This window comes from Neolamprologus multifasciatus, chromosome 13 (genome assembly GCF_963576455.1).
Source record: "Neolamprologus multifasciatus chromosome 13, fNeoMul1.2, whole genome shotgun sequence".
Lineage (NCBI taxonomy): Eukaryota > Metazoa > Chordata > Actinopteri > Cichliformes > Cichlidae > Neolamprologus > Neolamprologus multifasciatus.
The window spans coordinates 26116842-26171448 of record NC_140451.1 but is presented as its reverse complement, the minus strand read 5'-3'; the positions used below and the strand labels follow the sequence as shown (position 1 = coordinate 26171448).

Genomic DNA, 54607 nt, shown 5'->3' with positions numbered 1-54607 from the left:
CACGTTATAACATGATACACTTGTATTTTTCTTTTGCCTGGGTGGCAGCTCTACGCTTCCATACATTCATGTAGTTGTAAAAAGCATGATAATATATTAAGTAATCCAAAGTATTCAGAATACGTTACTCTCATTGAGTAACGTAACGGAATACGTTACAGAATACATTTTGGGGCATGTATTCTGTATTCAGTAATGGAATACATTTTAAAAGTAACCTTCCCAACACTGGCTATAACTTGTATCAATATATACACACGTGACTGAGACTGTTCTAAAAGCTCTGTGTATGGCTTCTAAAATAATAGGGAGTCCAATTGTAGCATATTTTATTTATGTATTTTAAACCTTTCATTGTATTTATCACGTAATGATATCAGTTTGTGGTGATGTGTCTGTAATGGGATATTTTATGCATTTCTTTTAAGACCTTTACAAACCGTCTTTCTGGTTTGCCGTCAGTATTAGTTGCTCTAGTCTGTAGTTTCTTTTTTCAAGCTGATATTGCTGTTTGACCTTTGTATCTTATCTGAACCGTGCTCATTATATAATGTTCTGTCCATTGTTTTCTCTTTGCCCCAATGTCTTACGTAAATTATTTTTTCTGGCTATTTATTATATATTATTTTTTATAAAGTTTGTGGGAAATGAACTATAAGAGGGGCATAATAATAAAAAATATCAGATACTGATTTTAAATTATTCTGCGGCAAAAAACAAACAAACAAAAACACTGCTCAAAAGACAGATTTTTCAGTTGGATGTGCGTTTTTTTGCATGCAACTTCAGGGTCACTACAGTTCATTTTCATGACTGATATATTGACTGGCAGCTTTGTGCTCGCATCACGCGTGGAGAGGACTGCGGGGAATGAGGATGACGGCCAACGGCGACGCTTATAATTAAAGCGCCCACCGCTGCACGAAGTGGTACTGTAGACTTTAGTGAAGAGTAAGCCAGCAGGGAGCGGCCGCAGTTCATTGTTGCATCGAAGGCGACGGGGAATGAGTCCATTCTTGCATGTCTTTGTGTTAAAGCGAAGAATTGCGGTGCATCTCCTGCAAAAAGCAGAGAAAACCGGTTAGAGGAGGTGAACAGGTTCAGGCCTTGACTGGAGGAGCTGATGTGACGTAGCAGTCCACCGACACACACGCGCGCGCCGGCTGCTGCTGCCTGCCAGGATCTCAGTTTAGGGAAATGACCGCGAGTGACCTCAAGGGAAACACTGTATTTTAGCGGCTGTTCGCAGTTTTGTTTTTACGGACATTATAGTAAAATTTACGACAAAATTTAGCCACATACTTTAGATTAAAATACGTTATGTTTAGACGCTAGCTGGTCGCTAGACTGCCTCATTACTTTGGAAGACGGGCTAGTATTAGCTGGCTAAGCTAAAGTAGCCGGGATAGACACTGCTAGCGGCTGGGGCTCTTACGTTTTGTTTCCCTCACAGATGCTAAGCTACGTTAGGCTAGGGTAGCTGCTGCCATGGATAAAGCCAAGTCAATGGTGGATAAGAAAGGAGCTTCGGGACCCTTTCATGTTAACAATGGGCAGAGCCAGAAGGTTTTTCACAGTCATGTCATGGTGGCCACTAACGGCAGCTGTTGCAGCAGCAGCAGCAGCAGCAATGCATTCGGCTCAAGCACCGTACCCAGCGGCAGCGGCACATTTGAAAACATGCATCATCTGCACCGCGGGGATGATGCAGAGTGCAACGGGTCCCCGGCCAAGAGGTGCAGACTACGGAGGAGGACCGAGTCGGTGCGAAAACACAGACCCCGTAAGTTGATCTTTTTTTCGTTCTGACATGATTTTTCTGTATCTGCTGTCATTTGTGCCAAACATGAGCCGGGTAAATGCAATACCAACCGGCCGGTGTTTGCACAATCGTGCAGTGTTGCAATGACAGGAATGGAAACGCTGTCACTCAGCGCGAGTTCTGCCTTATTGTTAACGATTAATAATTTATTATAACTGTTATCTGCTTCAGATCACACTGGTGTCCGATCAGAATGCGTTTCGAACTGTTCTGTCCAATCTTCAAGCCCTGCCGTCGCCAGGGAGACCCCCTTTTGTTTTTAATGAACCCTCAGGTTGCATTTGGAACGCTGTGATTGGTCGGTTTCTGGTGGTGAAAAAGCTCCTGATAAATGGGCCTGGTTTACCGCAGCCAATAAGCACTGGACTCTTGTCTACAAGAGTCAGGGCGAATGAGCAGCAGTCCCGCCCCATTATTTACCGAGTATGTTCTGATGATGGGAGTAGGTTCATCCGGGTAAAGTTGGAAGTTTTAACAGAGAATGTGTGAAAGTCTTGTTTTATTTAACGAGCAAAGTATTTTCTGATCTCCGGGACTGACTAAGACTTTCTGCGGAGATACAGTTTTTAACGTTTTTCAGTTGTTATTATTATTTTGTTCACACCGTGAGACGATATATTGCACCGTTATGAAACTCATAAATGAGAAGAAGCCTGGTAAGTTTTAGTTTAATTTTATTTGTTGGTACTGAGGATATCTAGGCATTACAACATATGTAGAATTACTCTTAATTACATGGACATAGCAGTCAGTAATGCTGTCGTGCACAGCTGATTGCCAGCCATACTTAAGCATTCAGTGAAAGCCACTCCGTTTGTTATGGCTGAGTGTGGATGTCATGGTAAATCTCGTTACCGCTCTGTGGAGATGCTTGCGGAGTGACCACATGGACTTTTGAAGGCCTTTGTTTATAAGTAAGCATGACAGCATTGCGTGAGTCTGTTAGAGACTATTTGGGAGAGACAAAGGCTGATGACATAATTCTTGGTTTTCAGTGGATTTTTTTTTTTCACTTTAACCCGTTACAAGCTTGTTCTATATTAATCTCCTCCCTTATGAGATGTCAAATACACTATATGTACACATATTTTTAATAAGTGCTTGGTTTTGTTTGCTTACTAAGAAAACTGTTACACGTTGTTCTTAATGCATTGCAATCTTTTTAAAAAGTGATGTGAGTATTGAAATATATTTAATTATGCTCTGATATTTAAAATTCTTTCATTGTTACTTTGTCACAATATTTTTATAATACTGCTACACTTTACTCACTGATGGACAGAAATCAACCCATAAAAAGGTTTTATTATTATAGGATGACATTGCAATCTGTTTGAACGACTTATCAGAGAATAAATATTATCAGTTGTTATTCTGTGGGATGAACAATCAAGTACAAAAAGATAAGACAGAATAACTTATTTTGGTTAGATGTACCCCTGCAGATATATAGTATGTATTGAGGTTTGTATCTGTGAGTGATATGAGAAAAACTAATCAGAAATTCTGAAAATGACCATGATAAAATGTTACTGTAGACTAATATAACATACTTTTTATATTTCACATCTTGATCTGGCTTTCTGTGATAACTGGTGCATAAGTCATAAGAGAAGTGGTGCCACTGGAAAGAAGAACCTACACCAGTATTAGCCCGGATTACAACATTAAGGACTATTTCATCTGTAAACTTTGAAATGTCCGGTCAGAGCTGCTCTGCTTAATGGTTGAGTTATCCTTGGATGCAGGCCAGCCATTCTGTCAAACCCGGATAACTTTCTAAGCTTTTCTTCAGTGAGGGCTGAACCTGGAATGTGTTTCCCTCGGGGGTGTGATTTTTGAGGTGGTTTAAGGTTGGGGTTACTTTCGGGTAACACTGCCTGTAGTACCCTTTATTTGCACCAAAAGCAACTAGGCAGCAGTTAACAACAAAGCAGAAACTTGTCTTCACAGTTTTATATTAGTTAATGTTTCAGTTTGACCTTTTAGTTTTAAACCAGCACATATGATTTTATCCTGTTTGTTCAAACAGGCATGAAGAGGCATTTGTATAAGTTATATAAGTTGAAGACAATGTTTCAATACAGTGCAAATATACAGTAATTACATCCATTACTGAAGTGCACTGTCGCCCTCACCCCAACCAGGTGTGGCAGATAGTTGTCCCTCCCTGAGCCCAGTTCTACTGGAGAATTCTTTCTATTAAAAGTGAGGTTTTCCTTCCCACTGTCACCAAGTGCTTACTCAGAAGGCCATCTGATTGTTGGGGGTTTCCTCTGTATTATTGTAGGGTTTACACTGTAAAGCACCTTGAGGTGACTTTTATTGTGAATTGGCAATTCAATAAAATTGAATTTAATATGTTTTAAGCTTAGTTAGATTAGTGTGAGGATCTCATACCAAAGTTTTCCTGAAACTTTGGTATGTATGTCCCTTAATTGAGGGTGTACTAATTGTCATTTTTATTTTATTTTTGCCACTTTAGTAACAGAAAACATATATATCTTATATATAGAAGTGTCTCAAAAGCATTCTCACAAGTGAAACCCTTGATAGTCTTTGGATACATTCAGGTTGTGACTTTTTCATTTAATGACAGAAACAAACAGACAGACAGAAAAAGTAACAGTGTCATACCCAGTTTCAATCTCATTTGAGTCAGCCTGTTCAACCTGAGCATAATTTAGTAACATAGTTGCAGTGATAAAGAGATACAGGTTCATCCAGGTGTGCCACAGGTTCAGTCAGTGTTCTACTATTGCCTTATTTAATGGATTGTGACTAAGACATGATGACGAGTTTCAGTAAATGTTTAGGAAATTTGGGAAGGTGGAGATTGTTTCAGAGATAATGTAAATTCAGATGACGGGAAGTGCTTGACCTATGAAACCCAAAAACCAACCAAAACTTCTTCTCCAGACTGAAACTTCTCCTCCACGCTGAAACTATGTGGAGTCCTACAAGTCTTCTGATTTCCATTTCTAAAGAGTAGAAAAGTGCCATTTGCCTATATATGTCCCCATTGTCCCAGCACACTTGGAGGGGTTTTCACCCAATGAAAACCTGCTCCCATGCAGTCCCCCAAAATCCCAACTGCAAATTGCTGGTTTTTGATGATGTTGTGCAGTGGTTGAAAGCGGATTGGTTGACAAGTGTTCCAGAATAGAGAATGGTGTTTGACAGGAATGGGACAAGTGAGGGAAAAAAAGAGATATAATATAAAAAACATTAGGTATGAAAATTACACACAGTGGCTGCAGTGGACACACTTGGCTTCACTTCAGCTCTTTTATTAGGGGTGGGGAAAAAAATCGATACTGTGTAGTGTCGTGATATTTTGTTTGCTAATAATGTATGGATACAGGGACAGCAGAAATCGATATTTTGTTACAAAAACGTTTTTGTGGACTGAAACATGCTCTGACTTCAGAGCATGTTGATCAGCTCCTTTTTCTGAGCAAGAATCCTGACATTCCTTCACTGTCCAAATGTGTTTAACTTTTTTTTTTGGCAGCAATAAACACGACAGTTTACCTATTTTAATTTAAGACATGTTTTATTTTAATTAAGTTTAAAACTTTTTTATTTAATGTAAAATTATATTTTGTTTTCATTTACTTTCAAATTCTTCAGTTGCTGAATGGGCTGCATAGTTTTTATAAATTGCATAGTTCAGAATAGCTATAATTGTACCAGATGGTTGCATTCAGTTAAGTTGGACTAGACTGTAATACAAACCGTTCAGTTTGTCAACAATAAAACTGACTGAAATGAGAGAAAGACTGAGTGTGAGACTTTGATATTAGATAAAATGAATAGTTATAAAGTTTACCTTTATGTACAGAATCTGAATATCGCAAAATATTAAAAAAAAATTGCAATAATATTGTATCGTGCGCTAAGTATTGTGATAATATCGTATCGTGGGATGTATGGTGATTCCCACCTCTATCTTTTATGCTATGACTTTACTCTTCTCTTTGGCTGGCTGACACCAGCAACAGCTCAAGGAAGAGTAACCCACAGACCGGTTGTACCACATAATTTGTACACTGCCTCCATCAACAACATGCAGGTAGAAAGTGGTCTGCAGCTGGTTTAAAATAGAAATAAGTTGTTTCCAGGGTGTGTGTGTATTTTATATTTGTGGTATACAAAATAAATTGCACAAAGAATAGTCTGCAATGAAAAAAGTAATTTCCTGTGATATCACAAATTGATACTTACAGTACAGAACAAGGGAATACTTGAGATGTAAATCCAGGATTTTTCTTGTATTTAAAAAAATTTGGTGGTCAACCATGAGATTTTTAACATACATTTTTGTTGAGAAAATAACAAAAAATACTCAGGCTTTTGTTTATTGAGGTAAGACAGACTCAAGGCCAGCCTGCCCATGAGGAAACATGAAACCAGACGGACCAGACTATGTGGTAACAGCAGATGAAGCTTCAAATAATGACAAAGATTTCTCAGAAATAAATTGATTGTGTTGTTGTATTGGATATAAAAAATACACATCTAAGTAAAGTTCAAGTGTGGGAAATGATGGATGTAATTAAGTGTTAGCAGTAACAGTGAAGGTGATGGCGGTACTTCTCTGATTGTAACTATAATAATATGTTCGTAATAGGTAATAGTAAAAGTAAAGTGGATGCAAAAAGAGATGAAGATAATGGTGAAACACTTAATCTTAAGATTTTAGAATATCCAGAACAAAACATCCTTATTATCGTCATAAGGATGTTTACATCATCCCAGAATATAAAAAAGGCAAATGCAGTTGAACAGGACAGGTAATTTGTACTTTGTACTGAGTAAATGTATTTATATACATTCAACCTCTGGTTAGCATTATAACTTGTTAAAATCTTTTAAATGAAAAAAGATGTAATCTGTGACCTGAAGTAATGCCCTGCCATTACTAACAGTAAATATATTGTCTAGGGTATGCAATAGGTGTACCTTTTTACTCTCTCTCACTCATTTTTGTCATGCAGGGCAAAAGCAATACTTTTGTTCATTCCCTCTTCTTTTTACATAATTTGCTTCCACACACATACAAACACCAAACCCTTCTTTGAAACCTGAGCTTAAAGGTGAAGCAATGAGAAATGTTATATATATGTTAGTGTGTGTGTTCCTGTCTAGCTATCTTTGTGAGGACCAAAATCTGCATTCTACTATACTTGTGAGAACCAACAGTCACTTGTGAGGACACACTCACTGGTCATCACAAGTTTGAAGGCCTTTTTGAGGCTCAAAATGTGGTTTTAGTGTCAGGGTTACAATTAGGTCATGGTTAGGTTTAGGGTAAGGGTTAGGTATTCATTTTTAATGGTTAGGGTTAGGGTAGAGGGCTAGGGAAACCATTATGTCAATGAAGGTCCTCACTAAGATAGCTGAGCCGGGTTGTGTGTCTATGTGTGTATGTGAAATCTGTGTATGTCATGGGGACATGCAGTGCAATATCGGTGTTTGTTAGGCCAAGGACCTTTTACCTACATCTACACAAATCAGTCTTCATGCCCCAACCTTGCTCTTTGGTTGGCAAAGTGTGTTTGTGTGATATGGCTCTGTATGCTCTTTGAATAAGTCAGAAGTTCCTGACTTATTCAAGGCTTCAAAGAGCATACAGAGCCTTGAATAAGTCAGGAGTTCCTGACTTCTTGTTTTTTCGATGACCCTGAAATTGCTAAAGAGCAACTCGTAGAGAGATTTAAATGCTTTGGATACCTTAAATAACTTTCTACATAATAGTAAAAGAGTGATGGAAACAGCTAACAGTAGTTTTCCTATTTGCCTTGCAGTGAATCAAGTTTCAGTATGTAATGAAATCCATCCACTCAACCATCCATTTTCTTCAACTTATCAAATTCAGAGTTCTGGTGGTGCTGGAGCCTATCTCATCTATCATAGTGTGAGGGGGCAGGGTACAACCTGGACAGACTGCCAGTCTACCACAGGCATGTCCATGAAATTCAACAATAACAAAAAAAGTACTCAAATGACTAGGCTATATATTCATATTTGCTAATAGAGCAGGGCGATATGACCAAAAGTATTTATCACGATATACATTTGAAAATTTGCGATAACGTTATAACTGACGATATAATTGACACTAGACAAAATACTTTACAACTCCACAACTTTATTAGTGCAAAAAAAAAAAAACATCAATGTATTTTCACTTAAACAAGCAGCTGTTTTTTATGTGCATTAAAGTTATATAAAAATTTAATAGTGCAAATGCAAATTCCTTGCTGACAGTTTAACCAAAAGGCATTTCCAGTGGAAATTGGCCTGCCTACGGTAGCCGTAATGCTCCGACAATCCATCAAGCGGTGCGGGTTCATAGCTTAGCAAAGTCGTACTAAAATATTTGACAGATTTTCGAGTGCCGTGTACCACATAAAATCGTTTCGAGCTCAGTAAACACAACCAGAATTCATACATAAGGCACACCGGATTATAAGGGGCACTGTCGAGTTTCAGAAAAAATCAAAGGATTGATTTTAAGTGTGCCATATTTTCCAAAAAACACGGTAATAACGACGCCCGCTAGCATCCTCTACCAAAAATAGTGCTTTGTTGTGTATCTGACGGACGAAAGCCAAACCAGTGCCACACCACTGAAGTTGCAGCATTTTTACAAACCAATTCTGATTTGTGCGTTTCATTCAACGTTCCGCTTTCGCCCTTCTCATTCTCCATCGCCGCCATGCTTTTTCCGCTATGTGCGTATGAAAACAAAGGCCTGTGCATGCGCGTTTTACCCATATTCTATCGCGAGATTTCATTTTCTTATCGTTGCCCAACATTATACCGGTATTACCGTGAAAGGTATGATATGGCCCAGCCCTATTTGCTAATAACTTCTCTCCCAGGAAAGCATCCTCGCAAGTTGGAGATACAGACCCCCTCAGGACAAAACGGTGACATGTCAGTCAGGAAATGCATTTTTCATGAAGTGGAAACTTTGTCCCAACACAGCCAATGTTTACATGTTAGAAAAAGTTGGTGGTAGTCTGTCTTAACCTATTGTGCCAAGCTGGCAGAAGGGAGCATTTGTATCAACAGTATTTTTTTGCGTTTTGTTAACTTTATATCTCTTTGATATTCTTTATTTTTTATTTATGCTTTATTTAGTTACAAAGTTCCTGAAGACATACCAGGTCTCTTCTTTTAAGAAGTCCAAGTCAAATAGGCAGTGCAAAAGGTTACTGAAAAAACACAAAAGTAACAAAGAGAAATGGTAAAACAAGAGGGGCTTACAAACCTCAATACATTTACTAACAACTTTAATCTCTGCTATCTATTGTCCCCAAACTTTGGATTTACAGTCTTTTTAGCCTCTGATTTCCACACACAAAATTGATGGTGATTGATGACTACCCGTGCTCTATTAGTTCTGTTTCCCATTGATGTAGTGGCCTTGTTGAATAAAATGTAGCATCCCTCATTGAAATCCAAAGAGGTCCCTTTGTTGCTCTTTCCTCCCCCCCCCCCCCCCCCCCCCCCCGTCCACTAAGCCCTGAAAGCCCACTTTTAGACACAACCTCAGAAGAACTGTAAAGCTTAATTTTTAATTTTTATCCTCTCTAAGATTGAGTACATTTATGATAGACTGAGGTGGTATGGAAACTGTCCGGGTGGTCTGTCAAATTAAAAAGGGATTTATTTATTTTTTGCTTTTTTTGCCAGGGGTAGAGGGACCTTTCCTACTTGTGATCAGCTTGAAGTTGAAAAGCTAGTACTTCTGACTGAATGAGGCGTCATATAGTACGGATAATCTGTACATTTGTGAAGGCTTCATTAATGCTGAACAATATGTAAATATTTTATGGAACAGTGTCTTCTTCAAGAAAGGGCTTGTTTAGAAGAATAATGCCACACTCAATTCTCCATGTAATACAACAGCATGGATCTTTCATAAAAGACTGGGGCTGGCAATGTAGTCCTGTCACTTATTGAAAGCATTACAAAATGAAAAGTATAACTGAACTGCTGAGCAGCTCATATCCTTTATCAAGAAAAAAAATGGTCAAATCAGTTCCCAAATAGTTAAAGAGTTTTGTTAAATAAATGCAATGCAGTATCATGTAATCAAATGGAAGCCACAACTTCTCATTTTCAACATTTAATATCTTGTCTTAATGACAAAGTCATTTTCAATTATTGCATTGTGGCATTACATTTTGTACATTATCGCCAACAGGCTTCAAAACAGGGTTACAGTTTTCTCTTACAATGTATTTGTGATTTTTGCCTCTTGTTCAAGGCAAACACCAGTGTTGCAGGCGCTGTGCATGATACTTGGCTGCCCATGTAATGGGCTAAGCAATTTCAGTGCTTCAGGTTCAGGACATATGACATCAGCAGAAGGGGCTGGAGCTTGAAACACCAAGCTTGCAATTAGTGGACACTCTGCTGTACCATCTGAACCATAACTGACATCTTCCTCACTAACATTATTATTGTGGCTTAAATGTAGTTTAAAGAATTTCCACAATGACAACATAAAACCCTAAAAAGGGAAACAGGAAGTTTGTAGTTTTCACACAGATCATTAAAAAGTCACAGCAGTGATGTTAACATAGTTAGAGTCTCCAAGCAGCTCAAAATAGGCAAACTTAAAATCCTTAGATTATTTATGTTTATCTCAGGGAGGAAGTCATGATTTTTACAGTGTAATGTTAAATAAATATGTTTGTTTGTATACATTTAAATTCTGAATTTGAATAATGTCATGTACTGCTTGTGAGTTTGTTTTTTGGCTGGGATTATGGAGAAAAACATGATTGTCACTTGAGACAGACCCTGTCATCTACCCTGGCTGGCTTTCGTTCCTTTTGCTTGCAGTGTTGCCTTTCATTTTCTCAGAGTGGGAGATTTCATTTCTTCAAAGGTGGAAGGCAGAAATGCTAGTAACAATCCATAATACTTGTGCAATTTTACTTTCTCTTTTAAACCATTACTCTTGATCTCAGTGGTGAGAGCTGCTGTCTCTATCATAAGCATGTATTTCCTTTATTAACCCTCCTGTCATCCTTTAAAAAACTTACGTCCATCACCCTAGAGGCCGTTTTCTGCCACGCCCCATAAAGTGCTATAAAAATATTATATATTCATATTTTTTTCCACTTTAAATTAGCCAATCTTTTAAAACTACTTCTCCCTGAAATATTCATATAAAGTTTTAATTATATTTCGGGGGTTTTAACCCTTTAAATCGCAGTTTAATTACATGAGCGCACTGTTTTTATAGCCCCAAAAAACGAAAAAACTAAATATTTTCCATAAAAAAACATTTGAAGTAATATTTGACTTTTATTATAATTAGGCCTTTGGATGGTCCAAAGATTCGCACCAACATTTGTTTTGATCCAGCATTATTTTTTTTACAGGGGCAAATTAAAAGAAAAACTTACGTCCATCACCCTAGAGGCCGTTTTCTGCCACGCCCCAAAAAGTGCTATAAAAATATTATATATTCATATTTTTTTCCACTTTAAATTAGCCAATCTTTTAAAACTACTTCTCCCTGAAATATTCATATAAAGTTTTAATTATATTTCGGGGGTTTTAACCCTTTAAATCGCAGTTTAATTACATGAGCGCACTGTTTTTATAGCCCCAAAAAACAAAAAAACTAAATATTTTCCATAAAAAACATTTGAAGTAATATTTGACTTTTATTATAATTAGGCCTTTGGATGGTCCAAAGATTCGCACCAACATTTGTTTTGATCCAGCATTATTTTTAATGCAGGGGCAAATTAAAAGAAAAACTTACGTCCATCGCCCTAGTGGCCGTTTTCTGCCACGCCCCAAAAAGTGCTATAAAAAGATTATATATTCATATTTTCTTCCACTTTAAATTAGCCAATCTTTTAAAACTACTTCTCCCTGAAATATTCATGTAAAGTTTTAATTATATTTCGGGGGTTTTAACCCTTTAAATCGCAGTTTAATTACATGAGCGCACCATTTTTATAGCCCCAAAAAACAAAAAAACTAAATATTTTCCATAAAAAACATTTGAAGTAATATTTGACTTTTATTATAATTAGGCCTTTGGATGGTCCAAAGATTCGCACCAACATTTGTTTTGATCCAGCATTATTTTTAATGCAGGGGCAAATTAAAAGAAAAACTTACGTCCATCGCCCTAGTGGCCGTTTTCTGCCACGCCCCAAAAAGTGCTATAAAAAGATTATATATTCATATTTTCTTCCACTTTAAATTAGCCAATCTTTTACAACTACTTCTCCCTGAAATATTCATGTAAAGTTTTAATTATATTTCGGGGGTTTTAACCCTTTAAATCGCAGTTTAATTACATGAGCGCACCATTTTTATAGCCCCAAAAAACAAAAAAACTAAATATTTTCCATAAAAAACATTTGAAGTAATATTTGACTTTTATTATAATTAGGCCTTTGGATGGTCCAAAGATTCGCACCAACATTTGTTTTGATCCAGCATTATTTTTTTTGCAGGGGCACAGGAAATTCAATATAATGGTATATTATGGTTTTTCACTTTTTCCCCACTAAATGCTTTTTTCCTTGTTGTGTTCTAAAATAAAATGAAAAAAAATATGTAAATGAAAATACAAGATCAGTTTGAACCAGAAAAAAACTTTTATTTTGAACAATGAACATGAACATTTATGTTTTTGGGAACGAGAAAGATATAAGTAAGAAAGAGCGAGGGAGAGGGGAAGAGCATATGTGGAGGTGTGTGGAGGTGTGGTGTGTATGTGGAGGTGTCAGAGTCCTCAGTTGACGCAGAGGCTGCAAATGACCAGAAGGTGGTCCTTACATGTGGACTTCCCGCATTTGCAGCAGGTGGTGACGACACGTTTCTTTTTCTCATGGCAGAAGTCGCACTGTCTCCTGCCCTTGGAATTGGGGATCAGGGCGGGGTCTGCAGCAGCACTCTGCACTCTCGTCACGATGTCTGCAGCACCTGATGAGCGGGGAAGGCGTGTTCGCTTCAGTATGTGTGGGTTTACTAAAGCTTCACCCACTTCTTCAGCATACAGCCTCCGTTTGTAATTTTTCTGCTGTTTCCAGGATGGGTCGATAGCTGTCCACAGCACGTAGGAGTTGTAGAGTGACACGTCCAGCAGGTTGTGGAAGAGTGCCACTGGCCAGCGATTAGTTATCCTCCTACAGGAATAGGTGCCGACAACCTAAAAAAAAAAAAAAAAAAACCCCACACAAAAAACAGAAAATCAAACCTATGTATATTTTACAAAAGAATATATGAGCAAGAATGAATAAATCTGTGCGTAACTGATGCGTAATGACACCTACCTTGTCAAGGTTGTCGACACCACCTTTGCACCGATTGTAATCTTGTATGATTACTGGCTTTCGCTTCCCTTCCTCGCTCACATCCGGAGAGCGGTGTTTTGTGCTCATCAAGAGCACATTTTTGCCACGTCGGGGGATATAAGAGACAAGAGTGTGGGTGAGCGTGAAGGCGAAGGCGGACGACAAGACCGCTCTCCCTCTTGTCTGGAGCAATCGAGGTGGAAGCTCCGGCTTATTTCTCCTAATCGTGCCGACTAGGGCCAGTTTCCTCCTCAGCAGCTCTTCTGCCAGGGCAAAGGACGTGAAAAAATTGTCACATGTCACCACGTTTCCCTGGAGCCCCTCTGTTAGCTCCAGAGCAACCCGCATCCCCTGGTTCACCTCCGCGCGATCGCCAGTTTTGCCGGTGTATACCTGGAGTCTCCAGGCGTAGGAGGTTTCCACGTCGCATACAGCCCATATTTTTAGACCGTACCTTGCTGGCTTCGTTGGTATATATTGCTTGAACTTGCACCTTCCTCGGAACGGGACGAGCTGTTCATCAACACAAATGTCTCTCCCTGGGTTGAAGAGCAGCTCCAGGCGATTCGTCCACAAATCCCACACCTTGCGGAAGGCAGCCAGCTTGTCCTGACGGCGTCGGGGTCGGGAAAGCTTATCATCAAAACGAAGCGCCCCGCCGATTTGATGGAAACGCTTGTGGGACATGGTGGCTCGAAAAATATCCCGTCCGCATTTATCATCCCAGAGGCTGAGAGACGATTCGTGTCTTGACCGGTAAACACCGGCCAAGATGAGCAGCCCAACATAAGCACGCAATTCATCACAGTCCATGTCTCGCCAGCCGGCGACTGCGCGTCTCCCGTGCAGATTTGTCATGGCCACCGTGTGCTGCACAATTTCGTCTGTGAAGAGGAGTGCAAAGCTGGATGCCGGGTCCCTGATTCGGGCGGCGGCGTAGTGTGTCGGTCCTGGGGTGACATTTGTAGCTGCAGGAACATAGCGGAGGGTCTCCGTATGTGTGGGGGACCACACGATTTTGCCATTTTTTGCAGTCCATTCCGGAGCTGCTTCCTCCGTCTCCATCTCCCCTTCGCTCTCAGCGTCAGATATTTCTTCATGGGAACTGGACTCCAGCTGCTCTAGTTCCACAGAATTATCCGTTTCCTCTCCATCATCCTCGGAGGAGGATGAGCAGCTATCCTGGCACTCAGAGTCCAGGACCATTTCCAACACTTCATCTGTGCTATAATATCTTGCCATCCTGAAAATGACTACTCCCGCTCTACTGCTCATTCTTATAACCTCTGCTGCATTGCACCTGCATAAACAATTTGAGCCCGCAGACAAAATAAAGTCTAATTTGGTTTTGGCCCCTGCTTTTATGTTTATTTTGTTTATATCGCAGGGTGGCCTTCAAAGAGAGGAAAGACTTTTGAAGTTAGACACAGACACACTTATTTTTCTCTTTCTTTTTTAATTTTTTTAGGCATAAAGACCTTTATTTTACATTTTTTAAACTTACACACCATTGTCTAAGACTGTTAGTGACACAGAATTATCATTTATTTGAGCAGAAAGTCTATGGAATAAATACAGGATTTACTCCATTGCCGTCACTTGCCCAAAAGTGGGAAAATGGCGCCACCCAGTGGACAAATATAAAAATTACAATTTCAAGGCCCTGAGTCCTCATTGACATCCAAAGCAAAAAAAAAAAAAAAAATCATATAATAATAATTTTGGGATGAAAAATAGCGTTTATAATGGTTGTCAATGGGACACAAAACGGCACAAGGAAGTTGGGTGTGGGGATTTTTGCTGCTCAGCCATTTTAGGCTGATTTAATAAATTCACACCGAAATTAAAAAAAAAAATTAAAAAAAAAATCCTTTGGCAAGTTTGGTTATATTCCACTGAACACAGTGGAAATGGCTTGAATTTAAAACCAGAAAGGAGCACAAAAAGGTGCCAGGATGACAGGAGGGTTAAAAAAACAGAAAAAGAAAAAAATACTCTCTTTGTTTGGCAGGATAAAATGATAGTAATGAATCTAAGAATCATTAGTGTCACACTCAACAAGAGGAATGTTTGCGTTAAAAAAAAATCTAGCAGGTGAGATTTCCACAGCAGGCATTGGAAAATCAATGTCTGTCAGTTCTTATTTACAGACATGAGAGAAGGTCACTGGGTAAGAGGGCACAGTGGCAAAAGTGCACTAGACAATGTGGTGGGTGACTGAAGGGCATTAGCCACTGTAGTGGAGTTGGAGCAGGTGTAGCGTTGGGTTATCAACAGATAACCTTAACAGGGCTAAAAGTCATAGAGTTGTTTTTGGTTCCTATTAGTTAGCTCAGTTTTCAATAGGCAAAGGTGTAAAAGTATTGCACGAGTTTACATTGTTCTGTGCAAATCATTTTATAGATATTAAAAATAATGTGAAACCTGAGTAACCTTTGGTTACGACAGTTTGCTGACATTAAAAGCAATATCAGTGTTATATCATTTACAAAGCCTATCCTTTATGTGTTCAAAAGAAAGTAGATTTTAGTAGGTGTAAAAGTGGAGACTGTGACACAGTTTCACCAAAAGTGAGATGTTATATTAAAGAGATTAATACTGAAGTTACTGTTGCGCATTCACTTTTCTGACAAACCGTAAACAGTATCGTATAAGGACACATTCCCCCTACAGGATCTGCTTGGCCAAAACCATTCCACGAAGTCTTGGTGCATAGTTCTTGTGCTGATGTTTACTCTGAGAGGGTGGTTTGGAGACCTGTAGTTATTGAGTCAGCAGAGCACTCGTGACTTTTACACACTAAGATCCTCAGTTCACAGCAACCCTGTTCTGTAAGTCTTTATGGTCTGCCATTTTGTGGCTGAGTTGCTGTGGTTCCTAAACCCTACCACTTTGCAATAATACCACTTACAGTTGATTGTGGAATTTTTACAAGGGAAGACATGCAGCAAACTTAGTTTTTGCAATCTTGGCATCCTGTTACAGTACCACATTCGAATTCAGTGAGCTCTTTAGAACGACACATTCTTTCTCAAACATTTTTAAAGACAGACTACGTTGTTAGGTGCCTAATTTTATACACCTGTGTATAAAACCTGTGGATTTAAAACACCTGAATTCAAAGATTAAGACATTTGGCCCAATACCTTTGTCTGTATAGATGTCAGTTTGACATAATTTACCATAAACATTAGATCGAGGGTCACTTGTGCATATGCTTGTGTTGCTAACACTAATTGCTAGTAAATCATAAAGTATGTGTTTACAAGTGATCATCCTCTGAAGTGGAATCCTGAGCTTAGCTGAAAGTGGACTTTGCCTCAGTAAGCCAGACAGTCAGTCTGTTCCCTTCACTGGTCAGTTGTGAAATAGTCACTCTGATCATCATGCAAGGGCCACAGTAAAGGCACAGAGAGGGCAGTGAACAGTCACGTGCTGACCTTTTTAAGTCCAGATGGTGGTAAATTAGTTTAGTGTTTAACTACTACTCTCATGAAGGTAAAGAGTCAAAGATATCAATGTTCTAAGTCTGATTTACTTGGATTTGAAACAGTTAATTGATGAATTATTTATGAATGTTGTATTTACTATTTATTCTTTGTGTTATTATTGAGAGTTTTTGAAATTGATAGGAAACTGATGACTGCAGGGACACACTCTTTTTACAGTTAAGTGATTAATCATATGCTGAACTTCTATTCAGAGGTAGCTGCTTCAGTAGAGATGCTTACTGATCAACATTTACTCTCATTGAAGGTTTAAAATAAAATGTGTTCTTAGCATCTAACAGTATTCAGTGAACCAAATCCAAGTTTATACGTCTGGAGTCTTGAATTGCTTATTCTATATTTACAGGGAAATATATATTACTCAGAATGGAAATCAAGCTGATGTGTAAAGTAAGGACACATCACAAGTGTCAGTGTTTGGGTCATACATCTCATAATAAACTGATCAGCCGAGTTATAGAAGCATGCTTCATTTGTTTATCATCTGTGTTTCTGTAGGATTTTGTTTACATGTGAAAGACATTATATATTGTCTCAGTGTGCTGTTTACCAGTTATGTACTAAATGGTTTGCTTCAACACATTCTTTTGTTCATTGCTTCCACAGCAACACAGTTTAAGTGAGCATGGTTGTCTTGAACACTAGCACATGGTTTCCATTGTTCCTAACTACACACTAAATGATACAGCCAGTATTAAATGTCATGTGCGAAACCTTCCTTTTCATATTTGTCTTGCCTCTCTACAGCGCAGCAAAACCTTAAAACTAAACTTGAGGTATGCTGAGTGTTTTTCTTCTCATTTAGCTCGGTGTAACCTCATTTTGTTATCAAACCATTCTTACCAAAATTTCAACCAGAACTTTTCTCTTTGCTGAAGTGCCAATGCAGTTAGCTTCTAAAAATAGCAATACATTTTGTATGTCTTGGAAAAAACCCAATAAGAATACAATTTGATGTATTGTTTTTGGAGGCAAATATCCATTGCTTTGTGGTGAATTAAAAACATCCCGCAGTATCACTTATGTCATCCTGGCCATGTAAATGTTTATTTAATTAAAGTGACTGACAGATGAGAAACAAGGGAAAGCTATAAGGAGGAGTGGAACAGAATGAAGCCGGAAGAAGATGGTGTTCACTAAAATAAAAAGCTGAAAGGACAAAAAGGAAAAATGTGTGGTGAAAGGCAAGAAACTCCAAATGAGAGAATGCTGATGGAGATGGAGGAGGGGAGGAAGTGGGAAAGGTCGAGAAAGGAAGATGGATGGTGTGTATGAGACTGTGATAAAGGCTGAGAGGTGGAGAGGAGAAGCTAAGGGAAAGAGAAAATAGGAGGCTGAACAGTGTATGAGATACCGAGTGAACAGGAGATGATGGGGAGTGGTAACTGTTTCTATGGCAATCTTGTTGTGCTGTGGTAGCTTTTTTCTCTAGCCAGTGGTGCTGGAAGATTTTCATTTTTTTGTGTTGAACTCAGTGTTCTACCCCCAAAAATATCAAGTCCAGATTGTTTCCCCTCACTCGAGTGTTGTTGTTTTTTTTTTGCAGCATTCGATGTACAGTGCTCCTACTAAAACCATCCTGGAAGCAAGATTACTGTCTTGGCAATTTGGACATCGTAACTGCCTTTGGGCAGTTATTTTGCAACTCCTATCTAAATGAACGGGGAGACATTAGTAATAAACTCCATTGATAGAATTACTGGAATTTGCTTCATTTCCTTTATTCATTCCTTTATTATGATATCCATAGACTTGGATAATAATGAGCAGATGTGCCTGTCACAATCACAATTGAAAGTGTTATGATTGACAACTGCATGTATCTGTGCAGCAACCCAGATGGCTCATATGTTTCCTGGTTTAGCTTTTAATTGGCTTTTGGCAAAGGGATTGGGGGATAAATGCCTTGCCGTTATTGAGTTCTTCCATAGATTTCTATTAAGGATTATTACTCTGAGTCTCTGGTGCTTATTTCATGCAACTTTGGTCTAGAGCACATCATGGTTCAGGGGTATGTGCTTATCATTTGCAAAGGAAATAGTCTTGTATTTATTTTTATTAACAGAACAACCAGAATTCAATATGTTATGCAAAAATGTCTGCATAATGTCTTGTTTTTCTTTTTAAAGTGACAGTTTCCTTGTTTTTCCATTACCTTCTCCAGCCTTCCCCTGGTTTGGTATGGACATTGGTGGGACTTTGGTCAAGTTGGTGTACTTTGAGCCAGTCGATATAACTGCAGAGGAAGAACAGGAGGAAGTGGAAAACCTCAAGTCAATCCGCCGCTACCTCACCTCAAATGTTGCCTATGGTATGACTATTTACACATGCAGATGGATATAGGTATCTCTCACTGATATATTTTACAGTTTTACAATTTATGAGATGCATTTTGTTATCAGCTTCAAATTCAGCTTTTGGATCACTTGAGTGTTCAAAAGAAATTAAAAGCATAACACAAATCAGGAGACAATGCCATATGGTAAAATGATCCTTTCCTTATTCAGGTAAAACAGGTGTCCGTGACGTTCACCTGGAGCTGAGGAATCTGACCATGTGCGGCAGGACAGGAAACCTGCACTTCATTCGCTTCCCAACACAGGCCATGCCCCGCTTTATTCAGATGGGACGGGATAAGAACTTCTCTAGCTTGCACACAACACTCTGTGCCACTGGAGGCGGGGCTTACAAGTTTGAGAATGAGTTCAGAATGGTGAGTGTGCAGTATATACAGAGATAACATCTCAGTATCAGTGGTACTGATTAAACATTATGACATAATTACAGTGAATAGTTGATTAATCAAATACTTAGTTGATTGAAAATAGATATGTGGTGTAGTGGTTAACACATTTGTCTAACATGTTAAAGTTCCCCAGTGCAAGATTGGGAGGAGACACAAATCCTTCATGTCTGAAAATCTGTGCCAATTCAAATATGCAGATTAATTCACGGTGGTTACCCTTTGCAAATAACGGCAGATTTAGAGTTTGTGCATTGACTCTTTATACAGCCCACGACGTACCCAATGCAAGCAACCAGCGCTATTGCAAGGATTCATACTTTGCGTGGTGCAATAAGTGTTAATTACATTGTGGTCATGTCCTAGTATTTTACAGTATTTGGTTGTTTTTTTTTAACCTCCTAGGACCTGGCGTCCACATATGTGGTCATCACATTTTTGGTTGTCAAGACCAAAATACTAAATTTTGCTCTACAAGGGCCTGATATCCACTTACGAGGACATTATACTGCCAGTGTTCTATCAAAATTTAAAACGAATGTCCTCTTATGTGGATCTCATTTTTCTTAGAAACAAAAATCAGGTTAAAAAGAAAAAATCAGGTAATTCTTTGTTTTTACATTCATCAGGTCCCAATCAGCCCAAATAGCAAAGAGAAATTGAAAATGCATGCCATGAAAGAGTTTGGGTCTTAGGAGGTTAAGGCAATCGTCTTTGCCCCTCAAGTTTTTCTACATCTTTGTCCATTCTGATAGTTTCAGCAGTCTCTCTCCAGGAGTTTGCTGGTAGTCGTGACTACTTTTATTGAGGTTTTGATTTTCTTATATTGAGGTGACTTTTAGTCTCTCACTGATCCATTCAAAAGTTGCAGTGAAAAAGTAGCTGGAAATACACAGGAGTAACCACCTGTACAGAACAAGCAATGTGAATTTATATTTCTAGGGAGGTCAATATCAGTTTGTGGCATATAGGGTTTCAGAAGGGGAATTTATTTTGTCTTTGGCGCCCATTTTTGATATGTTAATTCAAACTCTAGATAAACAATCAAGAAAATGGTTAATAGATGAATAAATGGGACAAAAAGTGCAATAAATTTAGGTCATTTGTTTACAGAATCGTGTTTCAATGTAATTTCATCAGAAATTCTTGCCTTCCCTCACAGTACCTTTTTACCTAAGTTCATTGACCTTGTCTGCACTTCAGCAGGATCAGTGAAATCTCTGACACTGCACAAACTGTGCTAAATGTCATCAATTCAACCCCAATGTGTTTTCAAATATTTTAATGTCTCACGTCTACACTCATGTTTTTTTTCTTTATCTCTAAAAGTCATAGCTTTCGTATAGAGAAACAATACTTGTACAAAGTATGAGACAGACTTGTGAACATTTACTGATTGTCTTAACTGCTGATTTGTCTTAGCAATCACAAAAATTAAGACAAAACATTAATGCTATAGCTCATAATTTTTATTTGCACTCTTCCCTTCCCAGTTCCAAGTGTGCTGTCATATTTTTCCTTACAACAATTATAAGTCTTTGTTTTACCCACCATGACCACCATATACTCATGTTACTTGCTGTAACAATTCCAACTCAGTGTTGTTCCACACTATCAAATAAGTGGTTCTACTTTTTTCATTGTTGTTCTTGGGCTCTACTATTCCCTACAAGCAACCAGTTTTCTTCTTAATTTTTACGCCGTTACCATCATGCCAATTTACAGTAATCCACATTGTATACTTTTATAGGAATGTTGATAGTCTAGTCTGCATTTGGATAAGGAACTTTTTAATTTTTAAAGACCATTTTCAGTGAGTCATTTTAATACTATACAACTGACAAATCAAGGGTTTCAAGGAATGTTTTACTTTAAATCATCAGGAACAATTTAGCAGATAAAGTAGTGCCTTATCAATGTTTTAAACCTCCTACATTTGTGAGCAGATGGCTGACCTGGAGCTGCTTAAGCTGGACGAGCTAGACTGCTTGATTCGTGGTCTGCTGTTTGTCGATCGGGTAAGCTTCAACGGACACCCTGAGTGCTACTACTTCCAGAACCCATCAGACACCCAGAGCTGTGTGAAGAAGCCCTGCACTTTGGACAACCCCTTTCCTATGTTGCTGGTCAACATTGGCTCAGGAGTCTCCATACTGGCTGTGTACTCAGAGAACAACTACAAACGGGTGACTGGTACCAGGTGAGGAGAATGGGAACCTCTTTAATGGTGCACACAGATTATTTATAAGCAGAGTGGAAGAATATAATAATAAGAATATAATTTTTAAAAATTCAGATTAGATAAGTTTAAAGATATTTAAAAAATCTGATCAAGAGGTTAATGATGCAGTGTGTCTACTGTCACAGGCAAGTGATGGTGTGTAGAACAGTCCATGTCAGTAGAAGACAATACCAATAAGTTATTAACAGAAGTATTAATTAAGTACAGAGAAACTATATTGGAGTTCAGCTCCAATAATAATTTAAGAAAAGTAAAAAAAAAAAAAACTAAACTAAACTATAAACTATAGATAAGTGTTTATTTTTATTTTTTATTTTTCACTCAATAATAGAATATACACATTATTCTTCACATTAACAAACTTGTTAAAAAAATAATGTTTCTATAACCCGGCTGTGAAGTAAACTCATTGCTTGAAGCAAAATTTATGGAAGAAAAAGTGCCAGTGATAGAAAATAGGTCCTGTTTCAACCAAGTGATTTCCAACCTAGTAACCAACAGAAGGATTACAGCTGTTTGTTGTTGTGGTGAACTCCTCTTAAGTCCTACATCCGTGTTCTTTGAACATGAAGTTCTGCATGAGAAGTATTTTTCAAGAGTATGTGCAAAAGGTGAAGGTGGCACTTTTATGGCTTTAGTAGATCTGGCAGATATGCCAGACTCAGTTGCTTGAGTTGTCACAGTCACATTCATTATCACCTTGTGTACCTTAGTACTTACATAATAGTAGAACTAGATATGATCATAGAATGAACTGTAAACATTTATAAGAAATTTAAGTTACTTCTACCCATTATGTGTTGTACAAAGAGTTTTTTCCTTTGATGATATTAGGATTTACTCAGCCTCCTGAGTATTCTGTAATACAGTGAAATCATATTTGACCTTATAAACAAATTTTTTCAACTATGGCCAGTCGCTGTTGTCGCAGTATACCTCTGGTCATTCGTTACTTCCTTGTTCTGTAAATGGCAAGTGTGTCTTATTGCAGCTACTCACCGTGACATCAGTGTTTACGTGTGTGTGTACAGCCTCCATCTGAATCTATTGCACTGTTCCAGGAAGAGAAACATGATCAAACAGAACTCACTTGTTGTGGGTGTTTGTAGTGTGGGCAAGTCGAGGCACAAAGGCTTTATATATTAATGTTGTATAAAGTATTTTATTTCAAAACAGCTGTCTCGTGTTGGCTCTTTTTCTCCTCACTTATTCTGGCACCAACTAGGTGTTTATTTTGTAGCATATTTTAATCGAATGTATTTATATTGCCAGTTTAAAAATAACGTTAAAAATAATGTTGTACACATTCTCTAGCAGCAAATATCAGAAATATATGCAAAGAAAAATAAAATGAATAATATGGAGTTTAAATAAAGACATAAAAGTATAAAAACATAGTAAACTAAATCTTGAATACTAAAATGACAAGTCACCCAAAAGCCATAAAAACCATAGATGTGTTAAGATTTTTATTACGAGGTTTATTTTACAGTTGAAGCATAATGTGTGAGACATTTTGTTGGCCTAGGACTTGACATTTGTTCCAAGGTTGGAGCTGAAATGGGCATTTTTTTGTACTGTCAGTGTTAAAGTGTTCACACCGTTTCAATTGCTTCATTAAACTTCAGTAGCATTTTTCTCCCTTCTTTTTCTTTGATCTATAATTTATGTTGTTTACACCCTTTCTTTTTCTTGCTTTCAGTCTGGGAGGTGGTACATTCCTGGGGCTTTGCTGTCTGCTCACTGGCTGTGAGACATTTGAGGAGGCTTTGGAAATGGCTAGCAAAGGTGACTCTACAAATGTGGACAAACTTGTGAAAGATATCTATGGGGGAGACTACGAGCGATTTGGTCTACAGGGCTCTGCTGTAGCATCCAGGTAACGTCACTTTTTTTTCTTTCTATATTTTTAAAGCTTCTTGTTTTTGTTTCTTTAGCGGTACAATGAAATACAGACTGATCCCAGGAGTGTTTGTATACATACTATAAAATAGACAATAAATAGAACAGTGTGATGCAATGAACAGAGCTGTGTTTTGTTTGTATTACTGAACTTTGACCAGGATGCACATCTTGTATTTGTCTGGTTGTCCGATGTCTTCGCTTCTGACATGATAATGAAAACCAGTGAATTCATGTGAAACTGAACATTTTAGTTAAGTGCATTTCATGATTCAGTAGCTTGTAGAACCAGCTTCAGAAGCACTAACTTGAAGTAAGCGTTATCTCAGACTATCTGCTTGACATTAAGAGACCTGTCCCACCAAGTCTGGACTTTGACTGGGCCGTTGCAACAGCTTGATTGTTTTATTTCTCAGGTGTTCTTTTTGCTTGGGATCATTGTCCAGTTGCATGTCCAAATTGGGGCCACGTTTTAAATGTTAGACGGATGGCCTCACATTTGACCTACCTGTTCAGTCTTTTTCTTATTGTAGTGAATTTTAACATGCTAACTGAGGCCTGTAAAATTTGAGATGTAGCTCTTAGTTTTCTAGCATGTCCACTCCTAGGAATATTGTGGCATTGTGTTAAAACTAACTTGAACACTACAGAACAGCAAACTGGCAAACCATCTGCTTTTATATAGGTGCACATATATCACAGCTGCAGATGATTTATAAACAATTAATCTGTTGCATTTGATTAAGAGAGTGAGTCTGCTCTTTATTTCTGTGGAAGCAATAAGAGTGTACTTTAGTTTTCACAATGTTGTGCTGTTTCACATGACTGTATGTGACACTTGTAATTTTTGTAGATGTCACAGGAGATGTTATAGGAGCTTATTTCAGCTGGCTGCACTGCATCTGTGGTGGACTGCATTGTTTACTGTTAAAATACTATTTGGTTATTGTAACTAGGGCTGTGCGATATGACCAAAATCTCATATCCCGATATAAAATATCTATCGTCCGATAACGATATAAATCACAAAAATTTTAAATTTTCTGAAAATTCTGTGAATCTCGGGTAGCTCGACTTGCGTGAAGTGTTTCAAGCTGGGCGTCGTGTACCTGGAGTCGAATGTTTTAACCAATGCATGATACTATACATTTTTAGACATAAGTTGTAACGGCCGCCGTTTTCTTTGTGAGTATTTATTACACAGCGTACAGCAGGGAAAAGCCTGTTCTAACGTTTGAGTCAAAGGTTTATTTTTTTAGCACCTGACAGCTCTTTTTTGCTTCTCATCCGTAAATACTCTGCATACTCTTTCACATGATTCCGTTTATTTTGAAAAGTCTCAACAGGATCTTGAGCTTTATTGTGAAAGGTTTATGTGGAAAATAAATAAGCGGACACAAAGGCTGTGTCCCAATTTAGGGTCTGCACGCTTGAAGTACACGCACTACGCGTACTACCTACGGTGCGTACTATAAGTACGAGAAGTGAGGAAGTGAGAGGCTTGTGAAATGGGACGGTCTAGCCTTCGTCGCGCTGTTCAGGTTGCCTAGCAACCATGATACTAACCGCGAGAAACATGAGATTGTTTGACATAAATGAAGGAGAAAAAAAATGTTTTGTTGGTCATTCATTTTTGTCGTGACATCACTTTTATTAGTTGAGTATCTGAGGCTGAGACCACAGGACTGTAAAACATGTCGGATTATTATGATATAAATATATATATATATATATATATATATATGAGCTTTATTGTGAAAGGTTTATGTGGAAAATAAATAAGCGGACACAAGGGTTTTACCATCGTCGTTGCTAACGACAACGCATAAAAAACAGGCGCTCTTCGTCGGTAGCGTGGTTATATTAAATATAGGAGAAAGAGAGAGCTTTTAGAAATTAATATAGCCACTACAGTGACCATCAAAACGATGAAAAAATATTGCCGTAAACAGTTTATTTTGCGACATCACGAAACATACGATAGCGATGTTTTTATATCGTCATCCGATATATATAGTTCTATCGAACAACCCTAATTTTAACTATAAAAGATTAATAAAATGGGGGGAAAAACACGCTGTAGATCCGGATACAACACTAGAGTAAATCTTAATCTGTGTCTCTGATTAAAAGCTGGAAAACACCTGATTAATCAATAATCTAATTGTGTAAAGTGGATGAAATTGCATTGGAACTTGATGAGTGAGCTAAAAGCTCTGATTTATGTGCTCACATAAATTGCTCATTTAGCACGATGAGATAAGAGGATAAATTATCCAAAATTGTGTGGACATTGTTTAATTGCAAAAAAAAAGCAAAAACATACCAATAAATGAACAGTTAGTAATAAATATTTTACACAGAGACACACATAGGCTCATGTGCTCTGGTTAAACTGAATTTACCATGTATACAGTAAACCTGCAGTTCTGGGTCCAAAGTTGATCCATAAAGCATTGTAAAAAACACATGTAATCACAGTTATCAAGTTCTAATCAGTGTTTTGTTATGGTGTTCTTTTTAGTGATTTAATGAAACAAAACACACACAAATACACACACACCCAGTGAGAGTTGCTTCAAAAGGTTTTTGAAGAATTTACGGGTTCACTTTTTTTTTTGTTTCCGTTTTTTGTTTGTTTGGTTTTTTTAATGTGAAAAGTTAAACTTTGAGGAAAATGTCTTCTACATGTTGTTTTCTTTATGGTCTCTTTTATAGTTTTGGTCACATGATGAGCAAAGAGAAGCGAGACAGCATCAGTAAGGAAGACCTGGCCAGAGCCACTCTGGTCACCATCACTAATAACATAGGATCCATAGCACGCATGTGTGCAGTCAACGAGGTACACACACACATGCTGAATCAGTCAACTATACCCAGCTAATCATAACAGCCATATAAAGGTTATGTAATACAGATACTTGCATGAGTTTATCTACTGTTTCATAAACCTCTAAGATAGTTTCTTTGAGTTCTTAGAAACAGACACCCAGACCAGAATTTAGTCATTGCATCACCCATCGACACTCCTACACCTAAACTACTCTTTACTGGCTACTCAGGATTACCGAAAACATAAAATCAACTAATTGTTCTTTACAAACACATTCAAAAGTTACATCTTATGGCTTGCTATAGCTATTTAACAATAGAAAAGAAAAGTTCTTTGTTGTTGTGTGTGTCCGTGGTGGTGGTGGAGGGTGGAGCTTTCTTTTTTGTTTAGTTTTTTTGTTTTTGCATTTTTAGAAGTCCAAATATATTCCTTAATTTTAAGTTTGGGGTTTCTCTTGGTAAGGTTGCTGGATTTGTTTATATTTTAAACCCTACTTATGTTTTGGGGGTTTTTTGCTGGCAAAAACAAAATCACCAGATTTCACACTTGTGTTGTAATATTTTGTAAATAGGCAGCTGTAAGGTAGAAAACAATTCTGGGATTGGGGCTACTGGTACTATGTGACAACAATTTATTAGTTTTAATAGGCAACTGTAAAATTAATTTAAAAACCAAAACCATAGCAGCTAAAGCTGAAGTAAAGGATCAGTCTGGAGTATTTCTACATGCTGTGAGCTTCTTTACAGTGTTGCCTTGTGGCATGGCGATCAAGCAGCATTGTACAGGGCTATCACTGCATGCAGAGCTGCAGCGAAGAAAAACGTGCATATATAGGGTTATGGAGGGTTTCTTTTAAATGACTTCTGAAAGCCTTAGTAATAAAATTAAGCCCCCCATTTTATCATAAACAAAAATCTTGATAACTGGATTTCAGTCCTGTATTTGACCATTTTATTGGCAAAGAATTGTGCTGTTTAAGCTACATCGACAAACACAAAGTTACCCTAAGTTTTCAGGAAGAATTACACACTCGCACACACCACAGCAGGATGTTTTTCAACATTTTTGTGTCTTTGGTATTCTACCAGATTTCATCAGTGTTTGTTTATTGGTTCTCTAGCACCACCATGTGGTGGTGCTAGAGAACCTTTATTTTATTTATATTTTCTTTATTACTGTATTTGCAGATTATATGCCTTTATATTTATATATATATATATATATATATATATATATATATATATATATATATATATATATATAGTCAGTTTTTAATCAGATTTGCATGACATGGATTAAATGTCAATGTCATAACAAAAATTTACCTTTAAAATATTTTATTTCACCAAATGAAAGATCTGGGATTTAGTATCACTTTGGTGACCGTGTCCAGGAACACAGGGGAGAGAAATAAGAACTCTGCATTATTCCTTGTTAGGCCATATGTGAGGATTTTAGAGTCACACTAATAAAGGATTTTTAAAGCCTATAAAAATATTAGATCTAAAAATTAAGTATATTGGCTGAACACTTGAAAGATAAAGAGAACATAACCTAACATTTTTTATGTGTAGCTATTTATGAGTCATTACTAAGATGACAGGAGCGTTTAGAAATGACCTTTCTTCATTATCAGAACAATTTGTGAATTACTTGTTTAAACTCTTGTTTGTTGGGTCTCAGTTTCTCTAAAATTAATTTTTTCTTCTTTTTCTCATAAGAAAATTGAGCGTGTGGTGTTTGTTGGGAACTTCCTTCGTATCAACACAGTGTCCACCAAGCTGCTAGCTTATGCCATGGACTACTGGTCCAAAGGCCAACTAAGAGCTCTCTTCCTTGAACACGAGGTGAGCAAACGGCTGTCCTTTTATTAAATTAAAGTAATTACTTAATGTGTTTATAATAATAATTATAATCATTATATATACCCTCAGAAACAAAGCACTGGTTGGTTACATGATAAAAGCCTATAAAATATATTTGCTTGTCTTTTTGCTCCAGGGTTACTTTGGAGCTGTGGGAGCACTGATGGAGCTGCTCAAGACAACAGAGGACCCCTGAAGGAAATTTTGTCAGGACAACATCAACTCTTGACAAGACGATGTCACCTGCCCTTGAAGGCCGTGATGTCTTAATGCTGTGACATCATCAACTTTTGAAGCTGCTGAAAGGTCCCATTCGTCGAGGCCACAAAAGGAACACTAAGAGAGAACACAGAAACTGATAAAAGCCATTTTTAATAATTTAACACCTGTAAATAACAATGACCTCTAATATTCATCTCTTAAATTTCCCATCATCCCCCTATCATAGAGGTTTAATATTGTAATCTTTTATTTATGGTTTCCGTTAAATGGGTCTGCTGATTCGTGTAATCAGCCCTATGTCAGGAAGCAGAGACACAAAGTATTTTAGTGTATTTTGTTAATGTGTTTGTGTGAATAGCTACTGTAGCATTACATCCTGGGGACAGTAGTGTGCCGGGAAACAATTTGTGCAACAGTTCTTTAAAATAGGATAGCTTTGCAGAAGAGTTAACTGCTGAATGAGGGATTTGTACCACCAGCAACTCAAGGAAACATCACCTTTGGGCAGCTGTGGTTGCCGGTTTGTTGCACAAAAAGTAGCCCATTGCTCTACTGTTTCTGCAGAGTGCACTGAAGCCAAAACCTGTTGAGATTCATACTTTACCTGCCTCCTTCAGCTCCAACGGGAAGCAAAAAAACAAACAAACAAAAAACGGTTTTTATTTTGCTCTACTGCATATGGCCTTTGCTTTTTGTTTGTCTCTCCTTTGTCTGCCTATATGTAAGCAAAACTAGCACCACCAGGTTGCCATGCATGCATACTCAACCTGCTGAGTTTAGTGTTAGGTGACGGGACCAAGACGTTGTCTTCCAACAGATTGCAGTGCATCATTGATTTCTGTTCTGTTCTGTTCTGATTGGCATCGCCAGAACTACTGTTGAGGACCCAGTCTGACTCGGCTGCTTGTGTTTGTGATGTATGAAATACTTGATCTAATCTTTATATTTATTTCTGTTTTTCTTTAACTTCCCTGTTTTCTGTCAGTGTCAGGAAGATGGAAGCTTCATTCATCCTTTTCTGGCTTTTCTGCCACGCTGATGCCTTGTTTGGGGATTTGTAGTGTGAGTTTAATAAATGTTCAGACTCAGAATCCCAACATAAAAAATAGTTAGCTGATGATGCAAAGGTAAAGTGTCAGTTTGGGGGAGACAGCTAGGAATCATCCCAACATGTTAGACTGTTTACCACTCTGGTGCCGACACTGTTAGTAGCTGTTTTAGGATCGGTCCATTAATTGTATTTTCCCCCAAACCCCAATTACTCGTCTCTAAAAACAAGCACTTACAGAATTTTAAGAGTTGTCCAACATTCCCAATAATTTTAAACAGGTACTTTATGCTTCCTATGAAACAACCATAAAAACCTGGAAAATATTCAAATCCAAATTGTCTAAATTTAAATAATTGGTGAGTATTAGCCACAATTATGTGGTAGACTTTGAACAGAGAATGGGCTTCATATGCTATTGCTGCCAGTTTGCACTGATCTAAGTCTATATTGACACTAGCACTATAAACAAGTCTATTTTTAACACTTAGGGTAATACCCATAGGATCAGAGACTCAGACCCTTTGAACCGAGAGCCAGTCCAGATTTCTGCACTGAGGTAACCGGGGCTGAAGTAACACACTTGTATATTTATCATATACTTGAAAATGGCACGTAGAGCTTTAATATGTAATAATTTAGCATTGCCATTTTTTAAAGGAAACATAGCGTGATCTGCGATTATTTGAGAATGCTGAAATTTAGTTAACATGAGCGCATGTTTGCATGGACACAGGAAAGGTTTGTGTTATTTACTAAGCTTAGAAACAACAGTTGTAGAGAGTCCCACTACTAGTAAATTTTCCATTTGCTATAAGAATTGTCTAGTGTTTTTCGAGAAACAGACCACAAGTGTATTACGCTGTTATGTCCCACCCATCTTCACTTCCTAGCCTGAACCTTTACAGCCTTTCTTTTTATCATAAAAGCAGCTGAGCTATAAAGCTGGGCAAAGCAGGAAATACTGTCCACTGTTTTATATTAGGCATAACTGTCTACCTGCCTTTACTCTCCCGAATAGGAACTATGCTCTTTCCGCAATCTCGAGTTAGTCGTCGCTTAATTCGTTTAATCATTAGACTTTTTATCAACACTCACACCTCCAGCTGTGTTCAGTATTGCGGATTTTCGTGAAAATCTTACCTACAGTACCTGAATAACACAGAAACTTAAAATTACAAGGGTAAAATCCTAAGGATTCTGAACATTTTATTGACAAATATTGTCCCCACTTCACCATCTAACATACACACTGACTACACTTTGACCCTGACCCTTAAGCTGCTTTGCTGATCTGTTTGTTTAACACATAGGAGGGTAGGATCATAGACCACTTTTTGTGAAACGTTTATTTTAATCTGACACCCATAGTGCAATAACATCTATAAAGATTTTCTTGTGAATTGAAAATGCATCATCGTTTCCCATTTGGTGATTGAACCGAATCAAAATAGATAATTGTACTTTTTTTTGTGACAAATGGTTTGGGTTATCTGTCTCATTGTAGTCCAGCCAGTGTGATTCATACTAAAAGTTTGTATTCAATTTCTGCTGAAAGGTTAACAGGCTTTATAAGCTTTGTAATGGCTTGAACAATGTAAATGCCATCACTTATGCAAGTGTTTTGAGTAACAGTGTAGTGAAATAATGGAGGCATAATATTGTGAAGAGAGGTTTTGCAATTGCTTCCTCAAAAATGATCAATGTTTCCTGATGTTTTCTTTTAGCTGTGATGACACTGCAAACTGTGACACAAGCTATGCTTTCTTCTCTGTGTGTTTTTCTTTTTCTGTTTTCCCCCCTTTGCCTTGTACCAACTGATGTTTGGATGTTAATTAGTGACCTCAATCTGTCAGGTGCCACTCTGCTTTAAAATCAGGCTGGAGTTTGATAACTTGTGCCACCACTTCATTTAATCTAAAAAACCAAATCATTTGCCTTTTAACATGTGTTAGCCTGGTTGCACCATGTTTGTGCCCTTCAGTTCCCTGCTACTTCACCTCATTTTTACAAGTTTTAAGTTTTACTCTTGCTTTTTTTTTTCCTTTTCATTTGTACTGTAACAGAAGATTCATTGCAGTTAATACCCATTCAGAGTCTGAATATCAAAGTGTCCACCTGCAGTCCCAAGTGGATCTTGGTACATAAACAACATTAACCTTCAGTGCTAGCTTTGGTTTCCTTTGTTTTTTATTTTATTTTGGTAGAGGTTGTGACTGTCTTTTCTTTTTTTTTTATCCTTATTTTTTGTGGCCAGTAAGGAGTGATAATGTGAGTTGGCATCTTTGTGTGTGTGTGATTTCAAAATGTCTAAAATGCCTGTTTTTTTTTTTTTTGTTTGTTTCGTTCTCTATTGATGTTTCCATTGATTTCAGTTGGCCCAACAGACCAGTGTAATTTCTTCCAGCCGTCATAATCTGTCAATGTGCAGAAATCTGTGGGAAAGCGTTGAGTTTATCTTAGCAAGTTTTACTTTTTGAACACATATCACCACTGTCTGCAGAACATTGTTTTGCAGCACAGGGGAACATCTTTTTATGGAAACCAGTGGTTGTATCTTTTTACTTGGTGTTAGGGGAAGCATTTTGAGATGATACATAATCACTGTAGAACATAAATGATATGTTGTTAATTTTACTGTTCACCCCTATATCCCCATTAACAATTGCAAGCTATTACATAATTTTCATACTCCAGAAATTTGAAGCTGGTGTTATAGACTGTTGTGGGATTATGGGATTATATTGAGTTTAGATACGTTTAGTATTGTTGAAACTAACTGGTGTACTTGCATACTGTTGTAGCTTCACTGTTTCTAATGAGAACACTTGCTGGGTTTTAAATTCTTCAGATAAAATGTTTATGGAACTGCATCATGCTGTAGATAAAATGTGAAACAAGAATTAAGTCCTTTTAAGGAAATGAACTACTAAGTGGTGGGTTTTTCTGTTATCATAAGTGATCAGTGTGGGTGTCTGTCTGCTTTCACAGCAGTCTGAATTTAGAGTTTTCTGTTTGAACATCACTAACACTTTTTTGGTGTTTTATTTCCCATAGGAAGGGACCATCTGTATTCAGACCAGTATGTATTTCTATGTACTGTACAGAGTCTTGGCCTACAGCAGGGGTCCCCAATCCCAATCCACGAGGGCCGGTGTCCCTGCAGGTTTTAGATCTCACCATGGGTTAACACACCTGAATCACATGATTAGTTCATTACGAGGCCTCTGGAGAACTGAAGACATGTTGAGAAGGTAATTTATCCATTTAAATCAGCTGTGATGGATCAAGGAGACATCTAAAACCTGCAGGGACACTGGCCCTCGTGGACTGGGATTGGGGACCCCTGGCTTACAGTGTCCACTGAACTGCAAATCTTATGTCATCATAGTGAAATCTAACCAACAAGCTATGCAGTATCTCGTCTGTTGATATCTTTGTCCCCACGTCTCTTCTTTAATACCTACCAGAGTTGATTTGACTTGATGTTACTCTAAAAGATATGCAACCCTGTTAGTTTTTCCTTCTGAGAAATCCTGTTTGAATCTTGACAGAGAGAGAGTTTCTCCTCCTGAAGTTTCTGTCCTGCTGATTTAGTTAACACTAATCAAGGTGGATGCTCGTAATCAGGATGTTTCAGACCCAATTATGCAGCAGAAGAAGCTCTTTTTCTTTTCCTTTTTTTCCAGATGTGTCTGACAGTTATTTTTGAATGGTGCCAGATGTTCTTCTAATCCAGTCTATCATGTTGGATGGATGTTTGAGGGAAAAAGTATTTTAAATGTCCTGGAGCTCTGTAGTGTTAGTGAAACCTAATATTTAATACAAGCCACTGTGATGACATGTTCCTCTGACCTTTTGCTTGTCTAATATCTTTCACACCATTTTCCTAACATTTCCTCAGAGGTTGTTAATCTGGTCGAACATCCTGGTACGAGAAGACATCCAGCCTTTTAACTGTTTTCTGGAATGCTTGACTGGCGGGGCAGATATTGTGTATTTGATTGTACAGAGATTTTGTAAATATTAATATGATATATTCTACACCAGCAATCTGTCCGTTGATAAAGTTGTTTTAACTGTTCAGAGCCAGGTTTCCCAAGCACGACTCACAATCCCAGTGCAGACAGAAAATGCATCAAGACAAGACAGAGTTATTACCTTTGCCAATAATTCTATTGGGGCTGTAATTTAAAACTGTTGGCTAATTGTGCTGTGATTGATTAGATTAACTAGATACTAAGTTTTGTGACATTAACATGTAATTGTGTTAAATTTGCCAATTGGATATATAATTAATATATATATATATATACATTTTACATTTATTACCACTTGTTTGTATACATTTCCCCATTGAATTCAAATCCATTTTACTTCGTTACCAAGGTTATTTCTTAATCTAAGTTCAACTTAACATTAGATGGTGATGAAAGATGTAGTTGTTGAATCAAAGCTTGTTTGGATGCTCTTTGGTGGCCTCAGTGGGGGGGTTGCCTGTTTTCTGTCTGCTGGATTTCAGTGCTGGTTGTTCACCTTGGCTCGCCTGCATTTGGGAAGTTTTGGGAATCCCAGTGCTGGTTGTCAGCGTCAGTTCTGCTGCTGCTTTTAACTCTGATTTGGGGGAAAAATGGTTTTAAAAAAAAGTCAGTTTAAAAAAATGGCTCCCTGCCTTGTGCAATGTGTATGTACTGAAGTGAAGAGATTTTTTTTTTTTTCTAAAGAGAAATAAAACTAAAACTGGATGAAATTTTTACTGGATATTTCTTTATTGACCTCGAATGAAAGGTACACTGCAATCTATACAGAATAAAGATGAAAAGCATGAAGTAGTTAGAAAAAACGCTAATAAACTATAGCTAGTTTAAATGTGAAAGCTACAATTAGAGTCCGTAACTATTTATTTATTTGTTTTTTTTTTATTAAAAAAAAACTAATTTTTTTTTCAAGCTGACTGGATGACACAGTAAAAGTATTATGGATATTATGATCTGATGGTTGCACTTTTCTGGTAGCGGGGTGAACAATTACCACTTTCTTTTATATTCTGAAAAATAACAAGTAAATACATAAAATGAGATGCTGAGCTTCTTTAGAATAAAATCTCAAAAATACTGCACTTTGCCAGAGGGGGTTCTGCAGATTCATACAGGTTAATGAGTTTCTGAACATAAATTTCTGAACATAAAACATATATAAATAGATACAGATCTGTATGCACTGGGACTGAATATTAAAGTGGGCGTCCAGTGTATCTCCACTAAAATATTTAGGCAGGCATTCATTGGTAAGTCAGGGCGAAAATTGGCAAAACAATCCACCTCTGGGAGAAAACATTTTAAAGGAAATTGCAAGACAGATTTGAAAAAACAAATTCTGAACATTTTTAAATATGGCACTGCAAAAAAGTGAAAATAAAATTTATTTATTTTTTTCATTATTATAAAAACACAGCGGTATATTAGCTGGCAGATATTATTACAATTGTTTGCCGACCACTATCGGCAAACAATTGTAATTTACGTGCCAATAAATACAAATTTTACAAGTAAAAAGTCGGTGGAAGAAACGCCTTTCAGCCATGTTAAAAGAGTTGACTTTGCATATACAAAACACAGATCTGAGCAGAGTTGGGTAGCGAGAAAAAGACTCATTTACGTGTTGTTGTGACATTAAAAAACGTTTAGGGTCGTTGTAAGTACTCATAACTAAATACACACAACAAATGCTTGGGAATCTGCTGGTTTCGTGTACCTGAAAAAACAATATCATTTTTACTGTTATCACTATTATTGCGTGCATAGCGTTTTGTGTAAGTCTAAAAAAACTCATCTTCAGTCCTCCAATGGCGGAAGCGTAGCTCCACTGCAGCGTGCTGATGCGTCAAAGGATCAGCCAATTAGCTTCCACTTCTTATCAATGGAAGTTCTCTGCGTTACTGATGAACACTTGAGTCATGGAGCGGTGACGGAGGGGAGCGGAGATTATCTGGAGGCTGTAAGCAAACACCCGTACTTCTCACTTGTTTTTGTGTTTTAGTCTTGTTCAGTGCTGCTCTGCTGTTTCTGTTCCTGCTCGTTTTTCTTTCCAGTTCCATTCCTTGACCCTCTAACCCACATAGGCTATGTGTTGATGTTTACTCTGTTTTGACTTGTACTGCAAAAAGCTTCTGCGAAAAACAGCAGAAAAAATGCATTTACCTGAAAAAACAAAGCATGCATTTAGATGACAGTCATAATACATGAATTGTACTAATTTACATTTCTTATGGATGCTTTTCCCTTTTTGTTTTCAAATGAATATAAAGCGAAATCAAATGTTCTGTGGCCACATTTTACAACAAATTACAGTCTTCAATGACTTAATGTAAACTTTTTAGTGTTTCAGAGCCAAAAGGTTCGCATTTTACTGCAGGGTGGAATTTCTGTGTTTGATACGTTTGCTGGTAGCACAGGCATGCAGACTAACCTGTTATTTTGTCAAGATAACATTTTGAGCAACATATGACCTAACAAAAGAAGCTGCACACAAACCTTTGGACAAACACATGAGTGGAGTTGCAAAAGCACAGATAGGCCAAGTGCAATACTTTACATTTTAGTCTTTTGTTAAGGTTTTAATTGTCTGTATTTTTTTTCTGGTGTTTTATTTTGAAGGTTTGCTGTTCTATTGGCTATTCTGTTGTATTTGTCACCACACATAAAGCTAAGACCCAGGAGCTGATTTGTAAAAACAAATTTAGCTAACACAATCTGACATCGCACAGACTTTGTACTCAGGAGCTGGCAGGTTAAAGACTGCCTAATGTTCTCAGCTGATTCTCGCCTGTGAATCGAGTTGGCTAGTCATATATAGGGTTCACTATTTAAGCTGTTTGAACCTGCCCATATCTCCTGCACTGCTGCAAGCTGTTTTGCAACCCACTTCGACCCCATCCCTTGCTTTCATGCAATATTTAAATAAATAAATATCCATATTGGTATCTTTCTACCTGCCTACAACAGAGCCATAACAACACATATAAATTACTTCAGGTAGAAATGACAGTCCCATACTAAAAATATACAAAAGTTTTAACTTAAAGGATCTAAGTGAACTACATATGCACTGTTTGTGGCATTTGCATGGTCGGTGTTTCCAATAAATGTACTTTGTTTGAGTTTCTTGACCTACTTTTCAACCATGAAATCTGTGAAGTCGGTAACTAAAACAACTGACTCTAAACTCTTAAGGCCATTGTGGTGTCCAAAAAGACTACATCATCTTTCTTTGTTTTTTTATTAAAATGTTCAGTAATTGCTTCTTTTGACTGCTCCCATATTAGGAAGGGGTTGGCACAGACTTTTACGCTGCAGCCATCCTTCCTGACACAACCCTCCCAGGGATTTGTGTAGATGCACTGGTATGTGAATGTGTAATAAAAAAGTTTTATACTGTGTATAATTGTACTGTGTAACAATAACAAATACATAAGAAATTAGGTTTAATGTTATACTTATTGATAATGTAATGTAATTTCTATAATTTCTCAGGAGGTGGCAGAAGGCACACCGACAAACGAGGGTGATTTAAGAGACATGTAACAGACAGGTTTGCTGACATCAGCTGGTTCTGTAAATGGCTGGAGGGATGGCAGTTACCAAGCAGGAGACACTTGAAGGAGGCAAAAGTGCATCTGGAGTCCGGACCGAGCCTGAAGGAGGCTGGGGTTGGATGATTGTCGCTGGTTGTTTTCTCGCTACCATCTGCACCCGAGCAGTAACCAGGTGAGGAGTGTGTATCTGTATTGGTTTAAGGCTACTACCAGGTACTAGTCCTCACTTTGAAGATAATTATGCTTAAAAACTACAAAATCGCTTATCTATAGATTTTGCTGTGGTTTTTCGCCTTTGTCACTACTGGACACACTCTTTATATGCTTGTGATACAGCTTCCATTTAGTATTTCCCTGTATGATTTGATCTGTTATTAATTTAAGAGCACCAGGCCAACAACAGATTATTTCCACTCGTTGGTGTACTTAAATCTTTATTCTCCACAAACTACTCAACATGACTTCACCTCCAGGTGTACAAAGCTCCAGCTTAGCCTTTTGTAGCAGGTGTAGGATTATTACTATGCAATATGCAGTTTTGACATGTAGCTGTATTTAGCAAGACTTTATGTTCTCAGATTTGATTATTAACACCTCAAAGTTATTACTTGGCAATAATCCATTCTGACTCACTTCCAAGTTTTAAGCATCTCAGCAGCCATATTTATTTTTCCACTAAGACTTTGAAATCCTGCAGAGATGTTTCCACATTTACGTCACTGTACATTACTTCCACAGGTCTGCCACAATCTGGTGTTTGGCTTTAATTGAAGGTTATCTCTAGATTTACACTATAGAAACTGACTGGGTGAACAAACTGGGTGAAATGTGTAATTTTTTTTTTAAAAAAAGTGACCTGGATAGTTTACAGCATGTGCTGGGAGGAAGAAGTTTGGTGAAGTGTTGTGTTTTTCCATGTAATTTACGAACATGTTCTTTACAATACTCAGTATTTCCCAACCACCCCAGCTCACGCAGGACATAATGTCACTTGCCATATATCTCAATAGATAATATAATCTTTCAACCCTGTGAGGTCACCCCTATAGTATATATTTGATTTTGAAACCGTAGATTTTCCTGGGGAGAAAAAATATGTTTTTTTGTTTTCACTTTGAATCACCTTGCTGTTGAATTGTGCTATACAAATAAACTTGCCTTGCCTTGCCTTGCCTTGCCTTTTGTTTTTTAACACCTAACAGGCTGTTAGAGAAAACGTCTGTGATTGTTAATCATTAAAGGTATCAAATTTGTAGCTTGTAAAATTGAAGAACAAAGAAAGCCATTCATCCTCTAGTTTGTTTCTCCGCCTGAAATAAAAGCTAACATTGCTAAAGCTTTTGTAGTACTGGCAAACAAAGTACAAGAAATGAAAAAGTGTGTAATGATGAAAATAATAATACATCGAATTCTGTTTTAATGTCAATTGTATCAAGGCGGTGAGTGATTTACAGCACTGTTCTTGTCTGAGGCTTCAAGAACTAGAAGTGCTGCCTGGTGTTAAGTAACAGACAGCAAGGGTGAATAAAATACTTAGGCGATACTGAGGTTGCTGCCTTCTTATCTATGTTCCCTGCTTGTAATGAAACATGCTGGTTGGTATTCTCTTCGTCCGCATGGTTACTTGTTGCTTTCTGTTCCATTTGCCCGAACTGAACTTGGTAAAAGAGCTTTTGTCCATTTAGCACCCTCGGCTTGGAACAAACTGCAGAAGGAATGGAAAATGACTGAATTTATTTCATTAAGTGCTTTTAAATCTAAGCTATGAATCCTTGAGGCCAAGTCCATAACATGCAACTGTTTCAATTAGATTGATTGTCATTTTAACTGATTTATTTATTTATTTTTATTTGAATTTTATTGAATTTTATTATATTTGTATTCTTTCACTTATTGTTGCATGTGTGTTGTTGCTGCCTGTGTTTGAGTAATTTCTGTAACTGTGAGACACCTGCTGCTGCCTATATTGGCCAGGTCTCCCTTGAAAAAGAGGTTTTTAATCTCAATGGGATTTTCCTGGTTAAATAAAGGTTAATAAAAAAAATGAATAAATAAAAATACAGGTCATGGAGTGCAGAGCCCTGTTTGATAACTCAATAGATAATATAATCTTTGTTTGATATAAATGCCTGTCATAAACTGATAAACATTATACTTGGTTGCCAAGTCTGACAGACAAGGATTTGGCAAGTATTAAATAGTCTAATTAATATTGCATTTGGCCCAAATCATCACCCAAAAGTTAATATATACATGATATAGATAGTGGATGTAAGAGCCCATCATATACTGACCTGAAGATACGGTGTTAGCCCAACTGACAGACTAATTATGTTTTATCTGTTCTTCGATATGAAGACTTTCTCTTTTCTTATTGACTTACTGAATGTAATAAACCTCTTTGAAGTTGTTATTGAGGAAAGCTACTAATCCTATTATCATCAGTTTATTGCTTTATTTCACACTTCCTTATTCATGTCACGAACAATCTCTCTGTATGCAGATGTGTCTCCATGTTCTTTGTTGAGTTTCAAATGCACTTTGGGAAGGATTACTCCAACACTGCCTGGATCCACAGCCTGATAGACTCCACCACTATGCTTTGTGGTAAGATGATCATTTGCACCAGTTATCAAAAGCACTTCAAAGGCTAACAGTGTATATTGGGCGATCGTGGCTCAAGAGTTGGGAGTTCGCCTTGTAATCGGAAGGTTGCCGATTCGAGCCCCGGCTCGGACAGTCTCGGTCGTTGTGTCCTTGGGCAATACACTTCACCCGTTGCCTACTGGTGGTGGTCAGAGGGCCCGGTGGCGTCAGTGTCCGGCAGCCTCGCCTCTGTCAGTGCGCCCCAGGGTGGCTGTGGCTACAATGTAGCTTGCCATCACCAGTGTGTGAATGTGTGTGTGAATGGGTGGATGACTGGTTGTGTAAAGTGCTTTGGGGTCCTTAGGGACTAGAAAAGCGCTATACAAATACAGGCCATTTTTTTATTTTTATATTCTTATCAAACCATACACAAGTTAGGAGGGTATAGTTTGGCCAGAAGGGGAAGAAACAAATATTGTTGCAATTAACAGGCGTCTACACAAACTTGCTTTTCTTTTGAAAATGAGGCATTAATTGAAAAAAAATCTTATGAATAAAACAAATCTACTGAAACTGTCTCTGCAGCTCCTCTGGGCAGTTTTCTTGGGAACCGTCTGTCCTGCAGAGCTACAGTGATTCTCGGAGGCATGCTGTCATCTGCTGGTCTGATTATCAGCTCCTTTGCTAACAGCCTGGAGTATCTTTATATGTCTCTGGGTGTCCTCACAGGTACATGTTCATGATACACGGCTGTTATCTGTTATCTGTTGTGTACTGCAGATAACAGATAACAGCCGCATGGAGGACTGCAGCAGTCCTCCATGTGCACACGATCCTGTACACACATATCTAACATACACAGCATGATCTTAAATGTAAGCACAGAAGATTAAATGGTAACAGACATGCGTCAACAGGGAACCAGCTTGGTTGTTGGAGATCTTGTCAAAATCATCTGGAAGGCTTCTGATTGTCATGGAGGGACAATGATGCCACCCACACTGCCAATCCATTAAAAGCATACTTGGATAGAAAAACACGCAGTGTAACATAAGTCATGGACAGAGCCCAAACCTCAACATTATTGAAGCATTGTGGGATCATCTTTATAGTGAATTAGGGCTGCCACAATTAGTCGACTAGTCACGATTACGTCGACTATCAAAATCGTCGACGACTGATTTAATAGTCGACGTGTCGTTTGAAGCTCACAAAAGATGCAGGAATAAGTAGTAGGATTTAAGAGTGTAATAACGGACTGAAACAGAAGATGGCAGCACTGCATGTACAAGGATGCCAGCTGCCGTTAAACCCCGAAGAAGAAGTAGCTCTGTCCCAGAATTCATAGCGCAGCCCAGCTCAGTTTCTAACAATGGCAGCAGCTAGTTAGTTTATTACTCTTATTATTCTTTCCATGTCACAAAATAAACGTTTAACATATTTTCAGACGAGAATGTAACTGTGTAAACCTCAAATATCTGCTCAGTTTATCAAGACACCACATATTTTCAAAAGCGCTCCGACGTTTTCCGAGACATCTGTTACCACTAGCTCGATAGCTAGCCAGGGGCAAGGCTCACTAGAGCCCGTGAGAGCACCGGACTCCCCGCAAATCATTTTCAAACCCACCGCCGTCTTTCGCTACTCAGGTTAAACATATATAAGTCACTTAGATAACTTAAAAATGTTATTGTTTGGCTTTTTTTTTGTATTTTATTTGTTCCTGAGTAAATCGGTTTGGCTGAGATTAAAGTTATAGTTTTTACACAGCATAAACATCAAGCAGACAACTGATCATCAGAAATGTGAGATGCTCGAGAATATACTCCGGTGTCCCGTTATATTTTAGATAGTGTAACCCCCCTCAGTCTCTATGTCCGGTGCTGTATGAGTAAAACTCTCTGGACTTGAGATGGGTAGAGCTCAGGCGTGGTTTATTCCCCTTTTGTGGGTTTCTGCAGTAACATGGGACATGAATAACCATGGGTTTCCAGCAACAGGATTCCACCCAAACACAGCAAAAGGTTCATTGCTACTAACGGATAAGCTTAGGGAAAACCCGTTTACCAGTAGAAGACTTCCGCTGCGGATTTTCAAAATAAAAGTTTCAAAATAAACCCATGGTTGAGATCCCAAGTTTAACAGGAATTTAACAACAATAAAACCATATTCATTCTTTTACATCGTTACAATAGCAAGGAGTTTATTAAACTTCACCGAAACAATCTGCAAATTTCATTAAAATTTAATAAACTATCATCTTGTTTTTATTTTTAGTTAGCACATACCTTAAACACTTAAAGCTATAAGCTAATGATAGTTATATAAGAGCAGATGCATGCTGGTGCAATAAGCTGTACGTTTTACGTCCAATGGATGCATGATCTGATTAGTCACTAATCGCAAAAATAATCGGTGACTAGTCGACTATCAAAATAATCGTTTGTGGCAGCCCTATAGTGAATGAAACAAAAGGTGGCCAAAGAAGAACTTCAAAAGTCCTTCAAGAAGCCTGGAGAACTATTCTTTAAGATTACTTAAAGAAATGACAAGAAAGCTTGCCTAAGAGAGTTCAGAATGTGTTGTACATATTCTGCTACTAATATACTGCATTTCCACACATGTCTGTACATTTGATGTGTGGCTCAAGACTTTGACACAGTACAGTACAAACATCTATATACAAAGACACAAGCTACTTTTGACTGGTCGCTACAGCGGGTAGCTACACATGTTTGATTTGGCACATTTTTACTACAGATGCCCTTCAAAGGGTTTGTGGGTTAAACCATTTAACAGAAAGATACCACCGACAGAACCTCAGGGAGCCTCGACCTATATTGTGACCACTTGAAGGGAAAGGGAAACAGTTTTTTTCACTTGTTAAAAAAGAGAAAAAAACAGAAGCATTTTTACAGGGGAAAATATAATGATATGAGCCGTGAACGTTAATGATGATCTTACTGTGGAGTTTAAATATTGTTATACCAAGTTGCTTTGGGGAAAATATTTGCTAAGTACATAGCAGATTGTAGAATGGCACATATGAGAGCTTCTGAGGAGATTTGGCAACATATGGCAGGTCTCCCAAACTACAAAAACCCTTTATTCATTCTCTGCAGGTCTTGGCTTTGCTCTCAGCTACACACCAGCCATAGCGATGGTTGGGAAGTACTTCAATGAGAGGAAAGCTCTGGCCTATGGCATCGCTCTGTCTGGTAGTGACATCTTTACTTATCTTAATTTTTCTTTCTTTTCACTGATACTTTATTTTTCTTACCTCACCTGTTCATTCTTCCTTTCACCGTTTCCACCTGTATGTATTTACTGTGTTCCTCTGTGCTTTTTTTCAGTCTGCTTTTAAGTTCCTCATCCCATATTCCCCCTTCACTCTTTTCGTGTTTTATTTCATTCCATCAAATCCAATGTTACCTCATCTTTAGGCAGTGGCATTGGGACCTTCCTCCTGGCTCCTGCAGTTCAGCTCCTTATAGAGTATTATTCCTGGAGAGGAGCGCTGCTCATTCTTGGAGCATTTGTGTCCAACTTGTGTGTCTGTGGTGCCCTGATGAGGCCGCTGGAACCAAGAGGAAGTCAAAGGTAAGTTCTTGGGTATTTTGGTGTATTTTACTTGGATATAAAAGAAATATGTTGTTCTAAAAGTAAAACTACTGACAGGTAAAATGGATAACATTATTCATCTCATTACAATGAAATGTTCTTCTGGTAAATGTTACCCAAATGGCAGCTCCTAGCATGACTTAGTATAGCAGTGTAGCAATCTGCAAAAACTGCTCAAAGAGCCACGGTTGTTTACCCCCAAATTCCAAATATCCCAATTCGATTAACTACCTACAGGATACACTAGGAAAAAAAACCTGATCCATCTTGCCACAGATTTAAAAGATCACCTAATCCTTAAAAAAATTGAAATCTAATTATTTTCTTATCTTTCTCACTCCATCTGAAGGACATGGGAAAGCAAGCTGACAAAATTTGGGAAAAACTGCATGAAGACAGTGCTGGATTTTAAAGTCCCTGAACAAATATCTGCTGATTGTATCCAAGTGGACCACAAGCAGCTGGATGTAAAGAACTTAAAGGGTCCTCAGGGGCTCCTCATACCGAACGGAACATTGAAAAACTTTGGACTTGAAAAGGGAAAACTAGGTAACATAGCATTTCTTCCAACCCTGGAGCCATCTGATCGGAAGTTAATAGATCTGAAGATAGGGAAATGCTTTTTATTTAGCAACTCACTAACAGACACAATGCTAGGCAACATTGAATTCTCAGATCTTAAGTTACCCAACATGACCGAGGACTTGAAATTGGTGGAAAGCATTAGCTTGAGCAAAAACTTGGAAGACATGGATGGAAAGATAGAAGACTCAAAATTTAATGAAGCCAGACAAAGTGACAATAATCCTTTAGTAAACCCTTCATCCAGAGGTCAGTGCTTTTGTTTCGAGTCCAGGGAGGAGTTTGGCTTCCTTTTGATACCCAGCTTCCTGATTTTGTCCATATCATTCCTGTTTATGGCGTATGGTTGCAGCCCTCCAATAGTTTACCTGGTTCCTTATGCCCTCAGTTTGGGGGTGCAGCCTCAGCATGCTGCTTTACTCATGTCTGTATTTGGAGTCTGTGGAATTGTTGGCAATATCACCTTTGGATGGATCACAGATAGGGGGTAAGTATTAACCTGGAGTTTATTTTTGTTAGTTAAAAATTAGTTTGTTGCATTTAATTCAAAGTTCAGTGGTGATAGATTTCCTTCGTTCTAGGTGTGTTAGGAGGTTTCGCATGCTGAGCTACACGGTGGCGGTGGCCATGGAAGGCCTCTGCTGTATGTTCATGCCTTCCCTTAGCTCCTTCTCCCTTCTCGTGCCTTTTTCCATACTCTATGGGTACTTTGATGGTGCATATGTAGCACTAATACCAGTGGTGACTTCTGACACTGTGGGCTCCACCTATCTCACCTCAGCTTTGGGTGTGGTTTACTTCCTTCATGCCATCCCCTACCTGCTCAGCCCTCCCATTGGAGGTAAGGATTCATGAATATACTACAGCAGAGTTAAGAGTCAAACTTTGTTTGTTCATCCTATTTATTCCCCCATGCATGTTCTAGCCTCTATACCAACCTTTTTAGGTCTTTTTTGCCTTCTAGAATCTGCTGTTTGCAAAGAACGAGCAGCTCTCTCCACTTGTTTCTGTTTCATAAGGCACAAGGCACCACCTAATTTTCATTCTACATGCTTTTACATCCATATTTTCAGAAATAACTGTGCAGAAGTTTGAGCATAAACTCTGTAAAACAATGGCATTTTGGAGGAAAATAAAATATGTACACTTTAAAATATGGATTTAAAAAAAATATATGTTTATCTTTTTTCTTTCCTATTTCTTCAGGTTGGTTAGTTGATCGGACGGGAAACTATGCAGCAACTTTCTTCCTCAGTGGGGCTTCCTTTATCTTCAGCTCTGCAGTCCTAGCAGCTGCCATGTTAGTCAGACACTGCCAGAGGTCCAAGTTGAACTCAGCTGCACATTTAAACCCCAGTCACACGGCCGCTGCAGCTCTGCAGAGCATCCTATGACATGTCAACCTTGATTCTTATTCACTGTCTGCACAGATGATATTGCTGCTGGTCTGTGGGTGTACTAAGATAATAATGATGTGTGACTGGGCTAAAGATCAAGAAGCAAGTGGCCAGGAAGGAAAAAACATAGAATTTTAGTTATTTCACAGTGACATTTACCTGTTTTATTTTGTTTTGTTTTGTTTTTTTAATGACTGGATAAATATTTTCTATAGTCATTAAGAGTATAGTCTACTAATTGTCTGAAGTAATTTTGTTTTTTAAAAGATGATACTTGAGAAGTGTCTTCCAACATAATTTAAAAATGAAAGTTCCTCATGTCTCTTTATTTCAGTTTTTATATTGAAGACCCGCTGAATGTGAAAATGTAAGCTAATCCTAAGTGTTGGTGTTTTTTTTGTGATTCTACAACTTCACCTCCAAAAAATGTAGGCACGCTGTGAAAAATGTGAATAAAACAGGCTTGCATTGATTTGCAACCCACATTTCATTCACAATAGAAAATAGAAAACATATCAAATGTTTAAAGTGACACATTTTACTGTTTCATGAAAAATAGCTCCTTATATTCAATTTGAAGACACAAAAAAATTGTGAAGACTTTAAATACTTGATGTCATATCTTTTCGTTCTGAGAATCTGGAAAAATGTCTGTGCTCAAAGCACAAGGCCACAAACCAGTATTGGATGTCTGTTGTCTTTAGGCTCTGAGACAGCACTGCATTGCAAACAGGCATGATTCTGGCATAGAAATCACTACATGGGGTCAGGAAAACTTACAGAAATCATTGTCTGTGAGCACAGTTCACTTTGGCATCCACAAATGCAGGTTAAATATCATGAAAAGTTGAGTCCAGAAAAACTGTTGTCATCTCTGGGTCAAAACTCATTTAAAATTCACTGCAAAGGGAAGCCTGTTCTGTGGTCAGATTCATCAAAATTTGAAATGTATGTTTTTTGGAAACCATGAATGCTGCATCCTCTGAACAGAAGAAGACTGGGACCATCCGGCTAGCTGCCAGGACTCAATTCAAAAACCAGTCCACTGTCTATATTGGCCGTTTGCAATATAGAAAGGCACCATCAAACTTGAAAGGTATGTGCAGATTTTAGAGCATATTGTCCTATCCAGATGTTTGTTTGTTTTTCAGGGAAACGCAGGTGCTGTTATTTCACCTCATCTTTAGGCAGTATTTTCTGCATATTTCAGCAAGACGATGTTAAACTGCATACTCCAGTTATTAGAACAGCATAGCTTCTCAGTAGAAAAGTCAGGGTTCTGAATTTCCCTACTTCAATTCAGCCCTTTTACCGACTAAAAAGATTTGGAGCATAAAGAAATGAAAAAGACTTATAAGATTTATACAGCATCAAATCACAACAACAGTCACCAAGGCGCTTTATATTGTAAGGGAAAGACCTTAGAATACTACAGTCAGAGAAAAATGCATCAATCATATGATCCCCTATGAGCAAGCACTTTGGCGACAGTGGGAACGAAAAACTCGCTTTTAACAGGAAGGAACCTCTGGCAGAACCAGGCTCAGGGAGGGGCGGCCGTCTGCTGCGACGGTTGGGGTGACAACACTGCTCTCCTAGAAGTCGAGCAACAGCTCCATTCACAGACATTTTTCGATTAATGTTAAAACATGAGGGGAAGCTACACAGTGGTAAGCACAGCCCAGTCTCAACTTACTTGAGACACATTGCTGCCATCAAAATTAACATTTTTTTTAAATGATGCATCATATTTATATGTAAAACACATTTGAAATGTTCTGTTGTGAATTAAAAAAACGGGTTCACTGCATTCTGTTTCTATTTGCAATTTACGCAGCATCCAAACGTTTCTTGGAAAATTACATCAAGGTTAAGGGGGTTGTTTTTAGCCACCAGGGGGCAGTAGGCCCATGTGTGCACTGTTCACCCTCTGTCGCTAAATCATTTAATGCATTTCAAAAAGTTCATTCAAAACAGATGTTCTTGCAGAGACTGGTTATTGATGTGGGGAAGTGTAGATTCATCTTGAGGAAACCAAAACAAAGCAAAATAAATGAAAGTTTACTACCGAAATTTCCTTGTCACCAACAATTATGAAGTCTACGTTGTTTTAGAATGAATCTAAACTAGGACCGTATTTGTGCTGAATGTGCATTGTTTGATCCCTTTATTGGAAAAATAAAGAATATAGAATAGCCATCTTTACAAAAGCGGAAGTCAAATTTAATGTTAGTACAAACTGTAAAAATGGTGACAATTTAAACAGGTTTAAATTTGGACCTTTATGTGTAATAAATAATTCTGTGTGAAAGCAAAATGTCCAGTTAGGGCTTTTGTGAATCATCTGAACGCTGGACATACACTGAATTTGTTTATGATTTGTGGTGTGTTATCTATGGATTTAGAAATGTGCATCGTGTGAGTTGGTGCCTGTCCATTCAGGTGTGTGTGTGTTTGTTGGTAGGGGTAGTGTGGGGTGGGGGATGTTCACTAAAGAGAACATCCCGTTCTGGGTGTATCCGCCCCCACACGGGGAGCCCTGCATTGTTCCGCTGCTGAAACCACCATTTGTGTGCGTGTGTATGTGTGTGTGTGTGTGTCTGCTGTTTTTTTTTTTTTCTTTTTTCTTTTCTGCATTCTGAACAGTGATGTTTGTGTGTCTGGCTGTGTGTGTTTACCTATCACACAGTAAATGCATGTGTCTGGCTTTTAAAAAAAATATCAGCACCCTAATATCTTCAGTTATTCTTTGTCATTTTTGTGTTTGTTAAGCCAGAACCAAGTCGTCACACAGAAATGACAATAAATTAAGTATTTTTACAACAAAATACTACACAACTATACTTTTAGATCAAAGGAAAACATCAGTTTACCAATCAATTATATCAGTATCCGTCAAAAAAAAAAAGCCGTCTATAAAAGTATTTTATCTCTACATTTTCACAATGAGCCCACCCGAAACCTTGGCTGATTATGACCTACATTGTGACCTGTTTTCACACCTTGGCAGTGAGATTAGGTAGAGGATCATTAGGGGGTCTATTATCCCTCTGGGAGGGACACTCCCACAGGGCTTAAATCTGGGACTCTAGACCCCTAGAACTGAGAAAGCTTCTCGGATGAGAGGTGAAACGCCTTCAAACAACTTAAAGAAGTCCAGCGCTTTTCTTTCCGAGCTCCTTAGACCTCTACTTGCAACATAGTTTGTGTTGATCTGTCACAAACATCTTTTAACCTTCAGTGTGTGAATGGGTGGATGACTGGATGTGTAAAGCGCTATACAAATACATGCCATTTACCATTTACCATTCACTGGAGATGACTTCATACGATGCAGTGTGCTGTGAAAAACGATTGATAGCACCCAGTCTAGAAAAGGGTGAGCTATTCAACAAAGGTTGTTGTGATCTGTCTGTAGCTGTATACAGACGTGTGATGTTTTCTGTGAAGCTAGAAATCTGATAAGGTAGTTCTGTTTCCAGTAAGCAGTTTTGTGTTAAACTATGCTATAATCCAAAATATACAGTTGCTCATGAAGGTGATCCACTGCATTTGGCTATATGGTTATAGTTTCTCTCTTTTAGTCTGAAGTGTGTGAAAGAGAATCCACCTCATCGATTCACTTGTTTTTTAAAGCAGTTGGTGAATGTTGTTAGTAACACACAATTGCTGTCAGATAAATGGTGGCATAAAAATACACAAGTTCTTGTGTAATTGTTTTGTTAAGTAGGAATGCTAAAGTAAAATACAGATACCTTAAATCTGTAACTGGGTGCATGACTTCTTTTAGATCATCTGAAAGCCTTTAGAGGTGGCCTTGGTGATTAAACCTTGTGTGTGTGTCTTTGTGTAAGTGTGTGTGTGTGTGTGTGTACTTTTTAGTTAGAAGTTTCCAATGTGTAGGTGGATGCGTGGGAGGCAAGCAGAGGAGGGGTTTCCTCTGAGGTTGGCATCCCCGAAGACACCAAAAAAAAAAGAAAAGAAGAAAAAATACAGAAAAAAGGACTTCCCCTGTAATAACACACACACACACACACACACACACACACACACACACACACACACACACACACACACACACACACACACACACACACACACACACACACACACACACACACACACACACACACACACACACTTCTCCTTCCTGTTTCATGTTCATGCTTGCATAAATTTAACTGATTAGGCCCACATTAGAACTCTTCATACATTTGCCTGGTTGCTTGTACCAGAGGTTTTTTTTTAGTCTCATTGCATTAGCAGATTTTCACGTATTAAATATGACACATTTGTTATGTCATCATGATATTCTTTCTTCTTAATGTACTTCTTACGTTTGCTCCAGGATTCAATTAGGTCTCTAATCCACATGAGTGGGCAAAAACCATAATGATGTTTCAAAGTGTGTCCTTTGATACTTTCTTTGATATTCTGGGAGAATTTCAGAATATTAAAGAACAAGTCCTCTGCAATACATTCAAGCACTTTGCAACTTGTCCTTTAATGTGTTTTTCTCTTGTTTTGCATATATTCCTCTTGCTTGTTATTTATTCCTGGCATCTTACTATTTATATTTTTTGCACTGTTGATGTGGAGCAACCACAACTTTATTGTACATGTTTAATGACAATAAAGGGCTATTCTATTCTAATTTGCACCAGCCCCATTAATGTTATGCTGCTTTGACCCCTGCAAGTAATACAACTGTGGCTGGCTGTGGAGAAGCTTATCTTTCTTGCAGATATTTAAACCAGTGTCTGCTTAATATTTCACTCCAAGAACTCAGGGTGGGTTGTGGCTAACAGAAACCAATATCACACGTTCACAGGAGGCCAGCACGTGCAGATTTACTGGTTGCTTACTTACTGCTTTAAAAACTGCCTTAAACCACGTTTTTACCTTAAGATTGCTCTGCCTTTAAATTCAATAAAGTGAATTATTGTAATTTAGATTTAAATAATATCTTTTTGCTGTTTTAAAGACCGATACTGTCTAACTACAGAACAGCACTGCTGCTGTGCATGGGGAGAAGTGATGTCACACATACGCACACATAGACAGCACCTGCGTTGTTGGTTTACACTAGATTCACTCTCTGATAAACTTTTGTCATGCAGCAGCCAGGTGCATAATGCCACTGTATGTCTGTATGTGTGTGTGCTTTACCACATCACTCACACACACTTCTCTGTGGGAAGACAAACACTGTGAAAAAACAGAAGATGCTCCTGAGGAAACACAGGTGAGAAGGACAAATGTAGACACGCATGCATGCAGACAGATACTGTATGTTCCCTCAGTTGTCATGTTTACTCTGGGATAGCAACGCGGCTTGGTTATTTTGTAACATTTTGTCTGCCCTGTTTGTTCTGAAATAGTGACCTATCCACTGTGTGCCTTGTCTCTTAACTATAGTTAGCTGAGATAGGCTATAGCCCAAGTGGAAAGGGTTTAAAAATATGCATGTATGACATGATCATTTTTCATTAGATGTCTTCATCTTTATTTTCATATTGTTTTGTGTTAGGGTTAAGCTTTTAATGCAATCTTTCTGTTTCGAGTCCTGTGGCTGGCTGTTTGTGTTTGTTTTGTTTGTGGCCTCAAGTCTCGGGTGTTTTTGGAGGGTTTGGTTCACAGGGTTGTGTTTTATGTGCTTTTGCAGATAGAATGCTCTTGGTTGGCTTCCTCAGCTGTGGTACAGCAATTTTTTCCTTTGCTATTTGTTGTAATTTTAACTGTGACTGATCTGTCCTCTTCACTGAAGCCCCTGTATTTGGATTCACATTTGCTACAGATGTTAAAGGCAGCAGTGTGCATAATTGGTCCTTATATAAGATAATCCAGCATGTAGGAAACTATCTAGTCCTCATTTAATGCAGTGTCTGCATATCTATTAATTGCATACATGTATGTTTTAAAATATGATTGCATACCACCTGAACTGATAACAAGCTGGATAAACCTTTTCCTCTTCGGTTCAGAGGACGTGGCAACAGTTCTCCACTTTGCCTCAATCCATTTTATGCTGCTGAGAAGACGGCAGCGTTTTCGGATTGATTTCCAGATGGGTTTTAACCTGCATTTGTGAATGGTACAATGAACTGTGTTCACAGGCAGTGATTTCTGGAAGTTGTCCTGAGCCCATGCAGTGATTTCCATATCAGAATCATGCCTGTTTTCAGAATCATTTTTAGTGCATGATTTTCGGCTTTCTCCGTGCACACAGAGATTTCTCCACAGTCAAGGAATCTTTTGATGATATTATGTGCTGTAGATGTTGAGATATTCAATGTCTTCACAGTTAATTTTATTGAGGACCATAATTCTGTATTTGTTCAACAATTTGTGGATGTAGCTTTTTGCAGAGTGGTGAGCCGCCGCCCATTTTCTTCAAAGAAACTCTGCCTTTGTAAAATGCTCTGTCATGCTGCTGACCCATTACCAATTCCAGATCTAATGACTTGATAGGTTCCTCCAGAGGGTTCATGACGTGGCTGTAGCTCAGGTGGTAGAGCAGGTCATCTACTGATCGGAAGGTTGGTGGTTCGATCCCTGGCTTCCCCAGTCTGCATGCCAAATATCCTTGGGCAAGATACTAACCCGAAATTGCTCTCCGATGCATCCATCGGAGTATGAATGTGTGTGTGAATGTTACTTAGAAAGCACTTAGAAAAATGTGCTTGTGCGAATGGGTGTGAATGGGTGAATGTACAAGTTGTGTAAAGCGCTTTGAGTGCTCAGAAAGAGTAGAAAAGCGCTATATAAGAACCAGTCCATTTACCATGACAATATTTCTGACACACATATTTGTTTAGATGTTACACAGCATTCTAACATTTTTGGAACTGGGATTACAATAATACGGCTTTCTCTTTAGAGCATTGTAAATAATCAAAATTCTCTTGGATTCATGTTTCAGAAGTTGCTATTTCTCACTATAAATAACTAGATATATCATTTCTGTAATATTTGGAATATAAATGTACTTCTTAACATGCATATTTTGGCTGAGGACTAGCTTAGAAAAGATATGGCTGGACTTTACTCTCTTTGCCTTTTAAAATAGGATTTTAACAAGCCAGAACTCTAAACGGAACTCTTTGTCCTAAGGCCACTCTTCACGTTCAGTCACAAGGCTTCAGCTCCACGCAACATTTGAAAGCAACTTTTGTCAACTGCTGAAGCCAGAATGCATTAAGTGACCTCTCCCAGTGCAGAAAATCAGATTTTTCTTGCTCTGATGACAAGCAAGAAATTCAGCAGGCTCACTTAGGGATGGCTGATCTGTGGAGAACCGGAAAGATGCTTGTTTCTGTAAACAAAAACAGCAGATCTTCATGGGCAGTCCTAAAACAATTCTCATCAATCCAAGGATAAGGAACAAGCAGACGTGATCCGCTTTTCTGCTGCTTTTTGAGTCGACATCAGGGACTGAGTTGTGGTTCATATAGGGCTACTAACACATTGAATAATGATTAAGGTAAAGCTCCACGGAGTGAATAGCTACTGACTCGCTTTCAACCAAATAACTCAATATATATATATACTACATACACTTTATATACACTCGTCGACCACTTCATTAGCCACACCTGTTCAGCTGCTCGTTAACACAATCACATAGCAACAACTCATTTAAGCGTGTAGACATTGGTCAATATGACCTGCTGTAATTCAAACCAAGCATAAGAATGGGGAAGAAATGTGATTTAATTGTATTTGGTGCTAGCCAGGCTGATCTGAGTATTTCAGAAACTGCTGATCTGGGTTTTCCCTATACAACCATCTCTACTGTTTACAGGCAATGGGTGGAAAAAAGATAATATCCAGTGAGTGGCAGTTCTTGTTGATGTTGGAGGAAAATTGTCAAACTGCTTAAGGCTGTTAGGAAGACAACAGAAACTCATCTCAACTCATCTTTGAATGCATAACACATGCACATCATACTCCGAAGCAGATGAGTTACAGCAGCAGAAAACAACCCCGGGTGCCACCCCTGTCAACTAAGAACAGGAGACTGGTTACAATTTACACGTACTCCCCAAAATTGGTCGTTGGAACATTGGAAAGACATTGTTTCAGTCTCAATTTCTCTTCTGCAACATTTGTTGCAAGGGTCAAAATCAACATTTCAGGCTGCTGGTGGTGTAATTATGTGGGGAACAGTTTTTTCCCCTTTGTAACAGCTAGCGATCATGTCAGTTCCTTTATGACTTCAGTGTACCCGTCTTGTGATGGCTGCTTCCTGCAGGATAATGTTCCTTGTCACAAAGCTCAGATCATCTGAACATGACAGTAAGTTCGCTGTACTCAGATGGCCTCCTCAGTTACTAGATCTCAATCCAACAGAGTCCTTTTGGGATGTGGTGGAATGGGAGATTCATTTCATGGATGTAAAGCCGACAAATCTGCAGCAACTGTGTGATGTTATCATGTCTCTCAAAGTCTCTCTCTCTCTCTCTCTCTCTCTCACTCACTCACTCACTCACTCACTCACTCACTCACACACACACACACACACACACACACACACACACACACACACACACACACACACACACACACACACACACACACACACTAGTCTAAATGGCTAAAAGCAAATGAATTAACAATAATTTTCTCCCCAAACTCATCAGTTCCTTGCTTCGAATCTCAGTGATTTACCATCAGAGAAACTCAAATACTTAGAGCATTTGAGAGTGTTTATTATTTTTGGCCCTATTTTTGTTGAATTTTCTACAAATAATATTGATTTGAAGATCTAATGCTTTTCAATGTAGAGAGCACTGGGGATCTAAATAAATAAATTGCACTTAATAACCTTTGAGAGGCGCTGTTTATTTAGTTTAGTGTGCTTGTGTGCTGTAACATGACACCTTACTGAATTGTGTTGCCAAATTTACAAACTAGAACGTGTGATCTGTGAGCGGGAACAATAACTGCTACTACTACTGCAGTCGAATGTACCACAACTAGTGGCTTAGACATCGTCACATGATATTAATGAAACAGAGGGGGAAAAAAGTGGACAGACTTGCTTAAGATGTGACTCTTCATGGTGTCAAGTGTTCCTGGAGCTGAAGACAAACACACAAACACGTATAAAGAGCTGGTAATACTTAAGTTGGCGAACAGCCAGTGTGATACTGCTGGCTACTGATTGTTTGACTAGTTTGTGTGGATTTGGATTGTAAAACTGATGCATTATTAATCTGTAAAAATTAGAATGTGATGTTCAAAATATCAGAATTTTGTCAGCCAGCTTCACACACACATTAAAGCATGAT

At 38.2% G+C, this 54607-nt stretch overlaps 2 protein-coding genes across 5 annotated transcripts; both read left to right on the top strand.

Annotated features, from left to right (window-relative positions):
- The first annotated feature begins 823 nt into the window (after window positions 1–823).
- Window positions 824–34284, top strand: pank1a (pantothenate kinase 1a). 2 transcript variants are annotated; one of them, XM_085183438.1, is made up of 8 exons: window positions 824–1783; window positions 18844–18990; window positions 19187–19392; window positions 21369–21622; window positions 23367–23543; window positions 26285–26408; window positions 28121–28246; window positions 28401–34284. In XM_085183438.1, exons 1-8 carry the CDS (start codon window positions 1489–1491, stop codon window positions 28458–28460), a joined length of 1389 nt encoding a protein of 462 aa, XP_085039564.1. In that variant the 5' UTR covers window positions 824–1488; the 3' UTR covers window positions 28461–34284. The 2 variants fall into 2 exon arrangements, with proteins under 2 accessions (XP_085039564.1, XP_085039565.1); XM_085183439.1 differs by lacking the exon at window positions 824–1783 and adding an exon at window positions 1804–2478.
- A 726-nt stretch (window positions 34285–35010) lies between these two features.
- On the top strand, window positions 35011–53877 carry LOC146505671 (monocarboxylate transporter 12-B-like). Of its 3 annotated transcripts, none has more exons than XM_085183436.1 (10): window positions 35011–35531; window positions 36859–36936; window positions 37067–37300; window positions 39632–39735; window positions 40300–40443; window positions 42837–42932; window positions 43158–43314; window positions 43685–44404; window positions 44499–44560; window positions 45124–53877. In XM_085183436.1, exons 3-10 carry the CDS (start codon window positions 37152–37154, stop codon window positions 45309–45311), a joined length of 1620 nt encoding a protein of 539 aa, XP_085039562.1. In that variant the 5' UTR covers window positions 35011–35531; window positions 36859–36936; window positions 37067–37151; the 3' UTR covers window positions 45312–53877. The 3 variants fall into 3 exon arrangements, with proteins under 3 accessions (XP_085039562.1, XP_085039561.1, XP_085039560.1); XM_085183434.1 differs by having other exon boundaries at window positions 35015–35531; window positions 44499–44758; XM_085183435.1 differs by lacking the exon at window positions 40300–40443 and having other exon boundaries at window positions 35013–35531; window positions 44499–44758.
- The last annotated feature ends 730 nt before the right edge of the window (window positions 53878–54607 follow it).

Coding starts and splice junctions, on each gene's coding strand:
- pank1a (XM_085183438.1), top strand. CDS start 1,489: ATGGATAAAGCCAAGTCAATGGTGGATAAGAAAGGAGCTTCGGGACCC. Junction 1,784..18,843: donor GGTGCGAAAACACAGACCCC/GTAAGTTGATCT, acceptor TACCTTCTCCAG/CCTTCCCCTGGTTTGGTATG. Junction 19,393..21,368: donor TTGAGAATGAGTTCAGAATG/GTGAGTGTGCAG, acceptor ATTTGTGAGCAG/ATGGCTGACCTGGAGCTGCT.
- LOC146505671 (XM_085183434.1), top strand. CDS start 37,152: ATGGCTGGAGGGATGGCAGTTACCAAGCAGGAGACACTTGAAGGAGGC. Junction 39,736..40,299: donor CTCCACCACTATGCTTTGTG/GTAAGATGATCA, acceptor CTGTCTCTGCAG/CTCCTCTGGGCAGTTTTCTT. Junction 43,315..43,684: donor GAACCAAGAGGAAGTCAAAG/GTAAGTTCTTGG, acceptor CTCCATCTGAAG/GACATGGGAAAGCAAGCTGA.